This window comes from Mya arenaria, chromosome 10 (genome assembly GCF_026914265.1).
Source record: "Mya arenaria isolate MELC-2E11 chromosome 10, ASM2691426v1".
Lineage (NCBI taxonomy): Eukaryota > Metazoa > Mollusca > Bivalvia > Myida > Myidae > Mya > Mya arenaria.
In genome coordinates, this window is record NC_069131.1 from 55,504,037 (window position 1) to 55,564,439 (window position 60,403).

At 35.0% G+C, this 60,403-nt stretch overlaps 2 protein-coding genes across 6 annotated transcripts; both read right to left on the reverse strand.

Annotated features, from left to right (window-relative positions):
- Nucleotides 1-21,080: 21,080 nt before the first annotated feature.
- LOC128206421 (uncharacterized) lies at nucleotides 21,081-31,418 on the reverse strand. 5 transcript variants are annotated; one of them, XM_052908837.1, is made up of 7 exons: nucleotides 31,331-31,369; nucleotides 30,166-30,257; nucleotides 28,906-29,268; nucleotides 27,842-27,932; nucleotides 26,773-27,171; nucleotides 23,653-24,042; nucleotides 21,081-22,230 (listed from the first exon to the last, which is right to left on the reverse strand). In XM_052908837.1, the coding sequence occupies exons 3-7, from the start codon at nucleotides 29,221-29,223 to the stop codon at nucleotides 21,785-21,787; spliced, it is 1,644 nt and encodes a 547-aa protein (XP_052764797.1). In that variant the 5' UTR covers nucleotides 29,224-29,268; nucleotides 30,166-30,257; nucleotides 31,331-31,369; the 3' UTR covers nucleotides 21,081-21,784. The 5 variants fall into 5 exon arrangements, with proteins under 5 accessions (XP_052764797.1, XP_052764798.1, XP_052764799.1 ...); XM_052908838.1 differs by lacking the exon at nucleotides 30,166-30,257 and having other exon boundaries at nucleotides 31,331-31,418; XM_052908839.1 differs by lacking the exon at nucleotides 30,166-30,257 and having other exon boundaries at nucleotides 21,081-22,077; nucleotides 30,996-31,350.
- An 8,882-nt stretch (nucleotides 31,419-40,300) lies between these two features.
- Nucleotides 40,301-51,507, reverse strand: LOC128206388 (uncharacterized). Its single transcript, XM_052908794.1, has 6 exons — nucleotides 51,402-51,507; nucleotides 50,033-50,241; nucleotides 48,672-48,833; nucleotides 44,783-44,984; nucleotides 42,135-42,330; nucleotides 40,301-40,624 (listed from the first exon to the last, which is right to left on the reverse strand). The coding sequence occupies exons 2-6, from the start codon at nucleotides 50,201-50,203 to the stop codon at nucleotides 40,414-40,416; spliced, it is 942 nt and encodes a 313-aa protein (XP_052764754.1). The 5' UTR covers nucleotides 50,204-50,241; nucleotides 51,402-51,507; the 3' UTR covers nucleotides 40,301-40,413.
- Between the last annotated feature and the right edge of the window lie 8,896 nt (nucleotides 51,508-60,403).

Consider the following 60,403-nt stretch of genomic DNA (forward strand, 5'->3'; position numbering starts at 1 on the left):
GTAAAATACGAGAGTTATCCAAGATTGTTTTATAGTATTTTTAGCATCAAGTGTTTACCTAACTCGACAAGTTTTGAAAACATGTCAAATGCCCCGTAACGGGTAATGTCGGACGAAATGCAATTATCATCAAACGTGTCATTATGATGAATAAATGGTAACATTGAAATTAACAAAATCCTTTAATTCATGTTCTACATGTCTATTAACAATACTCGAATTCCGTTTAACAGGCCATTCACTCCTTTAAAGAATTGCTAAACATACATAGTGTGCATCATTGCATTTTAAATGTGATCTTGACCTTTGAGATAAAAGCGCAAATATCATGTGCGACAAATCTTCGAATGGAGCTATACAATTATGAGAAGTTCCATAAACAGTTAAAACACAAAGGGTTAGACGCAACGTATATACATGTACAGTCTATATTATGCAGCATGACCTTAAAGTGTGAACTTGACCTTTGATATAAAATCGCTAATTTTATGCGCAACAGGCATTTTTACGGTACTCAACAAGTTTGTACGTTTAATTGATTTTTCATTTATAGTTGATTTTTTTAGCTTAGAATAACTTGCTATGAAATATATAACTTTGACCTACGAGCGTGACCTTGACCTTTACGAAAATCTCGATTTATATGCATGACAAACCACCAATGGTGCTCTACCAATCATTGAAATTTTAATAGTAGTTATTACAGTGACACTGTTGTTCCGGACGGACGGCTGGACGAACGGAAGGATGGAGGTACGGTGCGATTCTCAGATTCTCCTCCCACCGAGGACTTGATACTAGATCTGTTAAAAAGCAGATATTGTTCACCCTTAATAATTCTTCTGGTTTCATTGATAACTTTTTAAGGAAATGCTTCTTAAAATCACCGTCTATTGGTAAGATACAAACAAAACTTGAATATAGAAATCATGTGCAACATTACTTTGCCATTCCTTTATGAATTTAATTTTGCTTGGCTTCCTTAGTAACCTTTTTTCCTCAGTCCGTGTGCAGACTTGGTATGCATGCAGACTTTGTTGTTAATGAACTGATCATTATGCTATGTATGCAGACGTGGCTTTTAAAGATCTTTTTATTATGGTATCCATAAGACTCTTGGCTTACAGAGAACGGTCAATTATGGTATAAGTGAAGACTTGACTGATGGAAACTGTTTAATTTTGGTATCAATTCAGACTTAGCTTTTGAAGAACTGTTCAATATGATATGTTTGTAGACGGTCTTATGAAGAAGGCAGACATAGCGATTGACTAGCTGCTCCCAAATTGTGGCTTTTAAACGTTTAAATGTTATTCAGATAGTCAAAAGCTAAGTATGTATGCATGGTCCAAACGCCGAGGAAGCACATGTCGACTTGGCTTTCGACTTAACCTCATCCAAAGGACATGCATGCAGATTTGACGTTTGATTACCTTATCCAAAGCACATGCATGCAGACTTGACGTTTGATTACCTTATCCAAAGCACGTGCATGCAGTCTTGACGTTTGATTACCTTATCCAAAGCACGTGCATGCAGTCTTGACGTTTGAATACCTTATCCAAAGCACATGCATGTAGACTTGGCGTTGGTCTACCTTATCCAAAGCACATGCATGCAGACTTGATGTTTGAATACCTTATCCAAAGCACGTGCATGCAGACTAGACGTTTGAATACCTTATCCAAAGCACGTGCATGCAGACTGGACGTTTGATTACCTTATCCAAAGCACATGCATGCAGACTTGACGTTTGAATACTTTATCCAAAGCACGTGCATGCAGACTAGACGTTTGATTACCTTATCCAAAGCACATGCATGCAGACTAGACGTTTGAATACCTTATCCAAAGCACATGCATGCAGACTAGACGTTTGAATACCTTATCCAAAGGACATGAATGCAGTCTTGGTATTTGAATAACTGATGTTAGAATTATCTATGCACACAAAGTGTTTGACTACCTATGCATGTAAACTTGACTTTTGTCTACCAAATCATGTACAACATGTATAATTGTCGTTTAAATGACTGATCAATGAAGACATGGTTTTTTACTAAATATTCCCAAATGTACCGTCGTCTGGACTTGGCGTTTGATTTCCTGGTCCAAATTCATGTATTTTCTACTCTCCCGTGTTATTGCATTGATAAAATATCAATGGCGAGTATTTTACTGTGTGGTGTTAATTACTACGTGAGTATACATGAAGTTTCACGATCATATATCAAAAGCATTCTCATTTATAGTGCATAATGAGAGCAAAGCTTTTGCTTCGATGACTTAGTTTATGCTGGCCTCGAACTTTGGCCCAACCATTCAGAATGGTTGTCTGATAGTTAATGGAGGCAAAACTGACAGACAAACAGCTGCATGTCCAGGATTGTATTGATAATATTTGGGCTGTCAAAATATTTTGATGATACATTTTCAACTTTACATGTCAGGCCGAATCACAAAAGGGATGAAAAGATAATAAAAATACACATATAAGAATATTTTTTATATATAAGTACGTATAAATAAATGGAAAAAGTATAATTTCATTAACTATATTTAAACGACAGAAACAACAGATAATGTGATAAAACCGACAAATAAGAGGTGTGTACATGTATAGGTTTTTCCTCGAAATGTCATTCAAGCACTTCATATCTGTATAACATATTCATCACAAAGAATACATTGAATATAACAATTATATTCATTCTAAATAATTTTTTTTTTTTTTTTTATTTGGTTAGATATTTTAAAACGATCGGAATCATACTATACATTTATAATATATAATTTTCAATGATGGCAGCTCAGCTAAAATCCATGCATACAGCACCTTGTTAAAAGTGTATTATCATTACAAAAAACAAATGGCACACTGTAATGAATAACGTTTTTGGCGAGTTAAGTATGTCTAAAAGAAAACTAATTATGATTTAAAAAAACAAAAACATCAAATCATTTTTCAAACAATCACTTGTTGTAATACAGTAAGGTTACAGATTAATTTTAGTAGACATTCTTTAACCAAAATTAAAATATTAGTAAGGTTACAGATTAATTTTAGTAGACATTCTTTAACCAAAATTAAAATATTAGTAAGGTTACAGATTAATTTTAGCAGACATTCTTTAACCAAAATTAAAATATTAGTAAGGTTACAGATTAATTTTAGTAGACATTCTTTAACCAAAATTAAAATATTAGTAAGGTTACAGATTAATTTTAGTAGACATTCTTCAACCAAAATTAAGATATTAGATTCAGAAATCAAACGTACTGGCAGTTTTTAAACAAAAATGAGACATAATATTTAAGAAAAACAATGCCATATAATGCAAAGTAAAAAAGCACAACATCAAACGTACATACAAGGAGGTAGATGTTCACAAATGAAGGGACCCTCTCACTAACTTCAAAAAGCAACTTTAGGGAAAAGAGTTTCCTTGCCAAAATGCAATTGTTTATTGTTTAGTATTCACTCAAAGGTTCCATAAGCTTTCATTATAATGAAAATGGCTATATATGAGTATCAGGTTGTCCGGTTAGCACACTCGCTTTTCATCTTGGCCTTTGGGATGTCCAGTGAGCGCAGTGGTTCGCTTACTCGCTTCCCACCAAGGCCTCCCAGGTTTGGTTTCTGGCTTGAGAGTATGTATCATTATTGTAAGTTTGGTTTGTGGTCACCAAACCTGACAAGTACCTCAGGTTTTCCCCATAACACAACACCACACCTTGCGCAATATCGTGCCAAACAGAGTGACTTAGCAGAAGTTATCTGTCCATTGTTGTTAAATAAATTTACACCAAAACTGGTTCATTCCAAACTTTTTTTTTTAAAGTTGCCAAAATGTTCATCTGTGAGACAGTGACTTTAAATATTCATTAAGGCTATGATAATATCTTAAAATTTTAAAAAATAAATAAATAAAATATCAAACATTACAATCTGGCATAAACACCATTTCCTTTTAAAAGCAATGCATCTTTTAACAAAGATGCTTATCTAAATTAATCTCTCATTTATGTACTTGCTTCAAAATATTTTTGATAAAATTAATTACTATTTTCACTTTCAGAGGGCACACAACACTTAAACCTAATAATTATGTAAAGTTATAACAAATGATTGGAAAGCTGCCATGGCAAACCATTATAAATTTTACCTTTCTTGGCCTAGATTCAATAAAGAGCTTAGTGACCTTAAGTATCACTTCTTTCATCCATCTGTTATGTATTTGGTTCTCTTTCATACAATATATTAATTATTAGACTTTAAAAGTATTTTTTGTTCATATGGATATTTTGCTCGAAACTAAGGGAAACGGTCCCATTTGAATAAAACCATTTTTAATGTTTTCTTCACACATCAGGGCTTCTAAAATTTTGGAACCTAAATCGGTCCAGGCACGATCAAGCCACCCCCCCCCCACCCCCGCCCCCCACCTCCCAAAAAAAATACACAACAAAAAAAACACACACAAAAATACATTTTTTACCTGAATATTGTCGTGAAAAAAAATAGTTTGAATAATATGGAAGCAAGTTCTTTATGACCTCCTAATGAAGATCACTCAATTGAAGGCAAACATTTATATTACAGCAAAACTGTTTTCTCATCTATTATCTAATCAATCCATCTTTGGCAAACAGTCATTTTTTCAATCATTTTTGATACCAAATGACAGTGAATTCAATTTAATTCAATAAAGTGTTTTTTTAATCCCTTAAACAGATCGACACGATCATTTTCATTTATTTACATGTACTATCATTTCTCTTAGATCTTTCACTATCAAATCCCACTTTTTCTTATTTAAAACAATGGTTTCACCTAGCCTTTTGAGTAATAAAATCTAAAGAGAAAAACCCTCAAGTTCAGTCTGTTTCTGTGCCTGTTAAATGATGTTACATTTTCTTAATACAATGACATTTTCTAGCCCTTAAGTTAAAACAAAATCTAACATTAACTCCAAACAAGTCCAAACGCATCCAAGCCTTAAAACATCTTTCCACTTTTCCAAACAATTTTTTCTAGCCCTTATTTAGGCCTAAAAAAAATTACATTTGGTTCGGTTACCCGACCCTATCTACGGAATAGGCGCCGACCCTACCGTTTTTATAATCAGTTTGAAAAAAAAAATGAAATTTTTTTCTCTTTTTTTTTTTGGTTTTTAAATATGGCGTTCAAAACCTTAAATGCTTATACAGGAGATAACTTTAACACCATTCTCCAATGATGAAAATGACATTCTTATATAAAGCTAAATAAAGCCCCCCAAAAAATAAAAAAATAAAAGCTTACCTACCCTACCTATTTTTGAAAAGGATGTAACCCTAACCAAACAATTTATTTTTTTAGGCCTTATCACAAATCAAACAATAATTATAACTTCCATCAAGTTCAAACTCTTTCTGCACCTTCAGACGGCTTGCTTTCACCTTCTAAATCCTTGGTGATGGTTATTTTTTCAGATGCATCTCCTTTATTATCATAGAGAGGAAACTCGCAGCAGAAGAGGCACTTGAGGGGGCGGGGTAGGCAGCCGTAGCAGGCTGGAGGTAGGGGGATAAGCACACTGGTTCGGTTCTTGTACGCTACATAGGCTTCGTTTCTGAAATGTATGTAGGTTTTTGTTGATAATCAAAACAGTATTTCATTTAACAATTTAAAGCGAGCAAAAGAAGTTTGAATAACATGATACAAAAATATCCAAGTTGTTAGTGTTGAGTATGTATGCATCTGCAAATCTTAAAATATATATATATATATATATATCTTAAAGGGACTGTACACCAGAGTGTTGTATCCACTGTGCTACGAAGGCTTACCCTAAACGATTGGAATATTTAAGCTATATACCTAACATGGTCATAACATTGACTAGCCAATCACGCATAAGGAATGAATTCTACTAGGTAGACGTACCTAGTAATCTGTTTTAATGGAAAAATACGGAAAAACTGCAAAAAATTAATTAATTGTAATTTATGTGGTACTTCAGTTATTGAGTTTCAATGCATTGTACACATCGATACCAAGTCTATGTCAGTTTTCAACAATTTTCTCTCTTTTTTTTAGCTGTTTCATCATACAGAGTACAGCCCCTTTAAAATATGTATATATCTTATCTGCATATATTTTAATTTTGAGATAATTGTTTAAAGCGAAAGTACTTGAATGGCATGTAGCAAAAGTACTTGAGTATGTATGCATCAGCAAATCTTCAAATATGTATATTTTAAACTGCATATATATATATTTCAATTTTGAGATAATCATTTAAGCGAATGTACTCGAATGGCATGTTAAGCTATCAAAGATTTATATACATGCACCTCAATGCGCTCAGGTAGTTTATAGATTGAGAATAATATTAATTTCTGTCACACGCTTGTATCATTTTAGAGCCAAGCTTTAACACTACACTACAACACTTAAATTTCTACAACCTTGTCACTTGAAATATTTTCATACTTGAAAATGCTGACACTGCCTTTACAGTTTTTGAACACATTTGTGGAGAATTCTAATAATTAATATTTAAATACTGAAAAAAGTCACAATGGTTTGAACAACTTCCACTCCCTTAGTTACAGTGGTGGCTAATGCAATTTAGCACATGACACATTGCACCTTTTTTAAAGAATAGGAAGACTAAGTTCAGACTGTATATCTTGTTTTACATAACATTGGGCTAATTGTTCAGAACATTTCTAAAGTTATTGTTGTTAACGTGATCGTTGTTAACTTTCAAATCTTTGATACTGTGAAAGTTCCATGGACACTCAAGTGATCAGTAGTTCTTATCACAAATATTAAAACAAATGATTTAGCTATGCTTGTTCTATTGTGTTTATACAATGTACATCAGCACATAATAAAATAGTTCACCTTCAAAAGTTAACAATGATGTTATTAACAATCTTGTTAACTTTAACAATGATCAGAACAATTGACCTTTTGTTTTTTTTCTCCAACGAATTTTTATTTTGTGTAATGTTATAATTTTCACTCTGCGAATTAAGTGGAAATTTCCAATTTACTGCAGTGAATTTCTTAGTTACTGTAACTTACAGGAGATACATTGTGCTAAACATTTGAATAATTAAAAGACCAAATAATCACTTACGTATAATATCTCTCATCCGCTTTTTTCTCCAACAGCGGTATTCCACTCAGGAAAAGTAGAATGGCGGATATAAAAATAGGGGAGAGAACTGCAGCCCACTCTTCCTTGTAAAGTACACTTGTACTAATTATGAAGATGCCGATCCAGAGTAAGATTTCACCAAAGTAGTTCGGGTGACGAGAGATTTCCCACAGGCCTGAAATAGATAATCAAACATAAAATTGTAGAAAATATCTAATCTATTTAAAACTTTCATGATATGCTTTTCAGTGATTCAAACAGATTTATCAGTGAAATAAAAATAATATTTCACTGACTCAAAGAGTGAAAAAATTAATTTGATATATTTAAATGTTTTGAAAAATAAGCCTGTTCTGCTATTCAAAACAAACATCAGCACACACAGAACTGGGATACAATATTTACAATGTTTTTTTCCAATAAATTGCAGTAGAATTTCTTTCAATGTTTCTTTTAGACCTGACATAAACAAAAAAAAAATTCAATTCATTTAACCTTAATAACACCAAACTTAAATATTAAACTTATAGAACTGATGTTACTCATTCAAATACAAGACAATCATACACGGAAAAAAACATACATGTATAATAAAAAAAATACTTTCAATGTCACAGTTTATATTTCACCTCGTGAAAACCAAAGTTAATATTTTAGTCACGTGAAATATAACTTATGTTACTCACTCAGTGAGATATATCATGATCATACACTGAAAAACAAAACAATCCTTTATAATCAATATAATAGTAGCATAAAGTTTCTGTAGATTAAGAGGGCCGTTCTTAAATTATGTAGTCTTTCGAGTTTCCAGTAAATAACTTAGCTTGACAAGTCCGATTTTATACAATGGTTCCTATGTATATATCGGTTTGCAGTACAGCAAAGAATAAAATGATATTCGGATTTAATAGTGATATGTGAACATAATTTGCATTAACATTTGGGGTGATAATCTATCCCATTGCTGAACTGATTTCTCAAACAAAGGAGCCCGTGTAGTTAAATACCATACCTACATCATTAAAGTTGTCAATTTATTGAAGTCGTCCGTCACTATTGAGCTTGTATTACAATAAAAACACAGGGATAAGCCTAGTATTTAAACATTTAGTTCACAATGCAAGGGCCATTACTGCAATGAACTAGAGACATAAACGTATAAACATAGCATCCATAAATACAAACACCACAAATAGCTCTATCGATAAATGATTGAATGACCGCCTTGGGATGGCAAAGCTTCATTTTCCCTAACTGGGAGTTTTTCACATTGGGTTTACGTCTAAATCCCGCGTATGACAAGAGATCATCGCTGATAGGGCCAAATATCTTATACTATCATATTGTTATCAGTGGTTTATAAAAATATATTCAGATACTTTTGATGGTTCACTGTTTAAAAACAGTAAAATACAACTTTTTATATCAGTCAGCGTCTTACACATTTGGCACACAGCTTGAACAAACTGATTTTATACTATGAGAATCATTTTCACAGTGGAAAGATGTTATCGCAAGTTTTTGTAATTGAAAAGATTTTATCGTTTTTTTTGTAATTGAATAACAATTACTTTTTGAAAACGTTAGTCCACAAATTTAAATTTAAATAGATTTTTTAGTTTTGTAGAGATATCAGCTTTGTTTAATTTCGATGGACATCAACTACTTGGGGCATTTAAATTGATGTCCAACAGAAAAAGGACAATTATCCTATACATATATACATAGGCATTGTAATACTATCTTTCAAATGAAATATAATGATGTTCTTTCTTATACATTATACATTATAATACATTATAATAGTGTTCTACCTATAAATACACTAAATGATGTACTATGTTTCAGATAGAATTTATGGTGTTCTATCTTTCTGATACAGTATAATGGCGTTCAATCTTTCTGATACAGTATAATGGCGTTCAATCTTTCTGATACAGTATAATGGCGTTCAATCTTTCTGATACAGTATAATGGCGTTCAATCTTTCTGATACAGTATAATGGCGTTCAATCTTTCTGATACAATATAATGGCGTTCAATCTTTCTGATACAGTATAATGGTGTTCTATGTATATATACAATAAATGTTGTACTATCTTCAGCTAAAATATAATGGTGTTCCATCTTTTTGATACAGTATAATGGTGTTTAATCTTTTTAATACAGTATAATAGTTTTCTTCTTTTCAGATACACTATAATAATGTTAAATCTTTCAAAAACGATATAATGGTGTTCTATATTTCGGACATAATGATAATAATGGTGTAGTATTTTTTAGATACATTTCAATGGTTTCCTTTCTTTAAGGTATCCGACGGGAGGTCGAGCCTTGTAAAGAAGTAAATGAAGTTTTTGAACTAGTTAGTAAGTAGGAACCTTTCCTTACTTTACCGACTTACTCAATTAAAAATGTTCATTAACGGTAATAGGTAATCCTAAACGTACACATCCGAACAGAGTTTGAATTTCTTAGAATTAAATGCTAGAATGAGTACACAATATATATTTTCGTTCCAATATTCCATCCCTTTGGTTATAGAGTTCTTACATTGTTATGATTTGTTTAAATTAAATAAGAAATTCTATGATTGTTAATACTTAAGGTATGTTATATTCAATTGTGCCAAACAGTAACTTTCCCTATCATGCTTTTGTTTTATTTTATAGAAGCAAAGTCTGGACCCTTCATGTCAATGCTCCAAGACTTGTTCTCAAGAGCCTTGACTACGCATGTTGGAAACCAGTTCAAACACACAATCTACGCAATGATCAATTTTGAGCTAGTTGGAGTCGACAATATTATAAAGGATGAGGAAGCGAGTGCAAGAAGCATAGATGGCGGTTTTGAATATTCGTGAAAAGTATCTAGTAGATACACTCAAGCAGGTTTTAAGGAAATTGCCTCAGAGAGAAATGTCCGAGAGCCGTTCAGGTATTCTTCTTCAGTTGCTAAACCCGTGTTCATCTGGATCTACTTCGTTGATCAGAATAATAAATACTACTGGTTGTGCAAGGGGCTTAAAAGGATACCAGATCAAAGTGTGTTCGTTGATCGTGATGGCAAAGTAAATGATGCTAAATATGGAATTCTGTTCTCGCCGGCAAATTAAACTTATATTTCACAGTTCCGCATGATGCAGAAATTTCAAGTGGGCGAAATTGCTAAATTTATAACGAATGTGGACAAGACGTGTTTGTCAAATGCACGAAGAACAATTTTCTATGATCAAAGCTTTCATTTTCATAGCTTTTTCTACTACTGTCCGCATTTTTGAAGGTGTTTGTCTTGTCTCTCCGGATGAGTATGTTGAGTTTGCTAAAAGAAAGTTTGGGGAAAACACAATCAAAATTTAAGTACAATAATTCAAATTATAACGCAAAATCGACGCAAGAATCTGGAATTTTCGTAATTATAGCTTTTTGCAATGTGTGCTTTTAGTGTTCAGTTTGTGATTTTTTTATCTTTGGTTTGTCCACGAAGAAGGCATACAATTTTCCACAAAAACACAGCTAGTATCAAGTGACAGAGAGAGTTGATAATAAATGGAAAACACTATTAACTGTAATCTCTTACGAGACGACATAACTATCTACTAGTCGTCAGCGGAGATTTCACCAAATACAGAACTATATTACTATGTACGTGTTTGCCTGTGGGTTTGTATCCGAATAAGAGACACTTATCCTATGTACGTGTTTGCCAGTGGGTTTATATCCGAATAAGAGACACTTATCCTATGTACGTGTTTGCCTGTGGGTTTGTATCCGAATAAGAGACACTTATCCTATGTACGTGTTTGCCAGTGGGTTTATATCCGAATATTAGACTGTATTACTATGTACGTGTGTTGCTAGTGGGTCTGTACCCGACAACATAGTTTATTACTATATACGTGTTTGCCAGTGAGTTTGTACCCGCATAAGAGAGGTTATTACTATGTACGTGTTTGCCAGTGAGTTTGTACCGAATAAGAGACTATTACTATGGACGTGTTTGCCAGTGAGTTTGTGCCCGAATAAGAGACTATTACTATGTACGTGTTTGCCAGTGAGTTTGTGCCCGAATAAGAGACCTTATTACTATATACATGTTTGCCATTGAGTTTGTATCCGAATAAGAAACTATTACTATGTACGTGTTTGCCAGTGAGTTTGTGCCCGAATAAGAGACTATTACTATGTACATGTTTGCCAGTGAGTTTGTGCCCGAATAAGAGACCTTATTACTATATACATGTTTGCCATTGAGTTTGTATCCGAATAAGAGACTATTACTATGTACGTGTTTGCCAGTGAGTTTGTGCCCGAATAAGAGACAGTATTACTATATATGTGTGTTGCTAGTGTGTGTGTCATAAAACGAGACATTGTTACTATCTTTGTAACATAATAAATTAATTCTTTATAACTATATTTGCATTTGCAAAGGAACTTGTAACATAGTGCGAGACTTACCTTCTACGTTTTTACAGTGGATTTGTACCGCTCCATCATCTATTGTAATGTTTTTACCGCTTGTTTGCTTGCAGTTTTCCGCTACTTTAGAAACAGTCTAATAAACAGTCATAATATCACTACTCTGTTGTTTGTATATCTAACAAAAATACAAAGTACGATTGTCATATTGCCGTTTGCAAAAGGCAGTATATGACAATATTATACATCATCATGAAACTGAACATGGGTGGCGACAAAGGTAAAATGTGCTTTAAAGGAACAACTTTGTGTTGGATATTGAATCATGTTGATAATATTGAACATTTTATAAATCGGAGTGGTTCAACTGTTAAAGGACCAAATGAAATTAAATTATCAAATTTTACATTTTTACAAGCTTTAAGAAACGTGTTTTTCAAAATACATCCAGTCTTGTCAACTCAAAAACGATTTGTTTCAACTTGAATCAATCAGCTTAACAGACGTGAAATCTGAAATTCTAAGTATGAAATGTGTATTCCCTCAAGAGATTTGTAAGAACAATTTGAGATACGTTATTGACTTCATAGTCAGTTCTTCTGCTTAAGGAAATTTGGATCTGTTTGGCTGAAAGGTCATATCAGTATACGTACGTACACAATTGACCATTTGTACATTTAAATGCTTTCTTTTCTCTGCAACAATAATAAGTCGATTTAAAAGTCTAAAGCTCATTATATGCCGTTTGATTTGATATCAAATATGAGTGAACACAAGTATTGCTCCTTCTAAAATGGATAACCCCGCATTATTACCTTCATAGTTGTTAGGCTAAAGGCCGCAGGCCTGCAAACTTAAGTACATGTACCGCAAATCGAAATCAGGTATCGTTAGTTCTACGTATTGACAATATGGAAATTTCAACCGGGTGCCACGATGTGCTTCCCCGCCGTTACGTGCTGGCCACGCTATCGCCTCGTTGCTATTAGTGGAACCTTGAGGGGTATAGTGAGGTTCTCTGGTCAAGAAGACCAGTCAAGGGATTGATGTTGATACATGAGCAACCAAGGGAGAGGTCTAGCCTCATTATGCGCTCTGAGGACCAAAAAGGGGGACATCGTGAATTTAATACAGGCACACGAATGCCTGTACAACAACAATGAGTATATTTTAATTTTTACTTTACTTTTGATTTTTATTTATAAAATTATTATTTTATTGCTATTTATATTTGCAATTTGCAAAGTCAATAAGCTTTGCGTTTTCATGGTTTTTTACAAATATATTGAGTGACGTTTATAGGGCCATGGCAGCGGAACCAACTAAAACTATATAATTTTTTAATGTGTCCCTTTTTGTACCATTGTACAGTTTGAGGACAATAGGCATTATTTTTACATGTAGATGGTAAAGACTACTGAATGGCCCTCATTACCTAGTCGCTGAACCAGCAAACCATATTTGACCGCCTAACCATTTCCATAGGCCAAGTGGGGTTTGGCGCAAGGAAGACAGCGAGGTTAACAATTGGTGCCACTTTATATGTCACAGTGTGATTTTTCAGTACAGTATAGTTCCCTAGTGTACCACCGCCCCGGCCTCAACCAACGACACCGGAACCGGGACCCACATGAAGAAGATAAAGCAATTAAAGTCAGTTGGATCCCTGTACGTCAAGGAACTGCATGAGGTCATAAAGCGGACTGCAAATCCGGTGCAGGTGGCCACGCAGATGGCGGGTGGCTCTGACAGCTGTAGCAAGCATGGGTTTCTTCCTAAATACAGCAGATTCATGACAGTCTCTAGCAGAGGTGGGTTCAACCTTATTTATGCTGTTCTTTTGTTCTTAAAGTACAGTTCAGTACAGTACGATGCAGTGTATATATTCGCCAGTTCAGTACTTCTTTCAGAATTATCATAATTATTTCATGTTTTCCAACTGATTAAATTATAAATGTTCCAATACTTCTATATTATCAACAATAATCTTTTTACAGCTTTATGAATGAAAGGCCGGAAGTCAAGCCATACGGGAGATTTCCACGCAGCAGTGACAGGTCCTGCAACAGCAGATCCTACAGAATCAGGTGAATATTCACATCTGAAGATTGCCCAACTTCCAATAAGTTTATTATAGTTCACAAAGTGAATTTGCAATGAATAAAATTCTTCTGTCGAAATCGCTCTTTCGAAATTGACAAATTAGAAGTTAACTAAGAGACCTGTAGCTTATAATTTATTTGGTTTATTTTTAGTAATCTGTACATTGACGTTTTGAACACAGTACTTTGTACATACCAGTATATACATTACATTATGAATTTGTATGCAAATTAAAGGTATGCCATTGTGCGTCCTATATGTTTTGTAATTTAAGATTGCAGTGCAGAGCCAGGCTTAGGAGAAGTTAAGGACTCTTTGATCAGTACAGCATCCTCCAAGCGTGGCAGACGCATTACCAGGATCCCACCGCCAGCCGGAAGTATTTTGTGGACATGCTTCGCTTTATCCTCATCAGCGTCCTGGAGCAGCACCTCCATACCCAGCAACACGACTCGGTATACGTTTGTCGGCACAGGTCGCTCTGCCTCCGAATCCACTGCCATAAATCGCCATGCCACGCGGCTAACGCGGTCACAGTATGTTCCTCTTGTGACCTCCTCGTCTGTACATGAGTCATAAACTGTGGTGGACACACAACCCATATTTGCAGCGTCTATCATCAGCTCCAATTTGAATTGTTCAGAGTTTGCTGACCTTGAAAACATCACAGTTCACAAGTGTGGACTGTACCGCAGACTGTGTCAAAGATTGTGTTAGACTGTTTTTTTTTCTTATCGCATTGTTATTTTGTTACAAGTTAATGTGGTTTTATAAATGTTATTAGGTGTACTATTGTCCGTTTAAAAACCCTCCTTTGTACTTTGGTTGTTCCTCTTTCATTTGTTTTGTTGCATTCATTAATTATAAAGTTTCTGTGCCCCTAAAAGACAAAACCTAAATGTTTTCTTGTCCGTACATCTGTACGTCCAAGTGTTAGTGCCAAAAGGTTCTGTCGCACGCTGAGCAAACATTATTACACAAGGCCTTAATGTGTTGAAAATAGCTGTATTTGGACTTGCGTCGAACACTGAACAAAATGTTTATTACTAAGGAAACTTCAAAAAAATAGTGTTCACCATACAGTGTTGTGCACGTTGGCTTTTGCACCTCATTTAATCTGAGGACAGAGGAGTTTGGGAAACAACAAGTGACAAATGTTTACAATCTACGGTATATTTTTGCGTTTAATTTGTGAGCAATTTGCACAAATGCCGGGTCAGAGCACAGAGTCAGACCATGCGGACCTACAATGCTTTACTGTCTGTTTATTAGGAGACGTATTGCTATATAAAGAAGCGTTGCTAATTGGCCGCCCTGTATTTGTCATTGCCTCCAATCACTTGCTGCTTGTCGTCCAAGTTCGCACCCTGTTACCAGTTACCCTTGATGACCTTGTGGTTGTCACCCGCTTGTCAACCAGGCAATTTTGCGAGTATGCATTTTGGGCCGCTATGTTGTTTTACAAGCAAACGCAGGCGCGAAAAATGGACTCGACCGTTTTCGGTTTCTCTTAGAGTTTTGAGCAGGTAGCCAAAGCGATTGGCAAGTATGCCTATTGAATTATCCACCACTCTTCTAGCTTGCGACAATCGATAGTTGAATATTCTCTTTTCATTGTTTGTATGTCGCCTTGAAAGAGGTTTCATGAGCCCAGTTTTCATGCCGAATGCTTCGTCAGCAATTATGTTTTAGGGGCTGTCCCTGTCTTTATGAGTTAGAGGGCCTGGTTGTGGCTAAACGATGTAGTCACAGTCATTCAAGATAAGCGCATCTGAAAAGGAACCATGTCAACCGACATTGTCATTGTAGTCAGCTTCTAACAGAACCATAAGGGCGATAAGTGGTACCCCTTGTACTTAAAAAACATAGATTCACCCTTCTTCAGTTTTCGTAAGGCCACACTCTTCCCGCGTAGTGCACCGAAAGTATGTGGAAAATGCCATCTCGTGTTGAAAAATTCTGCTTCACCTCGCCACTCACCTAGTGATGTTGATGCATATTATTCTGCTACGACTCGCACTATTCTTTGCCAATGTAGGAAATGGTGATCTGGGCTACATTAGCGAGTGGTTTATGTATCCATCGTCAAGGTGACGGAACTTGAACGCATTTAGTTGATGATACTTGCTTAAATCCTCGCGACATCGGGACCAGCACCATAAATCTTTTACCCATTTCCCTCTATCTTTGAACATGTTCATAATACAAATTTTCGGATAATATACTTTTTAGAATTTATTATTTATTATGTTGTAGCCACGTTGTTCTACGTTTGCTGACGCTGTAGCCACGTTTTCGAACTCAGCATAACGTAGCGGTTAAAACGTGACACTATGACTGGGGCATAAGATGCAATGAAAAATTAATATTAGTGATACCACTTAAACGCCTCGTCGTGGACGGCGTATGGACAGGCTGTAGTTACCATACCACGTTTGACACGAACATAAATATTCGCTTTCCGTTCTTTATGTCGATGAATAAATCATATGACTAAATATTGTCGCCGACAAAACTTTCGCTAGGAACTCAACAGCAGACATCGTCCAAATGCATATCAAGTTTGTATAAATACGTAACTGTGAAAAAATGAATACAGAATATACTTCAAAACTCTAAGATTCCGTTTGGAATAAAATTTTGTTTCATAAAACAAACTCATTTCTCATTAAACTGTGATTTGCTTTAGGTATTGTATATATTTAAACCTGGCATTAGAAGTACTAATCTGTAGTGTATCCATGCAGGTTTGGCTCCTGGATAAATATTAGTAGTATTATCATACCGGCTTGGCTTAAAAGGAACAGATCGGAATGGTATCCGTGCTCGGCTTTTGAATAACTGACTGGTGTGGTATAATTGAAGGCTTGACTTTTGAATTGCTCATCAAAATGATATGAATTCAGACTTGGCCTTTGAATCACTTATCAGACTGATATAAGTACATGCATGGTTGGCTTTAAAATTAACAATCAGTACGGTATGCAGCAGGCCTTATATTTGAATTATCAATCGGTATGATAAACATACAGACTTGGCTTTTGAACTATCAATCAATATAGTATGCATGCATGTATGCTTTGTTTTTAAAGTGACACTCTTATTCAAAATCAATACATACACATTTATAACAAACATCAATTTTGACCAATAAACCTTTAACTACTTACTAATTAATGCATTTATGGAAAATATTAATAACTGATAACAAAATTGCAACCGTGTATTTGATAGCAGAAAGCGCAAACATATTAAATGATTGGTGAATGCTAAAAGATTTACTATAGTCTCATAAGGTAGAAATACCGTGTGTTATACTCATTTTTTCAATCTCGGTATACTTCATAAGAACCATTGTTTTCGACATTCATTCATCCTTTTTGGAATATTAAATCAATATTATTAATTGTGGTAAATCTTTTTGGGAGTAAGAGTGCATCTTTAAACTTTTATTCAGTATGTTATGCGTTTGTTTCCGACGATCTTGTTATAATTAAGGCAGTTTAAATGGGGGTAAATGTCAAGGATGACGAAGTATCCTATAGGTTACACTTAAAGGCCTAGTTAAAGCCTTCTAAAAGTGACCCCCCCCCCCAAAAAAAAAAAAAAAAAAATAAATAAATAAATAAATAAAAAGAAATATGTGTACAGTACACAACCTATGTTTATCGATCTTAAACTACTTGCATTGATCCCTCTTATCAGATCTGAGTATCCTGCTGTGCAGTTTGGGAGGTTTTATTATAGAAATGGACCCTAAATGGCCCTGTGCCAATAATCAAGTAAACATGAAATCGGCCCCTACTGTGATACCAGTGCAACTAGCAGAAGATGCACAGCAAGGGATTATTATGCCAAACATTCCTTAAACTATGCCTTTAAAGTTGAACTATTAAATGTTTGTAGAACGAAGCCTTTATACGAAGATTACTAATGTATTGCTACAGCATGTAGGTTTGGATTTTTTTTCTCATATATATTTTATATTTATAGTAGAGAGTTATTTTCTGTTGATTATAAATAGATAAATTGCCACACGCCGGTATAGACAATAACATAGCTAACATGGAAGAAAATTGCACGGACTTTGTTGTGTGTAAAATGTAGACTTACACAAATTGCAGCTTATTGTATTAACAATAAATTTAATTAATTTTCTCATTGAAATAGATAATGTATCAAGAGACCAACTGGCGGACTTTCTACTTGGTAAGCTATGTGTTTTATGGTACAACATTTCACGATAATGGTAATACAAGTCCTGATAGTATGAAACATTCAAACGAGTGAAGTAATGGAAAGCATTTTTATGGAATAACCAAACAACTTAGAAACAAAGTTCTTAATGAAGTCACATACATAAATGAAATATGAAAGACACAAGATCATACTAGTGGTAGTCTATGCTTTAACAGTAATTATCTGGTCAATGCAAGCGCCCTTTAGTGAAATTCAAATACATAACATGACCTAACTTTACTCACGCCACCAGTTAACGTTAGTATTCAGGAACATTGTTTTCGAATAAAACATGAGAATAAGCCCGAAGCAGAAAACGCATCCTATCTATGTTGACCACTAGGTGTTTGCCATTTCGACGATCATAATTTGTAACACTTTTATATGCACGAGCAGCTCGTCAATACAACGAGGCGATTTCGCTTAATCAAAAGTAATAGCGATTGACTAACAAACTTCCCTCATATAATGATCAAACATTCACTTTTGTAGAAATGGCCGCATTACGTCTTGACGATTTATTTATACTCGTTAAATAAGTACCGTTAATGTTGTTGTTTTTTGTACTGTGACATTTAATAATTGTTTCCGTATAAGAAATGTGTTTATTTTGCTGAGATATAAAACATTGTCTTCTTAGTTTTCTCAATAAAGTGAAATCTGTAACTTCTGACTTGTTTCGCTGGGGTAGCCTCCCTTAACTTCAATACACAAAAGTACGTAACATATTCATACGCGCAAGCCATTCCATGTATGAACATTTTACAGATAGCGGTAAATTTAAAGCACATTTTAGCCGAAAAATAGAAAGGTATGTACAGTGATGTATGTTAAAAAAGAAATATCACGATAGGATCTGCATCACGTCTTGTTCGGTGAGTAAACACGTATCAGTCTCGACCCGACGTGAAACAGGTCACCAGAAAAGAGTCCTATCATAATTGTCCCTATATTTTCACCGGAAGCAGTAGTCCATGTTTGAATTGTTCAGTTAGTGGTTTCCGTTTTCGCTTGGTTTCTGAAGATCTAGTCTGTATGGAATGAATGTATACTCGGTTTTTACATTGATGGGAAGCATTGTACATATACAATATCTTCAGAAAAGCTGAATATGGCATCAATGTGGCTTTTGAATGACTGATTGGTATCTTATACGTGTATGTAAAAAGGGCTTATGAAGAACTGTTCATTATGGTGGCATCCATCCAAATTGACTTTTGAATAATTGATCAATACGGTTGGTATGCAGAATTGGCTTATGAATTATTGAACGGCTAAGTATAGATGCAGACTTAGCTCTTGAAAAAAAATTCATTGAAGTATCGATGAGACCCAATTTTTGTTGAATTTATCAGTATGTAAGGCATGCAGACTTGGTTTTTGAATTACTGACCGATATGGTATGCATGCAGACCTGGGTTTTGAAGAAATGTTTATAATGGTATTCATGCAGACTTGACTTTTGAATAAGTGACTTTGGTAAGCATGCAGACTTGGATTTGGAATTATTGATAAGTACGGTATGCATGCATAATTGCCCTCTGACTTATTGGTCTGTATAGTATACATGCAGACTTGACTGTTAACTAATTGATCACTATCTTATGCATGTGGTAGAAAGGTCCTTCCCCTACGTCGTATTCATTATATTCAAACACAACTCCCTATACGAGTAAGTATGATAGAAGGGTTTAAGGTAGAGGGTAATGGGAGGATGCTGCACCCTGTTGTTTTTTTTCGGGGGGGGGGGGGGAGCAAAATGTTTAAGATATTAATTGCGTCTACTTAAAACTTGGAATGAGATTATGAATTCAAACAAACTTTGCATATTGGGTAGTTTAAAACATAGATATATATATCCACCAATTATGAAGAGCAAAACGAATTTACAATTGACAAACCTCTACGGTGATATTACTTAATATGTGCGTATAGTACATGTTTGAGCTGTTAAACATTTATATATGCAATGTAATCGGGTGAATTGCCACTACTACATATGCTTAAATAAGTCCCTCTTAGAGTAATACAAGCTTCGCGCATTGATTCTGTAGCAGATAGATGTGTGTTTTTTACATACAACACCCAAGTGCGTGTATTAATCAACAGTGGAAACTAAATTCTGACCATGAAAATGTTAGTCGTTCAGGTTATGCTGCTTGAGAAATTACACACAACGACTGAGAATTTACTTGGATTGTATGCACTGTGCTGCTTGTGGAGTTTTGTGCTGTTCTTCCTTGTTTCTTGTTTGTGATTTTATGTTCTATGTTATTGGCGTTTACCCAGTGCCATTAAACCGTTTTTATGTTTAAACTTTTTGCTACTGAGCTTGTTTCTGTAGCTTTTGCATAAATATTGTAAAAATATCGCCACCGTCTAGAGTAGTCCCAACAGATGTCTAGCATGTTATCCAATCCAGTTTTAGAAAAATACACCAAGACCATGTCGTCCGCCACTGTCGGAGAGTACATTTTCAGGTCATGTTTAAATACATTAGGATCAAGTTTCAACAAACACCAATCACTCAAAAAAAAACACAACGTCATAAGCTAACGTTTAGAAATATAATACATAAATGATATTGTGGGACAAATCCCCTTGTTACATTTTGAAATATTACACATAAATGATATTTTGGGACAAATCACCTAGCTACGTATAGAAATATTACACATAAATGATATTTTGGGACAAATCCCCTTGTTATATTTTGGAATATTACAAAAACATGATATTTTGGAACAAATTACCTAGCTACGTTTAAAAATATTACACATAAATGATATTTTGGTACAAATCCCCTTGTTACATTTTGGAATATTACAAATAAATGATATTTTGGGAAAAATCACCTAGCTCCGTTTAAAAATATTACACATAAATGAAAATGAGGGACAAATCCGGTTGCTATGTTTAGAAATATTATAAATATATGACAGTGAGGGACAAATCCGGTTGGTATGTTTAGAAATATTATAAATATATGATAGTGAGGGACAAATCCGGTTGCTATGTTTAGAAATATTATAAATATATGATAGTGAGGGACAAATCCGGTTGCTATGTTTAGTAATATTATAAATATATGGTAGTGAGGGACAAATCCGCTTGCTATGTTTAGAAATATTATTGAGGGACAAATCCGGTTGCTATGTTTAGAAATATTATAAATATATGATAGTGAGGGACAAATCCGCTTGCTACCGTTGAATACACAACACGTAGAAAGGATTATTTTATCATGTTAGATTACAAAGAGTGTTTTCAATTTCGTCATACCCATATGGCACAAGTGCTATCACATAATACAACTTATCTTTGTAATGTCAGTTTATACCGTTAGTATTTATGACGTAGTGAAAGAAAGTCACAAGAAACCAACTTTGTATAAAACTGTAATAACGAAAAATGATTTTCTTTGAAAATAGGGGTACATTTTAAAATAACGTGACTTTTTATTATATAAATTATCCTACTGAAATCGGTTAAATTATTTTTGAGGCATTTCGCCCAAAATTTCTTTAGCAAATATTCCTTATGTTTAACATCCTTTGATATCTAAAGAAAGCGTATTATCCGAGACGTTCAAATATGCGTACGCTTTAAAGGGAGTCATTCAAACTAACGCTCAGTTGTAAACAGTTATTTAAATATGTGATAAAAAATGAGCCATCTTGCTGAAAGGCGTGTGTAATGTTATTGAAAACTGAATGATTTGAGTCTTTGATTTACAAATATCTATTCAAAAGAGAAAATGACAGTTGTTGTTTGTCGTTTGCTCATAAAAGTAAGTAAAATAACATATGTTCAACACAGTTAAATTAGAAATCGTAGCCGACATAAAATCTGTGTACGAGTCCCTTATTTCTGTATCCAAATTTCTCCATGTTTGGTATAATGTATTTTGCCATCCGGTCCAACCAAGACATCGCAATCCGGTCTCCTTCCTAGCCCCGAGTATAACCAGTGGTATATATTGTTTTCATCGACGTAGTAGATCCAGATGTACATTGTTCCAATGACTGTAGTATCATATTGGATTGCCGTAAGGTCATCTGGAATAATTTTCCTAAATCCTGCTTGTGTGAATATAGTAGATACCCGTGGCGAATATTCGTAACCACCATCAATGCTGCCTCCGACTGCGCTTGCCCCTGCAATTGCATCCTTGATAACAGTGTCGACTCTAACGCGCTCGAAATCGCACTTTGCATATATGGTGTACAGGTATTTATTCGCAACATGTGTAGTCATGGACCATGGGAACAAGCCTTGGATCCATGAAAAAATGGTTTGAGACTTTTTTTCTATGAAAGAAAAAATGAATATTTAAATAAGAGATATCATACCGGAGATATCCAGGTAGTCTCTTAAAACAGTTAAAGTGACACTCTTATTCAAAATCTATACATACACATGTATAACAAACATAAATTATGAGTGATAAAACTTTTAACTACTTACTAAATAATGCATTTATGGAAAATATTAACTACTGATCACAAGAGTGTAACCGTGTATTTAAAAGCTGAAAACGCAAAATATTAAATGATTGGTGAATGCTAAAATATTAACTGTGATCTACTTTAGTCTTATAATGAAGAAATACCGTGTTTTATGCTCATTTCTTTCAAATTAAACTCGGTATCCTTCGTAAGAACCATTGTTTTCGACATTTATTCATCATTTTTGGAGTATTACAACAATATTATTAATTGTCGTGAATCTTATTTGGAAGTAAGAGTGCATCTTTAAGAGATATCGTAGCTGAGATATCAAGGCAAGATGTCTATTTAACATAGTTAAAAATAATGTTTATTTGCTTTTACATGTCATTGTATTTGTCATTTAGTTTAAATGTTCAGTTTAATAATAAACAGCACAAACACACACAGATATCTGCTTTGACAAAGAAATGCAACAGTTGAAATATCTACATTTTCAGTTGCATTAAAGTATATTTTGTGCTTTTATCAAGCATAATAAAAGAAGACGGGATGATTCACACACTGAGAAATATTAAGTCAAAAGCTAACAAGGGTTTAAATCAACAGTTTCAATTGTAATGATTTAAAGTTAATGTCAGTAGTGCAAACAACGTAATGAAAACTCGAACTGAAATCATTTAAATTTTGATTTATGTTTAGAGAATACAAAATGCAAGCAGTATTTAATCACACTGAACGATTTTTATGCGTACGGGCCACTTACACAAGCAAACAATAGAAAAATGATAATGTCAAAGTATATTAAAACCTATTCAGAATGAGCCGATAACATTAAATTTTTTACATCAGTTTAAGATTGTATTAATGTAGTGCAACAAATACCATAACATGCTTTGTAATACATTGATATGTTTAAATGGCAGACAAAATCTGAAAAGTTTGATTATATTAATAACGGCAAATAGAATTTTATCAATTCATCTGCAGCCTTAGTACCAGAATTTTATGATTTTCTCCCAATTTGATAAATGCAGATTACGTTAATGAATAAAAAAGCAATGAATTTCTTGAAATCTAAACCCAATCTTGACAAGACCTACTTTTTCACAGCATAATGTATGCATAAACAAGTTAAAACATGTATATCTTCCATTATATTAGCTATTTTGGCCTTATTTTGTATTTTTCCCAAAGTCTTTTTTCCCGATTTGCATGGCACAGGCGGTAAAAATAATTCCAAAAAAATCACTGACTAAAAGCAAACATATGGAAAAGTAGTACCCTTAAGTGCGGAGGAAATGTTCTGGATGTTGACATCATTTTTGCCTTGATATTCAAATATCTTCCCGGGAAACGCTCTATTAATTCCAAGCTCCTCTTTTGTAATATTTTGAAGAACCAGTGTTATTAAACCCCGGGGAAGTTGAACCATTGCATTGTTGGCATATTTCTGAAACTGGTTACTGGTTTCATTTGTAAAAATAAACAATCCGAATCTGAGTACACGACACGAATCAACAAAATGCTTTAGATCATGTACACCAAACCTGTCCATATTTGTTATATCCATAATTATTGGAACAAATCCAAAGGACTTAAGTCCGACCCCTATTTTATGTGCAAGGGTTTTATCGGCTGAGCAATGAAATATGAGTACTGCCGATACGTCACCTGTAAAGATATAACAAGAGTTTTATCGGCTGCACGATGAAAATTGAGTACTGCCGATACGTCAACTGTAAAGATATTACAAGGGGTTTATCGGCTCCACAATGAAACATAAGTACTGCCGATACGTCATCTGTAAAGATATTACAAGGGTTTTATCGGCTGAGCAATGAAATATGAGTACTGCAGATACGTCATCTGTAAAGATATTAGAAGGGTTTTATCTGCTGCACAATGGAACATAAGTACTGTCGATACGTCACCTGTAAAGATATTACAAAGGTTTTATCGGCTGCACAATGAAACATGAGTACAGTCGAAATGTCACCTATAAATATATTACAAGGGTTTTATCGGCTGCACAATGAAAAATGAGTACTGCCAATACGTCACCTGTAAATATATTACAAGGGTTTTATCGGCTGCACAATGAAAAATGAGTACTGCCGATACGTCACCTGTAAAGATATTACAAGGGTTTTATCGGCTGCACAATGAAAAATGAGTACTGCCGATACGTCACCTGTAAAGATATTACAAGGGTTTTATCGGCTGCACAATGGAACATGAGAACTGCCGATACGTCACCTGTAAATATATTACAAGGGTTTTATCGACTGCACAATGGAACATAAGTACTGCCGATACGTCACCTGTAAAGATATTACAAAGGTTTTATCGGCTGCACAATGAAACATGAGTACAGGCGAAATGTCACCTATAAATATATTACAAGGGTTTTATCGGCTGCACAATGAAAAATGAGTACTGCCGATACGTCACCTGTAAATATATTACAAGGGTTTTATCGGCTGCACAGTGAAACATGAGTACTGCCGATACGTCACCTGTAAATATATTACAAGGGTTTTATCGGCTGCACAATGAAAAATGAGTACTGCCGATACGTCACCTGTAAATATATTACAAGGGTTTTATCGGCTGCACAGTGAAACATGAGTACTGTCTATACGTCACCTGTAAATATATTACAAGGGTTTTATCGGCTGCACAATGAAACATGAGTACTGCCGATACGTCACCTGTAAATATATTACAAGGGTTTTATCGGCTGCACAATGAAAAATGAGTACTGCCGATACGTCACCTGTAAATATATTACAAGGGTTTTATCGGCTGCACAATGAAACATGAGTACTGTCTATACGTCACCTGTAAATATATTACAAGGGTTTTATCGGCTGCACAGTGGAACATGAGAACTGCCGATACGTCACCTGTAAATATATTACAAGGGTTTTATCGGCTGCACAATGAAAAATGAGTACTGCCGATACGTCACCTGTAAATATATTACAAGGGTTTTATCGGCTGCACAATGAAACATGAGTACTGTCTATACGTCACCTGTAAATATATTACAAGGGTTTTATCGGCTGCACAATGAAACATGAGTACTGCCGATACGTCACCTGTAAATATATTACAAGGGTTTTATCGGCTGCACAATGAAACATGAGTACTGCCGATACGTCACCTGTAAATACTGCACAATGAAACATGAGTACTGCCGATACGTCACCTGTAAATATATTACAAGGGTTTAATCGGCTGCACAATGAAACATAAGTACTGCCGATACGTCACCTGTAAATATATTACAAGGGTTTTATCGGCTGCACAATGAAACATGAGTACTGCCGATACGTCACCTGTAAATATATTACAAGGGTTTTATCGGCTGCACAATGGAACATGAGTACTGCCAATACGTCACCTGTAAATATATTACAAGAGTTTTATCGGCTGCACAATGGAACGTGAGTACTGCCGATACGTCACCTGTAAATATATTACAAGGGTTTTATCGGCTGCACCATGGAACATAAGTACTGCCGATACGTCACCTGTAAATATATGACAAGGGTTGTATCGGCTGCACAATGAAACATAAGTACTGCCGATACGTCATCTGTAAATATATTACAAGGGTTTTATCGGCTGCACAATTGAACATAAGTACTGCCGATTCCTCACCTTAAATATATTACAAGGGTTTTATCGGCTGCACAATGGAACATGAGTACTGCCGATACGTCACCTGTAAATATATTACAAGGGTTTAATCGGCTGCACAAGGGCACATGAGTACTGCCGATACGTCACCTATAAATATATTACAAGGGTTTTATCGGCTGCACAATGGAACATAAGTACTGACGATACGTCACCTGTAAATATATTACAAGGGTTTTATCGGCTGCACAATGGAACATAAGTACTGCCGATACGTCACCTGTAAATATATTACACTTTCTATTTTGTACTAGAGCTATATTATAAATAACAATACCATTCGGCTAGAAAATTTAATATGAAACATAATTTAGGATAAAAGTAATGTTATGTCATAAATAAAATACAAAATAACAATAAAAGTACGAAATTCCTTTAGTTTAGTTTAAACTTATGCACCAGTCAATTGTAACCACGGCCCCCAGGTCCGGGGGTATACCGGGGATAGCCGGGGAAATGGGCATTTTAGCTTTTCCCTGTTGTTTTCATTGTAGTATCAGATTGTATCGATGTGAATATAGCAATTACTACTATAATATATATTGTACAATATATTCGTTTGTTCAAGTGTAACCTTGAACAAAAACTGAACATTTTTTGCAGATCAAAAACATCACTAACGGCAACTTGATTATATCAACCCTACCGAATACAGGTACAAAACTGATAGAAAGAGTAAATATGTAGAAAACATACCGGTTATTGCAAGGGAAATGCTCTTGATGTTGAAATCATTGTTGTCTTGATATTCAAATATCTTCCCTGTAAACGACTCATCTATCCCAAGCTCCTCTTTTGTAATAGATTGAAGAACCAGTATTATCAAACTTGACATGTCAGGAGGCAGTCCATATATTACTTTCTTGGCATAATTCCGAAAGTGGTCACTGGTTTCATTCGTGAAAATAAACAAACCCAGACCAAGAATACGACACGAATCAACTAAATGCTGTAGGGCATGTACACCAAACCTGTCCATAGTCGTTATATCCATCATTATTGGAAAACATCCAAAGGACTTAAGTCCGACCTCTATTTCACGTGCAAGGGCTTTATCGGCTGCACAATGAAATATGAGCAGTGCTTTGCTTTCTCCTGAAAAGATATACAATTTTCATTACCAAATTCTAAATTACTCGACCATACAGTTAAAATTTATTTTATGGGACATATTTCAGTAAAGGAGAGCCCTTCCAAAGATAATGCTACATTGTAAATGATATAAAAGTATTAAAAGATTCACGAAATTCTCATATGTAACCAAACAATGTATGCACCCTGAACCCAACATTTGTAATCATTCATCTACATGCTTTAAAGTAACCTGTCCTTGGTTGAATGCACCAACATATTATGGCTATATGAAAATATAAATGGTCAATCAGGTTTCCTCAGGGCATCTTACAAAGTACCACGTCTTTTTAATAAGACGTATTTTTATCGTCCTATGGGAATTTTTGAGAACTATACTTTGATTAATCTTTCATCGAAAATAAATTATCAATAAAAAATTCAATTAGAAAACAAACATGTGCTTTAAAATTCCAAGTACTATCTAACGGCATAAATGCAACGCTTATCCTAGGAATTATGGTATGGGGACAACAACCTTTGCCGACCAACACTACCCTTGGTGCTACATTTGACATAAAAAAAGTTTCAGACAATTTCTTTTAAATGAAAGGTCCACAACTCTTTAATTTAGCTTTTTCGGGACATTTTATCGGGCAATCTTGGTCAGAACAAGTCAACGAAAACAACTTACCATTCTCGACATCTTTAAAGCGTTGTTCATCTATAAAATTAATGGCTTCCATGACGTCCGTGCGTTTGACCTGCATTTGTTCAGTCTCCAACTGCAAAATAAAAGTAATATATTTATTTTGGCATTACTAAGATAAACGTTTAGTTGTAAATAAATGAAATTAATATGCACACAGAACTATGTTCATTATCTGATCGCAGAACAACAGCACACAATTTGAAGACACATATACAGTGTGTATACCACGTGATACATTACGTCATATATCTTCATTAGAAGGCAATATTTTGCTTAAAATAAAGAATTAAATCAAAGATAACTTTTCTTTTACTACACCATTTTAAACGAAACAAAGGGCAGTCTATGCCGCTTAAAGAACCGCGCCTTCGTTTTATTACCGGAATTTCATAAGGTTATTAGTTTCATCAAACACTTCGACAAACCTGTTTCCAAAGTAATCACCGGTGATGACCAAAAAAGTCACGTGACCACAAATGCAAACGCAAGTAGTTTTCTGGCTCGACTGATCGTCAATCCAGGTAACTTTCTTATCGATATTTTTGTTATACGCGAAAGTTCGTTAAAGTGACATAGCGCAAAAAAGAATGCATTGATTTATCTTTCGATCGTTGTATTGGTCACAATTCATGCTTACATAGTTTCCAAGAACACTTCGATACAAATAGTGTCCAGGAATGCAAACGCACGTAGCTAATGTTAAAATGTCATAGCGTTAGACAAAAACCCACGTTCAAATGTATTTATTTTTATTGCTCAATAATGGTTTTTATTTGTTTTATGAATATTTTGTGCGATGTAATTTGTACAAAAATGCAGTTGTTTTTTTTATTTGGCAAACGCTAGTTGGCATTTTCATGAGGCAAACGTACGTAGTCTACCTAAAATGGCAAACGCACGTAGGCATCTTATAATAAGATCCTGGGCAGAAACAAGTACTGTGTCCTTTTTAAGAGGCCATGAGAACGTACACCTGATGGTGATCGAATCCACAACCTCGGTGAAAGGGGGACCTATATACCACTAGACAACTCTCACCCCCTTACCTTGTTCAATTGAGCTACGGTAGCATGTGCAGTGGCATTCACAGCTAGGTGTTGTGGTGCAGTGAATAAAGCTCGCATGTTCTCAAAGCATTGTTTAATCTCAACGTCAGAGACTTCAAATTTTGATGCGTTGCGTACTTTCCGTCCAATATCGCGAACAAGTGAACTTCCTAGTGGGTCTTGGTCGTTTTTCAACGTTTCCACTGTCTGTTCTTCGAATGTTGCAAGTCCACTTTTGGTAATAATCAATCCAACTGCTAGTTTCACCCAATTACGATTTTCTTTCCGTTCAAACCAGTAAACAGGAGTTGACGCCATTTTAGTGAATATTTATCGCCAGCGCAACTTTATTTCACTAATATCCTAAATAAACAACATAAACCATTCAAAAATACAATCTGCTTTGCACTCGTTGCACAGAAACAATAATTTTCAATTAAATGACACTTCAGGTAGTTTTACTGATATAGCATGTCTTTTGATGATATCTATGAACTTGCATAAGATACGTGTATACATTTAATGCCATGCATTTCGCATTTTTCAAATACAAAATATGACGTCACAAACATGACGTCAATACGAGAGAACATTATTGAAATGTCACGTATCAGTAAAATGTTTCGGTATTCTTACTAGCTTATAATTTTAGATTCTACCCTTAACACTGAAACTTTATCGAACATAGATCAAAAAAGGTTTGATGGTTTGTTTGTATTTTTAATAAGCGGCCGTTTTCATAAGATTACAAAAAAGTGTCGAATGTAAACCTAATTCAATAACAGTGTGTGTATACCACGTGATACATTACGTCATATAAGCTACGTCGGAAGGCAACAATTTGCTTAAAATGAAGACTTATATCAAAGATAACATTTCTTTTACAACACCATTTTAAATAAAACAAAGGGCAGTCTGTGCCGCTTAAAGAGCCTCGTTTTTGTTTATTACTGAAATTTGATGAAGTCATTAGTTTCATCAAACACTTCGACAAACCTGTTTCCAAAATCATGTTTTGACAGTGCTCCGTCAGACGGCCGTATTGTGAAAAGGTTTGTCGAGGTGTTTAAAGAAACTAAACTCTCAATCAAACTTTGGTAAAGACCGAAGGCAGAGCTCCGTAAGTTGCGTAGACTTCACTTTGTTTCAATTAAATGGAGAAGAAATAGTAAAGTTATCTTTGTTTAAAGTATTTTTCAAATAAAAATATTGCCTTCCGACGAAGCATTTATGACGCAATTTATCACGTGGTATACACACACTGAATAAACTACTGTTTTTTTTGTCGACGGGAGTCACATTATCAAGTGGAAGTTAAACTGTCCGGTACAAATGCACGCACTGACAGCAGACTAAAACAAATAGATCGTTACTTGTAATTCAACAGACCTCATTTAACCTCCATACAAACACAAACATTAATGGTCTTCGTGTTTTTTTAAAGCTGCACTCTCACAGATATACCGTTTTTACAACATTTTTTTTATTTTTTATCTTGGAAGAAGCAAATTTTTGCGTAAATATCTGCAAACCAATTATATAAGATTGCTGACAAAAAATCAGATCGAAGATTTTCATATTTTCGTTCGAAAATGTAAGTTTTATTGCTTAAATCGTTACTAACGGTTTAAGAAAAATGCATAAAACATCAATTTTTGAACGTAAATACAAAACATACTGATCTGATTTTCTGTCAGCAGTCTTATATAACTGGTTTCCATGGATTTTAGCTCGTTCCAAGACAAAAAATAAAAAAGTAGTCAAAAGGTTTAATCTGTGAGAGTGCAGCTTTAAAACGGGTATCACCATTTTATATAGAGGTATGAGCCCCACTGACACATGACTAGGGCGTATACAATGAAGCTGTAAATTTATGTTATTCAAATAATACAATAGCATCATGGCCAAAATTTCTCGAAAAATCGAAAGCTTCTTACAGGATCGAGCTTAGCTCAATATTTAATGGTAATATAATTTGTGTATTAATGTTCTTATTTTAAAGAGTTTTGATACTTTTAAGAGAAGTTATTCTAAAAATAAAATGATACTGCTATTTGTAAAATAAAAAATAAAAAAACAGTTTTGCTCACCTTCCGAATTCTTGTTCACTGCATTTGAAAACACGTGTTATCATAAGATTACAAAATAAAATGTGACTTCATTCTGTCAAATGTCTTAAGCTTGAGATATACGCATGGTTATTAAATATGTTATAGAACACATGTCAGCATGTCATCCCTCCCCCTTTTGAAATAAGGAAGTATGTTTGTTACTTCTGATATAAAAAGAAGCATACATTGTATGTATAAAAAACAATGATTTCAAAGATTTCAAACAAGATAATACCAGCAAATGAAATCATAATTATTTACAACATACACAAAAAACAACAACATTTGTACAATGACAAATTTAAAATGATCACCTGGACGATTTTATTCACATGTTCACAAATAATAAATCCGAAACACAATACTCTTTTAAATGTGATGTATGCACACCAAACATATTTCATACTTCCCTGAAGAGGTGCTTGAATGTTGTTATTGTTTAAATTGGAGATGACATGTTTCCAAGTATTCTTGATTGGCTAACTTAAAACGGGCGCTGTTATAAGAGGGTAATTACTAACACTTTAAAGCTGCGCTCTCACAGATTGAACGTTTTGACAACTTTTTTATTGTTTGTCATGGAACGAGGCAATTTTTGCAAAAATCCATGGAAACCAGTCATATAAGACTGCTGACAAAAAAATTAGATCGCAGATTTTTATATTTAAGTTCAAAAAATGATGTTTTATGCATTTTTCTTAAACCGTTAGTAACGGTTTAAGCCATAAAACATTAATTTTCGAACGGAAATATGAAAATCTACGATCTGATTTTTCGTCAGCAATCTTATATCATCGGTTTGCTGATATTTACGCAAAAATTTGCACTTTCAAAGACAAACAAATAAAAGTTGTAAAAATGGTATATCTCATTATCTGTGAGAGTGCAGCTTTAATGCTGGTTTAAGCACTTGGGCAACCAACTGCACATGTCAAACAACACAATGATATATTCAAACTGAATAAAACAGGATTTCTAAATCATATTAACACCATCCATGTTTAATAACTTCTATTCATGTTATACACGTATTTCTACCAATCCATTAGTATTAGACTTTCAGCACAAAATTTCAATATACTTTCAAACTTAGAAAATTATATTGCCAGATACTAGTCCATTATTAAAGATGCACTATTACTCCCAAATAACCAGCGGTGTAGTCGAAATAATTGTAAGTTGACGGATTTTTTCAAGATTTTTGATATTGCAAATCCTTCGTTACACGTCTATTATTTTAGACTAACCAGCGGTGTAGGGACACTATAAGTATCTATCATGTGTTTCCGGTACGGATAGAAAAATCCGACCCGAGGGCACGTGCGTAAGCCGGTAACGAGGCTTGCCGAGTTACCGGCCACGCAGCGTGCCCTCGGGTCGGACTTTTTTATCCAGACCGGAAAAACATGATTGATATTTTTTTCTTGCATATCTAAATTTATCAATTTGTGGAAAAAGATGACGTTGAAAACGAACTTTTGTACAATTACACCAAAAAGCGCGTGCGACGTTGTTAACTGACGTCATAGAGCGCAGTAATTTTGAATAACTAAAAATAGCGTTTACATACGATTATTTATTTTCAATTTCAATTTTAAGTCTTGCAAACATATATTTGATTGCGCTTTTTTGAAATGGCATAATATATTTTTCATAAACCATACAATAAATGAAATAAGGAGTGGCGCGTTGTTGCGCGTGACTCATCTTACATGGGGTATGTAAGATGGGTTTTTCCAGCACTGGTCACATGACCGGAAACACACGTCCGGTATGCAAGAATAATAATATCTGTCATGTGTTACCGGCTACGCAGAGTGCCCGAGGGTCGAATCTTTCTATCCGGAACGGACACACATGATATATAATATTTTTTCTAGCATACCTTTAATTACATTTTTTGTGAAGAAAATATATAAGAAAGCGCGTTTTTGTACATTTCACTAAAAAGCGCGTGCGATGATGTTTACTGGCGTCATGACGCACAGTAATTTGTATTCACCGCATACGTCAATAAGTTCCTTCGATATAACGTCTTTTAAGGGTTATTTTGTTTTGATTTTAAGGAATATTTTTGTTAAGTTAATGTTAATCGAACTCATCTATTGAAATCTCATAACTATGGTTACATTTAGTGTTTAATAAAAGAAAATGAAAGTATTAAGTCACAGCGCGTGACTCATCTGGCATGGGGGGATGCCAGATGGAGTTTTCCAGCACGACTGAATTCACCGGAAATGCCTATCCGGTGTGCTAGAATACACATTACGTCATATGTCAAGTGTTATCAACAATCATATGATTATCAGGGGCGGATCCAGGATTGGAAGTTAGAGGGGGTGTAACTTAGGGGCGTTATTCTTTGACTTCCGCCCATCCCTTCGAACCGGAAATCAATCGGCTTCAAGTGTTGGCGTGGGGGTTTGGGGTATTCCCCCTAGAAAACTTCTAGTCCGAAATGGTGCATTTAGGGCGTATTTTATTACCTTTTTTCCCCAATATTGAAATAGAAAGTAACCTTGGACGATTTTGGAGGGGGGGCGCCGGGTTAGAAACACTCGCCCACTGGTAATACACGAATATGCGTTAAAGGTAAAATACGAGAGTTATCCAAGATTGTTTTATAGTATTTTTAGCATCAAGTGTTTACCTAACTCGACAAGTTTTGAAAACATGTCAAATGCCCCGTAACGGGTAATGTCGGACGAAATGCAATTATCATCAAACGTGTCATTATGATGAATAAATGGTAACATTGAAATTAACAAAATCCTTCAAATCATGTTCTACATGTCTATTAACAATACTCGAATTCCGTTTAACAGGCCATTCACTCCTTTAAAGAATTGCTAAACATACATAGTGTGCATCATTGCATTTTAAATGTGATCTTGACCTTTGAGATAAAAGCGCAAATATCATGTGCGACAAATCTTCAAATGGAGCTATACAATTATGAGAAGTTCCATAAACAGTTAAATCACAAAGGGTTAGACGCAACGTATATACATGTACAGTCTATATTATGCAGCATGACCTTAAAGTGTGAACTTGACCTTTGATATAAAATCGCTAATTTTATGCGCAACAGGCATTTTTACGGTACTCAACAAGTTTGTACGTTTTATTGATTTCTCATTTATAGTTGATTTATTTAGCTGAGATAGAATAACTTGCTATGAAATATATAACTTTGATCTACGAGTGTGACCTTGACCTTTACGAAAATCTCGATTTATATGCATGACAAACCTACCAATGGTGCTCTACAAATCTTTGAAGTTTAAATAGTAGTTATTACAGTGACACTGTTGTTCCGGACGAACGGCTGGACGAACGGAAGGATGGAGGTACGGTGCGATTCTCAGATTCTCCTCCCACCGAGGACTTGATACTAGATCTGTTAAAAAGCAGATATTGTTCACCCTTAATATTTCTTCTGGTTTCGTTGATAACTTTTTAAGGAAATGCTTCTTAAAATCACCGTCTATTGGTAAGATACAAACAAAACTTGAATATAGAAATCATGTGCAACATTACTTTGCCCTTCCTTTATGAATTTAATTTTGCTTGGCTTCCTTAGTAACCTTTTTTCCTCAGTCCTTGTGCAGACTTGGTATGCATGCAGACTTTGTTGTTAATGAACTGATCATTATGCTATGTATGCAGACGTGGCTTTTAAAGATCTGTTCATTATGGTATCCATAAGAATCTTGGCTTACAGAGAACGGTCTATTATGGTATGAGTGAAGACTTGACTGATGGAAACTGTTTAATTTTGGTATCAATTCAGGCTTAGCTTTTAAAGAACTGTTCAATATGGTATGTTTGTAGACGGTCTTATGAAGAAGGCAGACATAGCGATTGACTAGCTGCTCCCAAATTGTGGCTTTTAAACGTTTAAATGTTAATCAGATAGTCAAAAGCCAAGTATGTATGCATGGTCCAAAGGCCGAGGAAGCACATGTCGACTTGGCTTTCGACTTAACCTCATCCAAAGCACATGCATGCAGACTTGACGTTTGATTACATTATCCAAAGCACATGCATGCAGACTAGACGTTTGATTACCTTATCCAAAGCACATGCATGCAGTTTTGACGTTTGATTACCTTATCCAAAGCACATGCATGCAGTTTTGACGTTTGATTACCTTATCCAAAGCACGTGCATGCAGACTTGACGTTTGATTACCTTATCCAAAGCACATGCATGCAGTTTTGACGTTTGATTACCTTATCCAAAGCACATGCATGCAGACTAGACGTTTGATTACCTTATCCAAAGCACGTGCATGCAGTCTTGACGTTTGATTACCTTATCCAAAGCACATGCATGCAGACTAGACGTTTGATTACCTTATCCAAAGCACGTGCATGCAGACTAGACGTTTGATTACCTTATCCAAAGCACGTGCATGCAGACTAGACGTTTGATTACCTTATCAAAAGCACGTGCATGCAGACTAGACGTTTGATTACCTTATCAAAAGCACATGCATGCAGTCTTGACGTTTGAATACCTTATCAAAAGCACATGCATGCAGTCTTGACGTTTGAATACCTTATCCAAAGCACGTGCATGCAGACTAGACGTTTGAATACCTTATCCAAAGCACATGAATGCAGACTAGACGTTTGATTACCTTATCCAAAGCACATGCATGCAGTCTTGACGTTTGAATACCTTATCCAAAGCACATGCATGCAGACTAGACGTTTGAATACCTTATCCAAAGCACATGCATGCAGACTAGACGTTTGAATACCTTATCCAAAGCACATGCATGCAGACTAGACGTTTGATTACCTTATCCAAAGCACATGCATGCAGACTAGACGTTTGATTACCTTATCCAAAGCACATGCATGCAGACTAGACGTTTGAATACCTTATCCAAAGCACATGAATGCAGACTAGACGTTTGATTACCTTATCCAAAGCACATGCATGCAGACTAGACGTTTGAATACCTTATCCAAAGCACATGCATGCAGACTAGACGTTTGATTACCTTATCCAAAGCACGTGCATGCAGTCTTGACGTTTGAATACCTCATCCAAAGCACATGCATGTAAACTTGGCGTTGGTCTACCTCATCCAAAGCACATGCATGCAGACTTGGCGTTGGTCTACCTCATCCAAAGCATATGCATGCAGACTTGACGTTTGAATACCTTATCCAAAGCACATGCATGCAGACTAGACGTTTGATTACCTTATCCAAAGCACATGCAAGCAGACTAGACGTTTGATTACCTTATCCAAAGCACGTGCATGCAGTTTTGACGTTTGATTACCTTATCCAAAGCACGTGCATGCAGTTTTGACGTTTGATTACCTTATCCAAAGCACGTGCATGCAGACTTGACGTTTGATTACCTTATCCAAAGCACGTGCATGCAGTCTTGACGTTTGATTACCTTATCCAAAGCACATGCATGCAGTTTTGACGTTTGATTACCTTATCCAAAGCACGTGCATGCAGTTTTGACGTTTGATTACCTTATCCAAAGCACGTGCATGCAGTCTTGACGTTTGATTACCTTATCCAAAGCACATGCATGCAGACTAGACGTTTGATTACCTTATCCAAAGCACGTGCATGCAGACTTGACGTTTGATTACCTTATCTAAAGCACGTGCATGCAGACTAGACGTTTGATTACCTTATCCAAAGCACGTGCATGCAGACTAGACGTTTGATTACCTTATCCAAAGCACGTGCATGCAGACTTGACGTTTGATTACCTTATCTAAAGCACGTGCATGCAGACTAGACGTTTGATTACCTTATCCAAAGCACGTGCATGCAGACTTGACGTTTGATTACCTTATCTAAAGCACGTGCATGCAGACTAGACGTTTGATTACCTTATCCAAAGCACGTGCATGCAGACTTGACGTTTGATTACCTTATCTAAAGCACGTGCATGCAGACTAGACGTTTGATTACCTTATCCAAAGCACGTGCATGCAGTCTTGACGTTTGAATACCCTATCCAAAGCACATGCATGCAGACTAGACGTTTGAATACCTTATCCAAAGCACATGAATACAGTCTTGGTATTTGAATAACTGATGTCAAAATTAAATATGCACACAAAGTGTTTGACTACCTATGCATGTAGACTTGGCCTTTGTCTACCAAATAATGTACAACATGTATAAGTGTCGTTTAAATGACTGATCAATGAAGACATGGTTTTTTACTAAATATTCCCAAATGTACCGTCGTCTGGACTTGGCGTTTGATTTCCTGGTCCAAATCCATGTATTTTCTACTCTCCCGTATTATTGCATTGATAAAATATCAATGGCGAGTATCTTACTGTGTGGTGTTAATTACTACGTGAGTATACATGAAGTTTCACGATCATATATCAAAAGCATTCTCATTTATAGTGCATAATGAGAGCAAAGCTTTTGCTTCGATGACTTAGTTTATGCTGGCCTCGAACTTTGGCCCAACCATTCAGAATGGTTGTCTGATAGTTAATGATGGCAAAACCGACAGACACACAGCTGCATGTCCAGGATTGTATTGATAATATTTGGGCTGTCAAAATATTTTGATGATACTTTTCCAACTTTACATATCAGGCCGAATCACAAAAGGGATGAAAAGATAATAAAAATACACATATAAGAATATTTTTTATATATAAGTATGTATAAATAAATGGAAAAAAGTATAATTTTATTAACTATATTTAAACGACAAAAACAACAGATAATGTGATAAAACTGACAAATAAGAGGTGTGTACATGTATAGGTTTTTCCTCGAAATGTCATTCAAGCACTTCATATCTGTATAACATATTCATCACAAAGAATACATTGAATATAACAATTATATTCATTCTAAATAATTTTGATTTTGATTTTTTTTTATTTGGTTAGATATTTTAAAACGATCGGAATCATACTATACATTTATAATATATAATTTTCAATGATGGCAGCTCAGCTAAAATCCATGCATACAGCACCTTGTTAAAAGTGTATTATCATTACAAAAGACAAATGGCACACTGTCATGAATAACGTTTTTGGCGAGTTAAGTATGTCTAAAAGAAAAAGAAATGATTTTAAACAAAAAAAAAAACACATCAAATCATTTTTCAAACAGTCACTTGTTGTAAACGCAAAGTAATATTTTCTCGAAAAATAAGGTTACAGATTAATTTTAGTAGACATTCTTCAACCAAAATTAAGATATTAGAGTCAGAAATCAAACATACTGGCAGTTTTTAAACAAAAATGAGACAAAATAATTTAAAAAAACAATGCCATATAATGCAAAGTAAAAAAGCACAACATCAAACATACTTACAAGGAGGTAGATGTTCACAAATGAAGGGACCCTCTCACTAACTTCAAAAAGCAACTTTAGGGAAAAGGGTTTCCTTGCCAAAATGCAATTGTTTATTGTTTAGTATTCACTCAAAGGTTCCAAAAGCTTTCATTATAATGAAAATGGCTATATATGAGTATCAGGTTGTCCGGTTAGCACACTCGCTTTTCATCTTGGCCTTTGGGATGTCCAGTGAGCGCAGTGGTTCGCTTACTCGCTTCCCACCAAGGCCTCCCAGGTTTGGTTCCCGGCTTGAGAGAATGTATCATCATTGTAAGTTTGGTTTGTGGTCACCAAACCTGACAAGTACCTCAGGTTTTCCCCATAACACAACACCACACCTTGCGCAATATCGTGCCAAACAGAGTGACTTAGCAGAAGTTGTCTGTCCATTGTTGTTAAATAAATTTACACCAAAACAGGTTCAATCCAAACAATTTTTTTTTAAAGTTGCCAAAATGTTCATCTATGAGACAGTGCCTTTAAATATTCATTAAGGCTATGATAATATCTTAAAATTTAAAAAAATAAATAAATAAAATATCAAGCATTACAATCTGGCATAAACACCATTTCCTTTTAAAAGCAATGCATCTTTTAACAAAGATGCTTATCTAAATTAATCTCTCATTTATGTACTTAAAATAATAAAAAAAATTAATTACTATTTTACTATTTTCACTTTCAGAGGGCACACAACACTTAAACATAATAATTATGTAAAGTTATAACAAATGATTGGAAAGCTGCCATGGCAAACCATTATGAATTTTACTTTTCTTGGCCTAGATTCAATAAAGAGCTTAGTGACCTTAAGTATCACTTCTTTCATCCATCTGTTATGTATTTGGTTCTCTTTCATGCAATATATTAATTATTAGACTTTAAAAGTATTTTTTGTTCATATGGATATTTTGCTCGAAACTAAGGGAAATGGTCCCATTTGAATAAAACCATTTTTAATGTTTTCTTCACACATCAGGGCTTCTAAAATTTTGGAACCTAAATCGGTCCAGGCACACATCAAGCCACCCCCCCCCCCCACCCACCCCCCCCCCCCAAAAAAAAATACACAACAAAAAAACACACACACAAAAATACATTTTTTACCCGAATATTCTCATGAAAAAAATAGTTTGAATAATATGGAAGCAAGATCCTGGCTATTAAAATTAGTTCTTTATGACCTCCTAATGAAGATCACTCAATTGAAGGCAAACATTTATATTACAGCAAAACTGTTTTCTCATCTATTATCTTATCAATCTATCATTGACAAACAGTCATTTTTTCAATCATTTTTGATACCAAATGACAGTGAATTCAATTTAATTCAATAAAGTGTTTTTTTTTAACCCCTTAAACAGATTGACACTATCATTTTCATTTATTTACATGTAATATCATTTCTCTTAGATCTTTCACTATCAAATCCCACTTTTTCTTATTTAAAACAATGGTTTCACCTAGCCTTTTGAGTAATAAAATCTAAAGAGAAAAATCCTCAAGTTCAGTCTGTTTCTGTGCCTGTTAAATGATGTTACATTTTCTTAATACAATGACATTTTTTAGCCCTTAAGTTAAAACAAAATCTAACATTAACTCCAAACAAGTTCAAACGCATCCAAGCCTTCAAACATCTTTCCACTTTTCCAAACAATTTTTTCTAGCCCTTACTTAGGCCTAAAAAAAATTACATTTGGTTCGGGTTACCCCACCCTATCTACGGAATAGGCGCCGACCCTACCGTTTTTATAATCAGTTCGAAAAAAAAAAATGAAAATATTTTCTTCTTTTTTTTTGTTTTTAAATATGGCATTCAAAACCTTAAATGCTTATACAGGAGATAACTTTAACACCATTCTCCAATGATGAAAATGACATTCTTATATACAGCTAAATAAAGCCCCCCCCCCCCCCCCAAAAAAAAAGCCTATCTACCCTACCTATTTTTGAAAAGGATGTAACCCTAATCAAACAATTTATTTTTTTAGGCCTTATAACAAATCAAACAATAATTATAACTTCCATCAAGTTCAAACTCTTTCTGCACCTTCAGACGGCTTGCTTTCACCTTCTAAATCCTTGGTGATGGTTATTTTTTCAGATGCATCTCCTTTATTATCATAGAGAGGAAACTCGCAGCAGAAGAGGCACTTGAGGGGGTGGGGTAGGCAGCCGTAGCAGGCTGGAGGTAGGGGGATTAGCACACTGGTTCGGTTCTTGTACGCTACATAGGCTTCATTTCTGAAATTTATGTAGGTTTTAGTTGATAATCGAAACAGTATTTCATTTTACAATTTAAATCGAGCGAAAGAAGTTTGAATAACATGATACAAAAATATCCAAGTTGTTAGTGTTGAGTATGTATGCATCTGCAAATCTTAGAATATATATATATATATCTTAAAGGGACTGTACACCAGAGTGTTGTATCCACTGTGCTACGAAGGTTTACCCTAAACGATTGGAATATTTAAGCTATATACCTAACATGGTCATAACATTGACTAGCCAATCACGCATAAGGAATGAATTCTACTAGGTAGACGTACCTAGTAATCTTTTTTAATGGAAAAATACGGAAAAACTGCAAAAAATTAATTAATTGTAATTTATGTGGTACTTCAGTTATTGAGTTTCAATGCATTGTACACATCGATACCAAGTCTATGTCAGTTTTCAACAATTTTCTCTTTTTTTAGCTGTTTCATCATACAGAGTACAGCCCCTTTAAAATATGTATATATATCTTAACTGCATATATTTCAATTTTGAGATAATTGTTTAAAGCGAAAGTACTTGAATGGCATGTAGCAAAAGTACTTGAGTATGCATGCATCAGCAAATCTTAAAATATGTATATCTTAAACTGCATATATATATATTTCAATTTTGAGATGATCATTTAAGCGAATGTACTCGAATGGCATGTTAAGCTATCAAAGATTTATATACATGCACCTCAATGCGCTCAGGTAATTAATATATTGAGAATAATATTAATTTCTGTCACACGCTTGTTTCATTTTAGAGCCAAGCTTTAACACTACACTACAACACTTAAATTTCTACAACCTTGTCACTTGAAATATTTTCATACTTGAAAATGCTGACACTGTCTTTACAGTTTTTGAACACATTTGTGAAGAATTCTAATAATTAATGTTTAAATACTGAAAAAAGTCACAATGGTTTGAACAACTTCCACTCCCTTAGTTACATTGGTGGCTAATGCAATTTAGCACATGACACATTGCATCTTTTTTAAAGAATAGGAAGACTAAGTTCAGACTGTATATCTTGTTTTACATAACATTGGGCTAATTGTTCAGAACATTTCTAAAGTTATTGTTGTTAACGTGATCGTTGTTAACTTTCAAATCTTTGATACTGTGAAAGTTCCATGGACACTCAAGTGATCAGTAGTTCTTATCACAGATATTAAAACAAATGATTTAGCTATGCTTGTTCTATTGTGTTTATACAATGTACATCAGCACATAATAAAATAGTTCACCTTCAAAAGTTAACAATGATGTTATTAACAATCTTGTTAACTTTAACAATGATTAGAACAATTGACCTTTTGTTTTTTTCTCCAACGAATTTTTATTTTGTGTAATGTTATAATTTTCACTCTGCGAATTAAGTGTAAATTTCCAATTTATTGCAGTGAATTTCTTAGTTACTGTAACTTACAGGAGATACATTGTGCTAAACACTTGAATAATTAAAAGACCAAATAATCACTTACGTATAATATCTCTCATCCGCTTTTTTCTCCAACAGCGGTATTCCACTCAGGAAAAGTAGAATGGCGGATATAAAAATAGGGGAGAGAACTGCAGCCCACTCTCCCTTGTAAAGTACACTTGTACTAATTATGAAGATGCCGATCCAAAGTAAGATTTCACCAAAGTAGTTAGGGTGACGAGAGATTTTCCACAGGCCTGAAATAGATAATCAAACATAAAATTGTAGAAAATATCTAATCTATTTAAAACTTTTATCATATGCTATCCAGTGATTCAAAGATGTTTATCAGTGAAATAAAAATGATATTTCACTGACTCAAAGAGTGAAAAAATTAATTTGATATATTTAAATGTTTTGAAAAATAAGCCTGTTCTGCTATTCAAAACAAACATCAGCACACACAGAACTGGGATACAATATTTACAATGTTTTTTTTCCAATAAATTGCAGTAGAATTTCTTTCAATGTTTCTTTTAGACCTGACATAAACAAAAAAATGTTTCAATTCATTTAACCTTAATAACACCAAACTTAAATATTAAACTTATAGAACTGATGTTACTCATTCAAATACAAGACAATCATACACGGAAAAAAAACATACATGTATAATAAAAAAAATACTTTCAATGTCACAGTTTATATTTCACCTCGTGAAAACCAAAGTTAATATTTCAGTCACGTGAAATATAACTTATGTTACTCACTCAGTGAGATATATCATGATCATACACTGAAAAACAAAACAATCCTTTATAATCAATATAATAGTAGCATATAAAGTTTCTGTAGATTAAGAGGGCCATTCTTAAATTATGTAGTCTTTCGAGTTTCCAGTAAATAACTTATTATTTATACAAATGATTTATGTGGTCTGTTTTTATACACTGATTGTTTTGAATGGCTCTTGTTTGTAATTATGTGGTAAATTCAATATCTAGCAAGACTGCCGAGGAGTAAGTACCAAAGCCGGTTTGTATTTGTATTAGTCAACAAAGGGGCAAGAATCAATAATTATTAAAAACCAGAGTTATAATATATTGTCTTACAACAGTCATGTGCAAAATTCCATTTGTATATTTTAAATGATTTTAGAGTTATGACAAAGGAGAAAAAAATTGCATAACAACCCTGACACTGACAGCAACACCAATTCTATTCAATACCTCAGCCTTTTTCTTCGAAAAACAAACAAGCTAAAACAAGCTTAAAGTAACGTTCATTCTTAAATAATGAATAAATGAAAATTGACAAGTGCTTTACATGATTAACCCACAAGTGGTTTAAGTACTTGAAATGACCCTTACAATACACTACAAACTATTTGTCCTTGGCTTAGTGAACGTTATTGTATATGTACCTTAAATCAATTTACATGTTAACATATTTTCTATGCCATTATGAACACAAAATCTGTGCTCTCTCATCAGCATAAGTACTCCAAATAATGATGCGCAAACTGATCACCATGTTTATTGTAGTGTTGGGAATCGGTTCCAATTTTACAATCGATAATCGGTTCCACTCAAGTAACCGATTATCGATAGTACAATCGTTTTTTTAAAATACTAGATAAAACCTTAAGTGAAGTTTTATTCATGCACATTATTAAACTCTTAATCATTATATGCATATATACGTTATGTCTATGATTGAAGTAATTAAGTGTTATATAAAAAATAATTCATTTTTACTTGCTCATTGTGGCTTTTATCTGCCATTTTGTTAAAGATAACGTCTGAAAACTTACTTATATTTTTATCATTTTTTTTTTTCGATGATCGATTGTAACCAAATACAATCGATTGTCGCCGATTTCAGGCCCAACCAATCGATTTTCGATTATAATCGATCATCGGAACATCACTAGTTTATTGGCAAATTTATTTGAAAAAAGAGAATATAACTATTGGTAGATAGAAAGTCACAGTCAATCTTAAGTCATGTCCCATGAATTGACACAAAAAGTCCACTCAAAAATTTGACAGTGTGCATTTTATGACTGATGAACATTTACAACAATTTAATTTTAATAAGCAATATATTTTGAGAAGTTCGCTTAATATGCAGGAAAATCCAAATCATTCAATGGCCCATGCATGATATTTTTTATGGAAGTTAATTTCTCTAAATTTGGCAAATGTACCATGTTTGTAAAGGCAAAATATATTAAAAAATTTCATAACAGTCTTGAGGTTGCAGACACTCCGAATATATGATCTCTGGATTGGAAAAACTGTCATAGGCATTTGTCTGCTTTGGCAAATGTATTCAAATCATCATCAAACATATTGTCCTTGAGCACCGGACATGCATCATTTTTACATTTGGCACACAGCTTTGACCCATCAACAGATGCATTTTATTAAGTTAAACCATAACATTTCACTTTAAAAATACCTTAAAAAATTACATTTCATCAGATATCACATTGCACAAGATATCAAGTTTTATAAGATATCACATTGCATCAGATATCATATTTCATCAGATATCACATTTCACAAGATATAACAAATGAAAAGGTATCACATTTCACAAGATATCTCATTTCATCAGATATCACATTTCACAAGATATAACAAATGAAAAGATATCACATTTCATCAGATATCTCATTTCATCAGATATCACATTTCAGCTTACCTGTATCACACCATTTGCCTTTATTGACTGGGTTGTTCCTGAACATAAACTTAGACTGGTCAGCTACTGCCTCACACAGTAAACCAAGCACAAACAAAACCAGTCCAACAATGTCCATCGCCGTCCAGTAGTCTCGGACCATGGCGTTGTGCTCGGCGTTGATCATAATTACGGGCAGACTAACTGTGAAAACCCAGACAGCCTGAAATAGGAAAGGAAAAGAGGTAAGTTAATAATGGCTTATTTTCAGCCCCACAAATGAAAAAAGATGCAAAAATGTCAGCTTGAAATCTATATAATGATAAAAAATAGCCGAAGATAATGCAAATAATACCAAGCATGTTCTATGTCACCATAGAACTCGATGAAAATTTGTTTACAAGTTGAAAAATGGGGATTTTTGCCATTTGTTTGTTAATTTGATGAAAATTTAAAGGAATGTGGCTACATATCTTTAAAGCAGCAAAATTTGTTTTTGCATAAGAAACATTGAAATGAAGGCAAAAAAAGAAAGCTGGTAAAGGATGCAACTCAACTACATGTAGAATATGAATTCTCGCAAAAAGGGAATTTTTTTTTTTTTCATTATTGTCTAAGAAGGAATCTTTTTTTATCAAGCACATTCACAACAAAATATTATGGACATTAAATATTTAATTTACTGTCAACAGTGGTTAAAAATAATACACCTTATAAGTATAAGGTGACAATTCCTGTGTACCTCTATATATGTGTACCCCTATTCCTGTGTACTAATATTAAAGTATTCTCCTATTCCTGTGTACTCCTATTTCAGTATTCCAGTGTACCTCTATTCCTGCGTACTTCTATCCCTGTGTACCCCTATCCCATGTGTACCTTTATTAATGTGTACCCCTATCCCATGTGTACCTTTATTAATGTGTACCCCTATCCCATGTGTACCTTTATTCATGTGTACCCCTATTCCTGTGTACCTTTATTCATGTGTACCCTATCCCATGTGTACCTTTATTAATGTGTACCCCTATCCATGTGTACCTTTATTAATGTGTACCCCTATTCCTGTGTACCTTTATTCATGTGTACCTCTATCCAATGTGTACCTTTATTCATGTGTACCCCTATCCCATGTGCACCTTTATTAATGTGTACCCCTATCCATGTGTACCTTTATTAATGTGTACCCCTATCCCATGTGTACCTTTATTCATGTGTACCACTATCCCATGTGTACCTTTATTCATGTGTACCCCTATTCCATGTGTACCTTTATTAATGTGTACCCCTATCCCATGTGTACCTTTATTAATGTGTACCCCTATCCATGTGTACCTTTATTCATGTGTACCCCTATCCCATGTGTACCTTTATTCATGTGTACCCCTATCCCATGTGTACCTTTATTAATGTGTACCCCTATCCCATGTGTACCTTTATTAATGTGTACCCCTATCCCATGTGTACCTTTATAAATGTGTACCCCTATTCCTGTGTACCTTTATTAATGTGTACCCCTATCCCATGAGTACCTTTATTAATGTGTACCCCTATTCCTGTGTACCTTTATTAATGTGTACCCCTATCCCATGTGTACCTTTATTAATGTGTACCCCTATCCCATGTGTACCTTTATTAATGTGTACCCCTATCCCATGTGTACCTTTATAAATGTGTACCCCTATTCCTGTGTACCTTTATTAATGTGTACCCCTATCCCATGAGTACCTTTATTAATGTGTACCCCTATTCCTGTGTACCTTTATTAATGTGTACCCCTATCCCATGTGTACCTTTATTAATGTGTACCCCTATCCCATGTGTACCTTTATTCATGTGTACCCTATCCCATGTGGACCTTTATTAATGTGTACCCTATCCCATGTGTACCTTTATTAATGTGTACCCCTATTCCTGTGTACCTTTATTCATGTGTACCCCTATCCCATGTGTACCTTAATTAATGTGTACCCCTATCCCATGTGTACTTTTATTCATGTGTACCCCTATCCCATGTGTACCTTTATTAATGTGTACCCCTATCCCATGTGTACCTTTATTCATGTGTACCCCTATCCCATGTGTACCTTAATTAATGTGTACCCTTATTCCTGTGTACCTCTATTCATGTGTACCCTTATTCCTGTGTACCTTTATTCATGTGTACCTCTATCTCTGTGTACCTATATTCATGTGTACTTCTATCCCTGTGTACCTCTATCCCTGTGTACCCCTATTTATGTGCTCTCTATCCCTGTGTACCCCTATTTATGTGCTCTCTATCCCTGTGTACCCCTATTTCTGTGCTCTCTATCCCTGTGTACCCCTATCCCTGTGTACCTATATTCCTGTGTACCTCTATTCATGTGTACCCCTATTCCTGTGTACCTATATTCCTGTGTACCTCTATTCCCGTGTACCCCTATCCCTGTGTACCTATATTCCTGTGTACCTCTATTCATGTGTACCCCTATTCCTGTGTACCTCTATTCCCGTGTACCCCTATCCCTGTGTACCTCTATTCCCGTGTACCCCTATCCCTGTGTACCCCTATCCCTGTGTACCTCTATTCATGTGTACCCCTATTCCTGTGTACCTCTATTCCCGTGTACCCCTATCCCTGTGTACCTATATTCCTGTGTACCTCTATTCATGTGTACCCCTATTCCTGTGTACATCTATACCCCTATTCATGTGTACCCCTATTCCTGTGTACATCTATACCCCTATTCATGTGTACCTATATTCCTGTGTACCTCTATTCATGTGTACCCCTATTCCTGTGTACATCTATACCCCTATTCATGTGTACCTATATTCCTGTGTACATCTATACCACTATTCCTGTGTACATCTATACCTCTATTCATGTGTACCCCTATTCCTGTGTACATCTATACCCCTATTCATGTGTACCTATATTCATGTGTACCTCTATTCATGTGTACCCCTATTCCTGTGTACATCTTTACCCCTATTCATGTGTACCTATATTCCTGTGTACCTCTATTCATGTGTACCCCTATTCCTGTGTACATCTTTACCCCTATTCATGTGTACCCCTATTCCTGTGTACATCTATACCCCTATTCATGTGTACCTATATTCCTGTGTACCTCTATTCATGTGTACCCCTATTCCTGTGTACATCTTTACCCCTATTCATGTGTACCTATATTCCCGTGTACCTCTATTCATGTGTACCCCTATTCCTGTGTACATCTTTACCCCTATTCATGTGTACCTATATTCCTGTGTACCTCTATTCATGTGTACCCCTATTCCTGTGTACATCTTTACCCCTATTCATGTGTACCTATATTCCCGTGTACCTCTATTCATGTGTACCCCTATTCCTGTGTACATCTTTACCCCTATTCATGTGTACCAATATTCCCGTGTACCTCTATTCATGTGTACCCCTATTCCTGTGTACATCTATACCCCTATTCATGTGTACCTATATTCCTGTGTACCTCTATTCATGTGTACCCCTATTCCTGTGTACATCTTTACCCCTATTCATGTGTACCTATATTCCTGTGTACATCTATACCCCTATTCCTGTGTACATCTATACCCCTATTCATGAGTACCTATATTGCTGTGTAAGTCTCTAACATACGAACAGAAAATGGATGCCAACATTTTTGTTCGGTTCTAAGGGTTTTCAGTGGAAAAGGCCCATAACACAGAGCAAGTGTTATGAGCCTTTATGCACATGTGTAAAGTGTGTACATATTGTCTTTGCCAACATATGATCAGTTTCATGTGAATTTTCAACAGATTTTTAGTTATTGTCAAGGATAAAGTTTTGCATGCTGCGGCTGCAACAACACTTAAAGGCTATCACAATAGTTATACATATAAACAGACTTGCTTCAAAGGTAAATATCACCAAGATCGCTACCTGAAATGTCCAGAAACCAGCAAATGCAAGGCAGTTCTCTCGTTTGTCGTCAAATCGCTTGTCTTCTCCAATCTTAATGATTCTGTAGAGCAGATAGCCGGATAGTCGGATTCCCCAGACAACGATACATACAGTTACCATGATTTGACGAGTAGCGTAGGTCTGTGAAAATAGCAAAGTACATGAACATAATTTTTTTTTTTTTTTTTTTTTTTCTTTTTCATAATTTATGTAGATTGTTATTCAAAAAAGTCAGGTTTGGTGTCTATTTAAGTCAATAAATATATAGTTTTAAATCATTTTTATTGGCAACATTTTCTGGGATCAAAAGTGATGAATTTAGTTTTGATCAAGGGGAAGTAATTACAATGGATTTTAAAAGCAGTCCTTAAAATTGACATTTTCACTGCAGTTTGAAGTGAAAATATCAAATTGGTATTTTCACTGTTGTTATTTCACTGATAAATCTCCATTTTCCCTTGAATAGCGTTTCAACTATTCTTTAATCAGGTTCATAGGTTTTATCTCCTGATTGGCTCCGTACTTATCTGTGTCTGAGACAACAGTCTTAAGACAATTCAACAATAGCTTCTTGTGAAACATAACATTTGGTGCTCACTCGTGAAGTATATTGTAACCTAAACTAAAACAAACAGTAATTCTGTAAAGATCTTTAATTATCAAAAGGCATAAAAAGGTACAATTATTATGAATTTAGAAGCAAATCATTAAAAATAAAATTTTAACATGCAGTACAACTATTTTAGCATTCACAAAGATGTGTGAGTTAGTAACATCTTATTAATAACATTTAGAAAGACATGTTCATGTTTTGGCATTTTTTTCTCCCAGTAATGCATCTAAAAACACTTATTAGTTTAACTATTTTACTCTGTGATACCGAAATTGCAGAAACAAATACATTTAAATTAAAAAAAAATATTCTACTTTTAGAGGGCACTGGGGTTCGAACCCATGCAGGTACAATCAAGGAAAAATTAGAAAACTGACAACAAAACCTCACGCCCACAAGGACTCAAACACAAACAAAAGGATAACTGAACCTTTAAGCCATTTGTTGAAATGCATTATTAGTAATATATGTTGAGGGGTTTCCGCTGTCAAAATCTTAGTTTTAACTCTCCTAGTAATTTGCCACACTTTATTTTGTCATACAAATAAGTGTATTTTACGAAAACATGAGCGAGTCCTTTTAATAGCACTTAAACCCAGAATGATCATTCGTCTACAACTAGATTTTGAAAAAAAACAACACAAGAGCTGTATAGAATATCAAATGTTTAAGAACACATTTTAAAAGAATAACACGTACTGTTTAAGAATTTGACTCTAGTTCTTACCTGTGCCATGAAAAAGCTGAGTACAGCCAAGACGACAAAGTTGGTGCCACCCGCAAAGTCCGTAACTTTATCAAATTTGCAGGTGCATGCTATCAGGAAAAACGTGAACTGCATCGCCACTGTCACAATAGCACACAGGGCTAAATTCCACTCATCTATTATGTACGTCATGATACGGCCTGTGTTGTTTTTAACTGATCGTATGAAGCCTGAAAAAATAGACATAACATTTTATTCAAACAAAAAATACTATTTATAAGCTCTGTATTCTTTGTTCCCATTATTTCCATTTTTATGAAATACCCCCCTTACAAATGTCTATGAATACGTGCAGATATTGGACTTCAGAAACCATCCAATAACTAAAAAATATTTGTACATGCATATTCGAGAACCATACCCCGGTTTGATTGCATTACAGTGCTGCCATGGACTATATTATCTATGGTCAGGTCCTCATCAGATATGCAGCTAGTCATTGCTTCCATTTGCGTTACTTCCCATTTTGGCAATACAGAGACATGTGTTACTGCCTTAAAATTTACAGCCATGACATTGACAGTATGAAACAAGCTAAAATTATGAGTGTTCATGGATACTTTTTTATTATGTATTAAGTATTTAAAAAAAAAAAATAGGGAAAAATTGTATTTTACAGTTATTAAAACCTTTTTTATTTTAGAAGATAAATTATTGGTCTTAGACAAATGGTCTAACAAAGAAAAGTTTGAAAACATGATACTTCCTAACATTTTCGAATACAAACATGTATGAATTTCAGACACCATGGCTGCGCAGTGCACTGGAGGCAGAAGCAACCCCTTGTGCATGGCTGTTAAGACCCCTTGAGTCCCGCTTTTTCCTAGACTCCCTGGGAGTTTTATAAGCAAAGGAGTCTACGAAGCTTGAACACCTTCTGTGAGATATAGAATGTCCCGTAGTGGGTAAAGATCAGTCAGTGCAGTAATGTATCTTATGTTGGTTGTTGGTTAAAGGCATCACCTGGCATAGCCACAATGATGCGAGTATACAGATCTTTTTTAACATTTGGATATTCATTTTGTTCCCTAAGCATAGAGTCGCCAAAACAAAAATCGTCAAAGACTCTGACTATGGACTACACCCGGCATACTTTCCCCAAGGTTTACTTCAGTAACTTCAGCTAATTAGTAATACAGCGCCACTGATCATTAAAATTGTCATGTCAAAAATTGATTCCTGAATACAAACCTGTGGTTTTCACTGTCACAGACTGAATAGTGTTGTCTGCTACCCTTTGAAAATAGCTTATATAAATTTATAACTTTAAAATTAACAACTATTTCAGCGTATGAAACACAGATCTTACAATATTGTAAAGTATACTTACCCTGTTTCACCAAAAAGCAATATAGCTACTTTGTTGCACGGTTGTCTTTTATGTTTTATCAAACTTTATGTAAAATGTCAAAACTAATCAGTACATGTACTTGTTGTTTACATTCTAAAAATAGTAAGTCACGTGTTTTGTTACGTAAGGGGGATACAGTAGGCAGCTTACGTCCATGAACATAACTTTTTTATTACAATATAAGAACACATCAACAACAACTTCAATTAAAATTCAGTGATGTTTTTCTATTTCTTTTTTATGATTGATAAAGTAATGTTGAAATCAGAAAATATATCTTTATTCTGTTATTATCGCTCTGTTAATGTTGTAAGCAAATAAATATACACGGTTGGTGGAATTACCGGAAAACGGAAAAGAACGAATAAATGGACAACACTTTATTTTTCACAAATATGTACGAGGGGTGGTTAGGCTGGGTTCATGCTTTATTTTGAGTGAGGGTGTTTATCGTATGTTGGGTTGAATGAGGAGGGTTGGGTAAGCCGAGGAGGGACAGGGCTACAAAAAGGTATCAAATTCTTCTTTTATTACCGGAAAACACTTAAATTTTCCCGATCATATGCAGAAGTGCGCGCGAGGGGTGTGTGTAAGGGACGGGGAAGCCGGAGGGGGTGTAATAAAAAGGGTCCAAATGCTACAGCTTTTTACCGATAAACACTTTCATTTTCCCTATCATATACAGTATTGTGTGGGGCGGGGTGGTGAGGCTAGGGGCTCATACTATACTGTGGGCGAGGAGGGGTTTGTAAGGGGACGGGGAAGCAGAAGGGGGGAGGGCAATGAAAATGTTTTAAATGCTACAGCTAATTACCGGAAAACACTTTCATTTTATTATTTAAATCTTAGTATTGGCCTATTTACAAATACTCTTATTCGTAAGCATTATTATAAAACTTGTATTGTAAGAACAAGTGAACACAACAAACGTGGTATGATAGCATGTAGTGTTCATTTCTTTAATAAAAAAAACTCCAGTACTGTACCGGACAGCACCGTACTGCAGAACAGGACACTCAGATCTGAGATCTGATAAAACAGCAGCCGACAATAAGGAGTAAGATTAATACACAAAGGTTGTGTACTATACATGGAATGGGGTCATCGTGTATTGGGACTAGTTGTGTATTTGGGACTAATGTATTGGTATCATGCGGAAGCTGGCGTATCGTCCTTTCGTGTATGAGTCCGCGAAATGAAGTGTGTACGGGCGTCTTAACGGTTTGTTAACCTGTTCAGTTAATCGGTCGTTAAATATAATTGAAGGTTATTTACTTATTAAGACAAAGGTACGATATATTTTGATTGTGTGATGTAACAATTTCCTTATTTTAATGCAGGTAAGTGAACTTATTACCAACAATCAACATCAGTTAAACATTGGTCAAAATAGGAACTTATTCTTATTGTATATAGTCATATAGAAAATTAAATTCAAGCATGTATTGTTACTCGCCATAGTATTGATATTGTCATCCGAGTTACTCGCCTTAGTATTGATATTGTCATCCGAGTTACTCGCCTTAGTATTGATATTGTCATCCGAGTTACTTGCCTTAGTATTGATATTGTCATCCGAGTTACCCGCCATAGTATTGATATTGTCATCCGAGTCATGTTATGGTGAGATATCAATCCCTGTCTGTTACCTATGAGTAATTACACCCCGCTGCGCTACATTCCGATAGTGTGGTCATTATTTGGAACCGTGCTGTGTATATATATGGGGTCATCAGTCATCTAAAATTAACATTTACACAATCTATGATACGACTTCTGGGGACACGTACGATTCCTCGGCGTATGACTCCGTGCTGCTGCTGAAAGTATACGTCATTTTGTACCAACAGTGTTTTGATACAGATGTATAAAGATGAAGTTATCGCAGTAACTAAGGCTTCTTAAGCTAAACTTCTTATGTTTATTGATACAAACTAGAAGTTTATCTGGTGTGACCTGTGAGCATGGGCTTTATCTCAGACTGCCGGATCTGTAATGATGATTCTTAATTGAAGGAGTGTATGAAAGACACTTCTTTTGAGTTTTCACCACCTTCGCAAATCACCAATGATGGCAATGACCTACCCTAGTTCATTGTAAAAGGTGACGCCTTTCCTATGAAAACCAACCGTATCAAGCCCTACAAGCGACACAACTTCAACCATAGCCTGTAGATCTTCAACTACAGACTCTCCAGGGCTAGCAGAATAGTGGTAAATGCGTTTGGAATTCTTTCAGCTCGGTGGCAGTGCTTGGCCAACACCATGCCTCCTCGTCCAGAGGTGGTCCGCAAGATCGTCAGTGCCTTCATAGGCATACATTACCTTACCAGGATGCAGTATTTTGTACTAGACCGCGGCCAGTTTGATGCTGTTGACAACAACCACTACTTAGTGCATGGATCCTGGAGGGCAGGAAACCGCTTCCAAGAGGTTAAGCGGGCAGCTGGAAGAGGGCACATCCACGCTGTTGCAGGCAAGCACCAGTGGGAATACATTCGGCTCAACTTGATCAGCAATGCTGGATCGGTGCCATGGCAAGACGGAATGGTGGAGTAGACAGTTAGCAATTAGGACGGGAGCCATTGACATTAACTATAATTTATGTTTCAGTGTTTTCAACATCTACAGTTTTTCATTTTGATATTGTGACATTACTTGTGTAGAGTGTGTTTGAATGTGTTCAATATCATAAGTTTACATTAAGATAATCGCACCATGATTATTTAGTTTACAGCAAAAATTGTCGATATTTTCAATTGGAAAACTATCGGCAAACTGACAGCATCGCCTCAGCTGTCGCTTTTTTATCGTTCGGGAAATACCGCTCCTGCTGGGCATCCCTTCTGCTGACAATTGGCGTCTTCAGCGACGACGATTCAGCATTCTTTCATTACATGATCGACATAGCTTCCGTACACGCGAAACAGAACCCTTCCGCTCGTCGTCTCTGGGGACCTTTCGCATCGATTCAGCTTCCACCAGGGGCCACTCGGGATGGTTAAAATATTGCAAAGCTTTGCAGGTTTTCCGAAGGTGCCGATATAATTGTGATGGATTTTCGAACGTCCTGAATGGTTGCCGATGGTTTGCCGAAGACTCCGAAGCCGTCCCGAATTAAACATTCGGCGTCCAAATTTTAAAAAGTTTCTTCGTTCTGATTTGGCCCGAGGTGTTTTTCCAGAAGTGTTAAATAAGGACACGGAAGGGTTCCAGAACATCGCGAAAACATGCCGAAACATCCCAATTTTGCTAATTCCACTTTCGGGGCCGAGTGGACGGGAGTTCTTATACATTGGCAATCCCGGTAAATACACTTTTATATCTTCTAAAATATAAAATTTAACATTGTTTCCTTTAATAAATTTATTATAATACCATCGGTTATTTGCTTTGATCCGTGAGCGACTATGACATAGAACACATGACGTTTTCTTAGCAAATATGAATTTTTGGATTTTCTGTATTGTTTAACCAATAATGAGGTTGAATTCCGTATCATATAAAACATTTTATTGTTTTTTTTTTTTATATTATAAGTTGAAATTTTAACCAATAATACAAATGTATTCCCTATCAAATAAAACAGTTTATTAATATATTATATTAGCTGAAATTTCATTTAAAATTTAATATTGGCATTTAAGAAAAGTACGAATGGTAATTATTTGAAGTTCCTATTATATAACAGTTGTTTTTCCCTTTGTGTCTAGACACGGGCGATATTAATTTACATCAAAGGTTCTGATTCGTATAAAAGTAAGCGTTTACATTAGTAATTGTATAACAACAATTTTTCAAAGTTAGTGGTACCGAGTTTTAACTGAACACAAAACAGACTCAAGGCGCGACTCAACACAAATGAGCGGTCATTTTTAATTTACAAAAAGAGGAATTTGGAATTAGGTGCAATTCATAACCGATAACCAACAAGATTATTCGGTGCTGGGTACTGTTTTCAAAAACATTATTTGGAAAGCGGAAAATAAGATAAATCGAAATGGCTGGCAACGGTTCTACAAACTCGTTGGAAGAGTTCTTTTTGCCACATCGCCAAGCTTTGACGGTGCTTAAGTACGTCCTAATCGTTGTTGGAAGCATCGGTAACATTCTGATCATCACCATCATGTCAAACGGACGTAATCGAGACCAACCTACTTCTATTGTGTTTCTTCTGCTTGCCGTCATTGACTTGTGTACTGCTTGGTTCGGGTTTCTTACAGTAGGTGGAGGAGTGTTAAGTCCATTTATCGACTCTTCAGTTTTTGAGGCCATTTACGGCATTCTACGGAAATCATCCATTTGGACGTTGGTTGTGATATCTTTCGAGCGTGTCCTCTGTCTTCACCGCCCGTTTAAAGTAAGGGAAATCTGTACGAGGAAAGCTGTCATAGCCTGTGAAATCGCTATTGCCTCTTTTGCTATAATTCATGACACAATATGTTTCTTTTACTTAACGCGCTTTGTATATTCTCCATGGTATGGTCGAAATGTCATGGTACCCAATGTACCATATGGTATACAGTACGTTCAATATTCCCAATTAGCGATCGATTTCATCGTTCCGTTTATCAACCTCATTGGAAGCTCTGTTTACATTATCTACAAGATCCGTAATCTCCCTGGAAACTCCCAAGAAAGACATGCAAGGTCTGATTCTGTGACAAGAATTCTTCTGTCTGCAAACATTTTATTCTTCGTCACCAACGTTCCCATCAAGTTTATGAACATACCGGCCTTAGGTTACTTCTTTTATTCCATACCGGTCAAGACGCTCGGTTTAGTTCTGATGTGGAGCGCATTTTTATATCAGCTGAACAGTGCGTTGAATTTCTACGTGTATATTTTGTCGGGAAAGAAGTTCAGAAATGATACGAAAGAGATTGTCATTGAAATAGCCAGCGCTTTTATAAAACGTTGTCGTCGAAACAAATGATTTACCAATCAAAATAACGGCCATTTTCCATCGAAAACAACATCGGATGTTTGCATGTGCATCGGTAGAAGTAGTTCGTAAATTAATAATTAATCAATTAATTGTATTATATTTACGTGTAATTTGTGTTACTTAGTTCAAATTGAATGCCAGTGAAGTATATTATTGCATAAAAAAATATAATTCCCAAGAGTGATGCCCTTATGTTTAACTTATAAATTGAAACACCTAGGCGATCTACTTGCAGCTTAGTCAAATGTAAAGGATTCTGACATTGTTAACCGTCAATATTCATCCGAGATCGTTTTCGATGGGAAATGGCCGAGGTGACCCGATTGATGATACACATTTGTTTGTAGATTGGGAGGTCGCCTGTGCTTAACACTCACTTTTACACATTTTATTACAAATTTTATGATGACGATCTAGTTTAAAACGTGTTCAGATCGAGTAATTGTTTCAGCATTTTCAACAAACATCACAAAGGAATTGACATATTATAGAAACTCCTTATACCAAGCATTTTAAAATCATCAAATTATTGTTAACGTTACTAACACATTTTTTTAGTATTTTATAGGGTTTTTTGTCGACATAAATGAACTACCAAAAATATACATTTGGCATATTTATCGATAAACCGTCGATATCTCATGATAATTACACACATTCGGAAATCCTCGGTTATTTCCGAAAGATTTTTCACTGTGTAATTGAGGCTAACTGAAGTGTCAATTAAGTTTAATTATCATGAGATATCGACGGTTTATCGATAAACATGCCAAATGCATATTTTTTGCTATTTTAATTTATTTTGTTTACACTGTTTTGTTATAATGTTCCTTGGTAAGGTAGTTTGTATCACCAAATAGTAGTAGTTGTCGTTGTTGTTGTTGTTGTTGTTGTTGTTGTTGTTGTAGACATTTGTACCACTAAACAGTTTCACAGAAGGTCTTTCGTCTTGTGGCTTGTCACTGCTGTTTCCATTAAAGAGTTTTATGTGATTGTGCATTGTTCAATAATGCTCCATAGATCATCGTTGGTATTTGGATGTGTGGCTGTACGTGAGTGTGTGTATATGTATATCCGTAGCCATATGAGCTCTCAATGGCCTTTGTTTGAGACACTTGTTATTATATAACGTAGCGAACTGTAAACAGATTTGGCTAGAAATGAATCGGAGTATAAGTTATCATTTTTGATCATGTTTTTTTTTATTTTACTTTAAAATTATACCCGAGGATATATTAATTTTTTAATATTGTTTTTTTTTTATACATCCTTTTTTATTTTATTTTTTTATTCGTATATTTGTTATTATGTTATAATTGTATTTTTTATCATTTTTATTTGTCATGAAAAAATGCCAAAAGCATGTGTCTCATTTTGTTTTTATTCTTAATGCACCTTTTTGTTAAGATATTTACTGAACATGGTATAGACAGATGTAGAACTCATAAAGTCACAAGGTCCCACAAATGTGTAGGGTTGAATTAATTGACATTTTTCACACAACCGGGCAGATTTTAGAAATTAATCCAAAGAAATAGATTGATTTGTATTTTAAATAACTTCACCAACGAGAAACCTAACGTCATGACTATGACGTCATCAGGTTACAAACAAATTATGTGATGATTTTGTTATAATTACTCTTTTTTGTAGGAATAGGGTCAGTTTTTCATAACTTTGTGTTGTTATCGTTTATCGTTGTTAATTTTCAAATCTTTACTGCGTTTGAAGATTAATGGTTTTAATTTCAGCTTTAGCTGTTTCAATCAAATATATGCATCATCAAATAGTTCAAGATTCAAAGTTTACAACATTTCTTCTTTAGCACGTTGTTAACTTTACCAAAGCTCTTAACAGGCGGTCCATAGTTTTCATGTTATTCATCATGCTTGATTCTACTGTATGTTTTCTGATAATATGTGTTTCTGTATTTTGTGTTATTTGTGTTACATACTTATTGTCATTGGGAAATGAATGTGTGCACTTATTCACTAACTGGCTTTGTTCATATGATATTTGTCACCAACATCATTCCCTACAACCGTAAGATCAATACCTGATAAAAACAACGCTTCGGACACTATCCGCGGCGTAAACATATCTGTGTATCCCGGTTCTTTATAAACCGTAATGTTTTTTGCCGAACCCTGTTTTAATTGTCATCGGACAATTTAGTTTTGACTTAAAAGCGACTCAACGGAGGCGCCTTGCGATTGTGTGCGCGGTCTTGACTTGTTAGGTCGCACATTTCATGTGATGTTTCTAAAATACACTTTAAGTCATTTTGTATCGCAACTTGGTACTGTTCAACATGTTCGCTAGTGCACTTATTTCATGCATGACATGGTCCCCTTTGTATTCATTTCCTGCATTTTATGTTTGTTTTACATTAAGTGACCTCAAAAGCGGATGACGTTCTGACGACATACTGGCATTGCTGTCAAATATATCTGTACAATAAAGGTTGATTCTTCAGTATATAATCGAGAATAAATTGTTTCGGAACGAATGTATCTATAGGTGTGTGACATGAAACATTACATTTGAGGTGAATCATATTGTTTTTCTTTTATAAAATGTGTGAGCATTCTTGATTTGATGTTTTCCTGATTTCCCTGGCATCCGCGGTACTAAACCCGTCCGTTGAAGTCACCTGCGGCAACAACCCCACTTGGGCAAATATGATATAAATAAATATGAATCGCGTAAAACAGTTTGATACATGGGCGGATCCAGGATTTGACAATAGAGACTCTTAAGTTAGGGGCGTAACGGCTTTTGACTTGCGCTCTTCTCTCGCTGAACACAAATTATTTTGGTTCAAGTGTTGGTAGGGATGTTAAGGCGAACTGCAGGACCCTAACAACATTTTAATAATTTCTAGCCCAAACTGGTGTTTTGGGGCATATTTTATTAAATCCTGTCACTTACATACATAACGATCCAATAACAAGGTGACGTGTAAATTTTAGTTTATTAGGATTGTAGACCACGTGATGTTTATCTACAGTCAGGTGGTCATGTGACCGCGAAAACAAACTTCTTTTCTTTATATTCTGCAAAGTCAGAGGAACAGCACAAACAATGTTTCAGTATCTTATCAACGGACCACCAACAGCCGACCTCAACAATCACTCGCTCATGAATTCCCATCATTATGCAAAATAATGACACTGGCAATACAATCGAAATGAAAATCTACATGTGATGTGAAAATCTTACCCAACCCGCCTTCGGCTCACCCGATAAATTCCTCCGTCGTGCCAGATAAACTTCCTCCATCCACGGCACTAACCTAGTATTCTCTATATATTTTCTTCTTCATTGGTGTTAAAAGTCCCCCCTCCTGTATCCGCTAGTGCTATTTACTTTGAACTCATCTCATGCTAAGAAAACTGTTATATACATGGACCTATAATTTTGTATTTATTTCTTTACTTATATTTTCAATTAACCCTATATAATTTACGTCAATAAATGCTAATAAACCGGTGCTTCGGTTTTTAAATTTAAAGCGCTGGCCAACCCCCACCTCAGTAACTTTCGCTGCAGTTCCCTCCGCCCTAATGTATTTTTTTCCTCCCCCACCCGTAAAAAAACAAAATGAAAACAACAACAACAACGATAACAACACTCAAAAAAAAAAAAAAGAACAAATGCCATTCAATGAGATGTGTCGATTTAAAAGAAATATCTTACTTCAGTACTACTTACAACGTTCATAGCATGTTAGATGGACCTGATAAGGTTAGCTCCGGATTTTTTATTGACCTTAGGGCGTTTTTGTTGATAGCAAACCAGTTTCGGTTTTAGTTTCAATGGTTTCAGCAGTTTCGAAACCGGTTTTGATAGTTTTACTTGAAATAACAAATGCATGGTTTTGCGTAGTTTCAACAACATAACGGAGCTACCGCATATAGCTATTATTTCTAATAATCAGTATTACCCTTTTCATTAAGCTCATATGCCCATTGTAAGGCTTTGTTATCAAAAAGATTGAGTTTCAACAAATGTGGTTGATCACTTTCCGCCAT

Excerpts from the sequence above, each read along its gene's own strand:
- LOC128206388 (XM_052908794.1), bottom strand. The coding sequence starts at position 50,203 with ATGACGTACATAATAGATGAGTGGAATTTAGCCCTGTGTGCTATTGTG. Across the intron at positions 44,985-48,671 it reads CTGGTTTCTGGACATTTCAG|GCTGTCTGGGTTTTCACAGT; the intron begins GTAGCGATCTTG and ends TTCCTATTTCAG. Across the intron at positions 40,625-42,134 it reads GCGGATGAGAGATATTATAC|AAATGAAGCCTATGTAGCGT; the intron begins GTAAGTGATTAT and ends CATAAATTTCAG.
- LOC128206421 (XM_052908838.1), bottom strand. The coding sequence starts at position 29,223 with ATGGCGTCAACTCCTGTTTACTGGTTTGAACGGAAAGAAAATCGTAAT. Across the intron at positions 27,933-28,905 it reads CCGTAGCTCAATTGAACAAG|TTGGAGACTGAACAAATGCA; the intron begins GTAAGGGGGTGA and ends TTTATTTTGCAG. Across the intron at positions 22,231-23,652 it reads CATTTCCTCCGCACTTAAGG|AAAAAAAGTCTCAAACCATT; the intron begins GTACTACTTTTC and ends TTTCTTTCATAG.